Source organism: Gossypium arboreum, chromosome 8 (genome assembly GCF_025698485.1).
Source record: "Gossypium arboreum isolate Shixiya-1 chromosome 8, ASM2569848v2, whole genome shotgun sequence".
In the NCBI taxonomy this organism is placed as follows: domain Eukaryota; kingdom Viridiplantae; phylum Streptophyta; class Magnoliopsida; order Malvales; family Malvaceae; genus Gossypium; species Gossypium arboreum.
In genome coordinates, this window is record NC_069077.1 from 3,635,478 (window position 1) to 3,707,566 (window position 72,089).

General features: G+C 30.9%; 5 protein-coding genes across 5 annotated transcripts; all 5 read right to left on the reverse strand.

The window, feature by feature from the left end:
• Positions 1-7,380: 7,380 nt before the first annotated feature.
• Positions 7,381-10,448, reverse strand: LOC108468015 (NADH--cytochrome b5 reductase 1). The gene is made up of 9 exons (XM_017768865.2): positions 10,057-10,448; positions 9,308-9,449; positions 9,129-9,219; positions 8,954-9,031; positions 8,759-8,839; positions 8,559-8,648; positions 8,382-8,447; positions 7,786-7,872; positions 7,381-7,698 (listed from the first exon to the last, which is right to left on the reverse strand). The coding sequence occupies exons 1-9, from the start codon at positions 10,169-10,171 to the stop codon at positions 7,606-7,608; spliced, it is 843 nt and encodes a 280-aa protein (XP_017624354.1). The 5' UTR covers positions 10,172-10,448; the 3' UTR covers positions 7,381-7,605.
• Positions 10,449-21,616: 11,168 nt separating this feature from the next.
• On the reverse strand, positions 21,617-25,637 carry LOC108469989 (zinc finger protein VAR3, chloroplastic). The gene is made up of 5 exons (XM_017771149.2): positions 24,906-25,637; positions 24,682-24,799; positions 24,040-24,323; positions 23,565-23,663; positions 21,617-23,481 (listed from the first exon to the last, which is right to left on the reverse strand). The coding sequence occupies exons 1-5, from the start codon at positions 25,355-25,357 to the stop codon at positions 21,810-21,812; spliced, it is 2,625 nt and encodes an 874-aa protein (XP_017626638.1). The 5' UTR covers positions 25,358-25,637; the 3' UTR covers positions 21,617-21,809.
• Positions 25,638-27,346: 1,709 nt separating this feature from the next.
• LOC108470274 (peroxidase 57) lies at positions 27,347-28,516 on the reverse strand. The gene is made up of 2 exons (XM_017771572.2): positions 28,260-28,516; positions 27,347-28,179 (listed from the first exon to the last, which is right to left on the reverse strand). The coding sequence occupies exons 1-2, from the start codon at positions 28,461-28,463 to the stop codon at positions 27,424-27,426; spliced, it is 960 nt and encodes a 319-aa protein (XP_017627061.1). The 5' UTR covers positions 28,464-28,516; the 3' UTR covers positions 27,347-27,423.
• Positions 28,517-35,711: 7,195 nt separating this feature from the next.
• LOC108470273 (cyclic dof factor 2-like) lies at positions 35,712-38,708 on the reverse strand. The gene is made up of 2 exons (XM_017771570.2): positions 38,413-38,708; positions 35,712-37,457 (listed from the first exon to the last, which is right to left on the reverse strand). Exons 1-2 carry the CDS (start codon positions 38,485-38,487, stop codon positions 36,090-36,092), a joined length of 1,443 nt encoding a protein of 480 aa, XP_017627059.1. The 5' UTR covers positions 38,488-38,708; the 3' UTR covers positions 35,712-36,089.
• A 12,205-nt stretch (positions 38,709-50,913) lies between these two features.
• On the reverse strand, positions 50,914-51,830 carry LOC108469031 (uncharacterized). Its single transcript, XM_017769919.2, has 3 exons — positions 51,635-51,830; positions 51,484-51,551; positions 50,914-51,337 (listed from the first exon to the last, which is right to left on the reverse strand). Exons 1-3 carry the CDS (start codon positions 51,723-51,725, stop codon positions 51,194-51,196), a joined length of 303 nt encoding a protein of 100 aa, XP_017625408.1. The 5' UTR covers positions 51,726-51,830; the 3' UTR covers positions 50,914-51,193.
• Positions 51,831-72,089: the final 20,259 nt, after the last annotated feature.

Here is a 72,089-nt window from a genome sequence, read left to right on the forward strand (position 1 = left end):
GCAGTAGTAACAGTAGTAGCAGTAGTTCCTCCTGTTTCTAAGAAATTGATGTGAAAGATGATGAAATTGAGCAATTTTTTTATGATTGAACCAAAAAAGAAAAGTAGTAGGGCCATGCCTTATTAATACATAAAGTGGACAAAAAAAAAATCTGTCCCACTCTTTTCCTTTGTTTACCCATCGCAATTTTATTAAATATATTTAAAAGTAAATTTTAGTTATCATTATAAGTATTATTAACCTAACAACCTGTTCTTAAAAGAAATTTAATCTCAGGCAATAAAAGATAGTTAACCAAGATTGTGGATGCATTGTTATCATCAATATCAATATCAATTTTTATTTTTATTTTCTTTTGATGATTAGCTTAATAAAATTTGACCCCAAGATTGCTATAGGGTAACAATTATTAACACAAGTTTATTCGACATTTCAATTTTATAAAAAAATTATTTTATGTAATATCTAGAAATTTTGATATTAAAAATAAGTGAATATTATTAACAAATAATTAAGAGACATAAAAATAATGTTAGAAAGTGAATTATCGATAATGAATCAAATTGAAATTTTATAAAAATATAGAGACTAAAATATTATTTCAATATAAGAAAGACATTTTGGGAAAATGACTTATTAAAAATAATGTTGAAAATATATTGATATTCGTAAATTTAAAATTAGAGCATAAACTAAATTGTAATAGAAATAAAGTTAGAAGGGATATAGATGTAATTTTTCTATTAAGTGAAAAAGGATTAAACTACAATTATACCGTGAGAAAATAATATCTACGTCAACAATGATTTTATTTGATACATGTGTTTGCATGTGGGAAACATATGAACGATGAAAAAGGTTGAAATGATTATTTTACCCTTAATCTTAAATATGATCAAATATATTTTAAAGGGTAATTTGTTCATTTGATCATTAAATTTTAAATTATAAAAAGATAAATACTTTTATGGGAAAATTATGGGCCATTGGATCGAGGTTTCAAGATTTAATCTTAACTGTAAAATAAATGGAAAAATCTAGAAAAAGAAAGATACTTCGTGCTTTTCTTTATGTAGCGGACGTTGGAAGCAAGAGGGGAAATTTTGCTAATTTTGTTAATTAGCCCTTAAATTTATATTTTTTATTAAAACACTTGAAATAGATTGCTAATATCATAATTGACGTGTATGTCATATCAATAATTAATTAAAAATTTTAAAATTATAGATTATTATTATTATAATTTTATTATTAAATAACTTTTTTATAATTTTTATGCTTTCAAAATAATTTCAATATTTTTTATTTTCTTTGGAATTTTTATAGTTTTGTTTATTTTAATTAATTAATTGTTGACGTGACACATACATAGATACTATGTCAAGTAAAGTTAATAGACATTAACTTTTCTATTATTTTGATAAATAATATAAATTTAAAAGTTAAAAAATGAAAAATTAAAATAATATTTTTTTATAAAATTAGAGTACAGTAAATCATTATCGTCAACTTCAAATTTGAATATTGATTTCTTAATCTACAGGTAAATTAATTTCTATCAATAATAAAAATGAATATTTATTACATTTTCTTTATCTTAAAATTGTGACAGTTTTATTTTTATTTCGAGGAAATCGTCACATGTGAAACACTTGTTGCCTCAATTATCACTTAAAGGAAAAGATCTTTTACATGTGAAAGAAATGCTGCATGTGTTATCTTTACATACCATGTTTTCTTGGGTAACATTGTTTTTATTCAATCAGCAAAGCAGGTGTAAATGACCAAATATGCCCTCTTGATAATCCAAAAAATAACACGATGGAAGAGGATGGACCAAAGCAAACTAACGCATCTAAATTAAACACAAACATCGTATTGGTACATAAACCAAATCGGGTTATGTTATATGAGATCATTAAAAATAAAAATTAGATACGAATATGTATATAAATTTATCGGTATCTTGAGATATTGAAATTTTATAATTTTAATTTTCTAAATTAATATACAAGTATTATAGGAAAGTGATTCTCTATTTTTAAAAATAAGATGTTTGAAAAGTTAGACATATGTGTAATTTGAAAATCATAACCCAAATATATAACTTTTGCACCTTAATTTATAATCAACTCATTATCAATTAAAATTAGTTACTAGAGTATATACACATATTGGACTCGTACTTTATTTAATAACTGAAGTCCAATAAGCCTTAACCAAATTAGATAACTTTTAATTCAGTTTAACATTTTATAGTAGTAAATAATAACATGTAGTTATTCTTATTCTTATGTTATGTTTATATTATCCAAAAATCTTCCCACTTTGACCACAAATACATATGTATACTAATTACCTTATAATTACATTTCATTATATAACTTTCGAGCTCAAAACTTAACTATCATATTCGAAAGTTATTCGAACAATCTCATCCATTAATTATGTTAACATAGAACTAAGAAAAACTTTCGTTACATATATCGTAAGAAAATTCATCCCTTATCACGTATATTAACATAAACAAATAACATAGATCAAGTATGAATATGGAGCATAAAAATTACACGCAATGTGATTTAAACATGTCTATTTTCAACTGGTCTTACTTAAACCTTAGTAAGATCAAACCTTATCAAAATTAGAGTGTTAATAACTCAAATAACTTTTATTTCTGAAAAAAAAAAACCTTAAAATATCTGTAAACTAAAATAACTTATAATGTTTCTATAATAGAAAGTTACAAACTCCTACTTAAATTGAATATCCTCAAGGACTCGTGAAAATCTTTGGGTGGTATTCCCTTAATAAGCAAATTCGTAATCATGGAATTTATATTAATAATGACTCTAAACTCTTTCTTTAACAACTAAGAATTTAATGTTAATGTGCTTTGACTTTGATGTGCTCCCATTGTTAGTGGAATAAAGGACCGTGGATTTATTTTCACAAAACAAATTAAGTGATCTTTCTATTTCATTCACAATTTGTAGCTTAGTGACAAAATTTCGCATCCATATTCCATGCTTAAATGCTTTATAACATGTTATAAACTTAGCTTCCATGGTGGAAGGAGTTGGGAGTGTTAGCTTAACACTCCTTTAAGAGACAACTCCTCGAACAAGCATATTATAGACATAGCCTAACATAGATTTCATTCTATCTTGGCATCTAGCAAGGTCGTAGTCTTTATACCCAATAATCTCTAGCTTATTAATTAGATTTCTAATATGTAAGCATTTAATGTTTGATTTTATAAAGATACCATATGACTCGTTTAATTGTTTTCCAATAATTCATATATGAATTGCTTAAATATTTACTTAACATTCAAGTAATGTGCATAATATCTGGACACATACAAACATAAACATACATTAGACTCCCTATTATTGAAATATAAGAATCATTTACTTTTGCTTAGTCTCATAATCATTCTTAGGATACTTATTAAAACTAAACTTATCTCATTTAGTAAAGTAAGTATTTTCTAGTTTACAATCCTACACGTCTAATCTCTTTAATATATTCTCAATATAGACCCTTTATAATAATCTAAAAATACCTCAAAAACAATCTCAATATATCTCAATTCCTAATACAAAAAATTACATCACCAAGTTTTTTATCTGGAAATTCGTTACTGGAAAACTCTTGATCTCATGCAACATGCTTATATCATTACTAACAAGCAGTAGATTATGGACATATAAAATCAGAAAAATATACTTACTTTCGCTGTGAAAATGTACAGGATTATTTGTTGAATTTTGATTAATACCAACTATTTTCCCAAAAAGATAGTAAAATGCACAGAAGAAACACTGTTGTAATGATTGTTTTTTTTTTTTTTTTAACATTGTCGTCAGGAGTTAATGATGTGAAAGGACATTTATATATAGACGCATCGACTTTTTCTACCTTTAATTATTTCAATTTACAAATCTTAAATTGGTGCATTCAAATCTTTACTATGTTTAATTATTTTCAATTCACATCAGTATACTCTTAATTTATAATGATTTTGTAAATAAAAATTTAGTGTTGACCCAAGGATTTTATAATAAATATTGGATCCAACCCCTTCCAGAAAGTTTGGTCGGTAGAATGTTGAAAACAGTTGGTAGCAATTGAAGGAATAAAATAAATGAATTATGGGCAGAGAATTAGGAATCGTGGAGTGCTGCAGTCCTTGTTTCTTCAACATCTGTTTGTCATGGCTACACATACTTCATGAGATAGAGACTCATTCTTCCAATTTTAATATTATAATATTTAATCCTTTTCTTTAATTTTTAATTAATATTAAATAATTTACTTTAAATTTAAGTTTGAATATCAAAATTTTAAAGGTAAAAATTAATGGAATTTGGAGTTAAATTTAAAGTTGGATTAATAGAGTGAATTTGGGTGAATAGTATACTTATTTATATAAAAATAATAATAATAAAATTAAATATTATAACAATACTATAATATAAGATAAAAATTAAACTAAACTAAACAAAACATATCATATCCAATCTCTTATTAAACTCGCCTTAAATATTATATTTAAATTATTAAACTACATCTGACAACGAATCAAAAGAAAAGCGAACATGCTTTTGGTGTTGTAAAGGTTAGTGCATTTTTCAGTAAATGATTTCTAAATTTGTAATGAATGGCTACCAGAAAACTTTTTCTTTTCTACAAATAATGTAAACAGCTTTTTCTTAATTATTGGATAAAGTTAATTAACACAAACGTGGTATTTACTTTGGCAGCTTCCCTGAAATAATGTGTCCGCAGCTACATTTTTCTCTTTCTTTTTTTAGTATTTATTTTTATCAGATTTTATTTATATTAAATGCTTATCTAAGTATAAATATGAAATTAAATATTTACTTTTGGCAGTTCATTGGAGGCCTTCCAGAAAGAGTGGGGTAAGTTGAACATAAATGGTATATTATCGGAAAATAATAATATTGTTGTGATTAGAGGAGTATTTAGAGATCATGATGTCAATTGGATGTACGATTTTACTACGAAGATTGAGAAAAATTAGGTATTCAAAAGTAAGGTAAGAGCTATATTAGAAGGCGTCAGTTTAGCATAGGAGTTTGGTTTTAGACAATTAGAATTGGAGTGTGATAATGTATTAGTTGTGGAAACTATCTTAACTGGTGGTGCAGGTAATAATATGATATTGTAGTTGTGTTTAATTAGTCTAACTTTTATGCCAAAATTGAAAAGTTTATTTTCGATACATTCCTAAGGAATATAATAGAGTAGCTGATTGGATGGTCAAATTTGTAAGTAAGAATTGTGATGAGATGCATGTATATGAAGAGACCTTAACCTTATTATAGAAGCTTCTCGAGACTGATATTGATTCTGTGGTTGTTACTTTTAACTAATTTGTTATTATTGCATTTAGTTCTTAACTGTTTCTTGTTAGAAACACTTGTTACCTCATTTTATTATTAGAAAACACTTTACATTGTTTCTAATAACAAAAAAATATTAATTACATTTTAATATAATTTAAATAATTATAAATAAAATCAATCATTCAACTAACAAAATATATCTCAATTGAAACTCAAAAAATTTATCTATAACCTTAAAATTTTTAAAACTTCCAACTTGCTATTTAAAGAACCATGGCTTCATTGATACAATTTTTTTTAAAATATTGATGATTTTATTTATCAAAATAAAAATATAATGACTTATTTAATCCATTAATTTGATGAAATAAAATTCATTTTAATAGCAGTAAGTAGCATTGATAAAATCAGAATAATACATGACTGATGCTCCAAGGATTGGCAAGTTAAGTTTCGCCACATTTAGAGAGATAGGAACAAAGTTGTTGATTATCTAGCTAAAGTAGATGGAGGCAAAGTAGATTAGTTGGTTATTTTTTATTATTCACCACCTTCTGTGAAAAGTTTGTTGGAGGACGATATCCGTTAGTTAATAATGAAAAAGGGTAGAAGACAATAGTTTAGTTGTTGCTGTAGGTATGACCTAAGTTTATTTTATACCAAAAATAAAAAAGCCATTTTAGCTCCAATTTAATTTTTACATTTTTAGTTTTTAAACTTGTATTGTTTGTTAAATTATTAATGGAAAATTTTAAAGTGTGTTAACTTTACCGACGTGGCATACACGTAGATTGCCATGTCAACAATTAATTTTTTAATTTTAAAATTTACAAAAACTTAGTAAAATTTATTTTAAAAGTATAAAAATTATAAAAATATTTTTAATTTTCAAAAGTTAATTAATTGCTAACATGATATACATATAAACTGTTATATTAAAGTTATATCAATAAAGTTAATATATATAAATTTATTATATTTATTTTAAGATAATTTGATAAATAATATAAATTTTAAAGGAATAAAATATTTAAATCAAATACCTAGTTGTAGGTGAAAATAAATAAATAAATAAAAACAATGAAAAAGTTGATGGTGATCTAAGGAGAAGATAAATGAATTATGGTCATCATTGAAGGCTAGAGTCCCTCACGTTTCTTTAGAAAATAAAATATGTCCTCCACTAAAAATATATCTTCATTTACATTTAATTTATAATTAATTTTAATCTTTATGATGTAAAATTAATATTTTATATTTAAATTTAAAATGATTTCAAAGTTATATATAAAATTATTTTTCAAAAGAATACAATTTTTATTTACTTAAAATTATTATTTTAAAAATATTTAAATTATTTTAAATAATATTCAAAAGTCATAAAATAAAACTCATTTAGTAAAAATAAATTTAAATTTTAAACCATTTATTATTTATGGCTTCACATAAATGATGAGACCCATGCTATTTTACTTCTTACGAAGTAGTGGGCCGAATTTTAATATTTTAATGGTTTAATTTTACTATTTTAAGAAAATAAAGATTATGAATTTAGTTTATATATTCTCATGATTAGATCATTTTAAATTTTTATATTTTTGAATTTTTAAAATCATTTTAAATTTTTATATTTTTAAATTTTAAAATTTTAATTTTAATGTAAATGACAATCATTAATTTTTAATTAAATGGCCTTAATGAAGAACTTGACTTGAACCTAGGCTGCACTTGACCATCAAGCCAACGCATAGGGTTCATATAAATAATAAGTTGACATAACAATATACATATGATAATATATTTGCCCCATAACAGAACTTAATAAATTTAATAGTTATCGTGTGGTAATGATCGAAATATTAAAAATTAATTAAAATACAATAAATAAACATGACAAAATTAAAATATAAAAAATAAATAGCAAAATTTAACCTATTCACAGGTGGAATTAATTTTATTATTTTTATATAAAATAAACTAATGCTTTATTTGTTTAATACTGTGCTTATGGACGTAAAGCAGGTTTATTATTTGAATTTGGCTGTAATTATCGGGTGTAAGTTACCGACTGATTATGAATCCGACATGAGTATGTTCACAAGTCTACATTATTTTCAATCATGGTGATAGAAAACTTATTATAACAAGTTCTGAGCAGCGGTTCCGATTATAACAGAAGGGCACCCAACAAATGACATTCGGAGTCGAGCTTAAGCTTAGTCTACAAGGATCAGAACTGGAACTGCATATCCGGTGAATATCCGAGTGCATCAAGGTGTCCAGTCATGGCCTTGTTCATGGGTGGAGGGCCACACCTCAAAACCTACATGATATATGTAGCAATATACATAAATCGTTGGGAGATTTCAGGCATACAGCAAAAAAGATGGTAAAGAAACCAGTAATATACCCGGATGTCCGGTGCTGGGGCAGGGCAATGGGTTTGAATCATTTCCTTCGATACAAAGCCGACACCACCATCCCACACTTCAGGAGGCTAAGGAAACAACACCATAATGTAGTTTGTTAGCAAAAAAAAGCCGACTGCAGCCCTTTAACCGCGAGATTACATAAAAATGGAACGGGCAGCAATTCAATTATTTATCAAAAATACATTATCGATGCCACTCCAATAATCATGCCAAAATAGTTCAGTAAATCACGCAAGAATGTTCAAATAAATAAATTTGTATTGGAAATTGTTCAAATAGTTCAAATTCCGTATAAATTCAGTACACTGAACGTACAGAAATGGCTATAACAGAAATCTGGCATTATTGTTCTTTATTTCAACAAGATCTTAACAGCATTATCTATCGTATTCGTATATGCATTGCTGCTATGCATGAAAAAGAGGAGGATGAATTTAACATCACTTAAAATTTAGGTAAATCCACGCTCTCTATTTAGGCCTTTGATTATATATTTGCAGAAACAACCAGCTGGTGTCAATGATGCTCGGTAAATGTGAAAACACAAGATTGCCACAAAGAAAAGGCAACTAACCTGGTTCAGAACATAGTAGACTTTGAAGCGACCGGGGTACTTAGCAGCAAGGCTATCCAGCTCTTCCTGCAAAAAAAGAAAAAAAAAATGAATTTAACCATCTTACTAGTCAGCAGTCACTAACCACGCTTGTCCTCGTATAAATATTAAAAACAGAGAAGTCGGATATTAAAACACCTTCAAAAGAATGTCCTCGTATGTGACGTTTGCATAGATAAGGTGTACATTTGTCGTGTCTTTCGGGTTCTCCAATATAGCTCTGGCTACCTAATCAGAAACAAAACCATAAAAAAATGAAAAGAGAAGGTGACATATTATTCAAACATTTAAACCTTGCATATATATTACAGAAGTATCTGTTATGATTTATAACATACTTGGAACATTGGTGTAATGCCAGAGCCTCCAGCAATCATCCCGAATGCTCTAACTTCACCGGGTTGATACCTGAACCTCCCCTGAAAGAAACAATTCACAGAACAACAACATAAGGAAATGCAAACCACATGTCAAATGAAAGAAACCGTACTGCCAAGACCAGTTTATGCGTTCATATGAAAAAAACTGTATACCCTGGGTCCCTTCACAGCAAGATAATCACCAACGCGCAGCTCTCTGAAATGGTGCGACATTCTCCCTTGAGGATACATCTACTTAAAAGAAAAGTCCGCCAATAGATATGAGCACCCGGATAGTATAATATCACACAAAGTCAACTCCAACCAGCAAGAAGTTTCAGGCAAGTACCTTAATAACTAATTCGAAATAACCAACATCAGAATCCAATGTTGTAGGTGTATATGGTTTAATAACTTCTTCACCTTGGCTATCCTTGCCCCTATTAAAATGAAAAACATCCAACTTATATGATATTCCCGATTAGAAGTGTTTGGAAATTCAACAAAGATAAATACAATCAACTTAACCTGCAACTTATATGCTGTCCAATGGGAAGACCCAAAACTGAAGTAGGTGTAGGAAGTTCAAATGTGAACTTCGCCACATTATGGCTCAGCTGTTGGCGCTTCACAAGTTTAAACTCTTTGAAATTCTCCGGATCTAGACAGCCTAAAAGCACATACAACTAGGTGAGAAACTTAATAGTGCTTCCATTGTACATTGTTCTTTATAAGAGCCACATAATACCAGCCTCGATCAGTCATTAAGCTTACTTAGAAAGCAAAGCTATAATTGCTCACTGCCTCGAGTCTGCAATTAAGCATGGCATTCAATACTTATGGATCCGAAACAACTTGATTAGCAATCACATGATTCTATCAGCATGGTAAAACACTTCAGTTGTTTTGACTTTTAGACATTTTCCTATGGTAATAATTCCATGTTTGTGTTAGTAATCCACTATCCAGCATTTGATTTCAAAATCTAAAGAAGAACAGAACTATATCCTACTATACTTTCAATTAATAATCCCCAAAACAAGCAGGAACCAGAACAAATCAAGAACAATAGCCAAACAATTGAAACAATTTCCAGTTTCATCTTCTATTCACTAACAACAAGAAGCTAATATCTGAATCAGTACCAAACGAACCAACGAAAACTCCATTAACCAACAGATATAAATACATAAAAATCCAGAATTTGGCACACCCAATAAGTGAAATTCCAAGAACAATCAATCAATACTGGTAAAAGATAAGGAAAAAGGCAAAACCTTTGGATTTCATAGAGGCAAACAGATAAACAGCACCAACAACAATGGCTAAGGCAGCTACAGCTACACCAACAAGAATCTGAATATCCATAGATTGCAAGAATTCCAAATCCATGATCCTGATTCCAACTATACCCCAAGATCTTATCTTTCTAAGTTCTAATAAAAAGACCCCCAAATTTCTAATTAATGGATAGGACAGGGGAGCAAAAATGGGGTATTTATTCCTTGTTTTAACTCATGCAAAAGGTGCTTTATTTTGGTTTGGCTCAGTTCCCGGCGGAGAAGAGAAAGGGAGTCAAAATTTGTAAACATTTGGTGTAATCGGCAACCCATATTAGCAGAGTTCATTTCTTATAAGAAAGAATATATATATATATTGATGTCATCAGTAAAATATGAGAGTGTGACGTTCAATCGATTTAATTTTTAAATTTTTAATTATAAGTGTTTTCAGGATTTGACCAAACCGATTGGATGGGTTTGACGTATTGGTTAAGAGACATTGAATTAATTGATTTATGAATATAATTTTTTTTCGCTCAATGGATATTTATCTAGAAAAGGATAAGATCTCTAAATTTCGGTCGGCTGATGGTCGAGAAACAAAAAAAATTCGATTTAAAGAGGGTGATGGTGACGATCATGATGATATGGTCGCGGATTTGGATCCGCAACTAAAAGTTTCTTGGAAACAAATGCGGTTGGGGAAAGGGGTTTCAGTTCAAGAGGAATGATTCCGATATATTGAAGTTGATATTGTAGAAGATTTGGAGTTTTTGGAAGGTGACGTTAAGAAATCCATGGTTAATGCAATTCCAGCTATTGAGTTTTCGGATCGTATCTAATAAATCCTTTTCAAGGATATGAAAACAATGGTAGTGTTGAAGTTGTTGGGTCGAAATATTCGATACGTCACTTGTTTAATCGGATCAGTAGTTTACGGCAACCTTCAAAATCGTTTCATCTAATGGATATTGAGAATGACTATTTCCTGGCTAAACTTCAGTGTATTGAGGATTATAATTAAGTTCTTACGCAAGGACTATAGATCAAATATGGTCAATATCTCCATGTTTAGTCATGGACAAAAATTTTCAATCCTATAAACCTTACCCGAGTGTGCTATTGGCATGGATCAAAATATTGGTCTTCCAGGTTTTGGAATTTTGGAAATAGTAAGAGGGCTGGTGGACAAGTGGCCAAGCTCGATTTCAACACTGATAAAAAAACCAGGGGTTGTTTTGTTAAAATGGCAGTTTTTGTAGATCTTGATAGACCTTTGGTGTCCCAAGTTTTGGTAAATGGGGAACTCATTCAGGTGGAATATAAAGCCTTGCCAACCACATGTTTTTCGTGTGGAAAATATGGTTACTTGAAAGAGATGTGCACTTCGCCAGCGACAGAGACAAGCTTTGAGACCGGAAAAAATAGTGATAATTCGGAGTAATCAAATTCAATGATAAATGGTGAAAGTTCGACGTTTGGACCATGGATGGTGGTGGAGCGAAGAGCACAACAGGGACAAAAGGATCAGTGAAATCAGAGGGAGGGGGCTTTAGAAAATGTGAGTTTGGGATCAAGATTCTCGACCTTAAATGGATTGGATAATACGAAAATAAGTGTAGGTGATCGGGATGGGATGATTTCTGATAATTTTTTTTGTAAAATTAAAAGGAAAGGAAAAATTTAATGCATGTATTATGGGGAAAGGAAATGCATATTTAAAAATAGGTGATGCTGGAATGTCGGTGGATGTAATTGAGGGCGTGGGTAGTGGGTCACTAGAAAATGGATTAAGGCTTGTTTAGTTGGGTGAAAAAATAAATGGGGGACTGAGCCAGAACTTAAATGAAGGAGGCCCTAGCAGATCAAAAAACAATGCAGGCTGTGCAACCAAACTGGACCGGGGAATTCAGGTATGGGGGCTTAAGGATGCTGGGCAACATAAAAAGGGTGACTTGAATCTCAGCTTGCAGTCTGTTGGACAAGTGGCTAAGGACTTGGGCAATCTACAATTTAAAGTAGGAGGTCCAAGAGGTAATAGGTTTGAGCTCAACACTAATAGGTTTAGCATGCTGGGTAATATTATTGGGGAAAATGTTGGGCCATGCATGTAACAGCCCGATTTATGGCCTAGTCGGAACAGTGGTCTCGGGACCACAAATCTGAAGTTAGAAAAAATTATTTTATTATTTTTATGAGGTTATAGTATGATTTTATTAGTGCATGAAAAATTTGGTGAGCTAATTTTAATATTTTCTAGCCCAATTTCGAAAAAAGACTAAATCGCATAAAAGGCAAAAGTTGCATTTTAGTACCCAAATAAGTTAAATAGATAAAGAACTTAAATTGAGGGCTTTTAAAGGGAAATTACACCCTTTTTATTAGTGTTGGCCGGCCATGTGATGGGTTTTAAGCAAATAGTCAAAGTATTAGGTGGACGATGTCATGATTTGGTGATGAAATAATGCCTAAAAGCCTAGCTATCATTTCTTTCTTCTCCATCTCTCTTCTCCATCAAAAATATCATCAAAAATAGAGTTTTGAAGGGTGAAAATTTTCAGCAACTAAAAGCCCTCACAAGTAAGTGATTCACACACCCTTTGTTGATGGTTTTTGCATTTTTGAGACCCTTAAAGCATGAGTTTTCAAATGAGGGTGATATCTTGCAAAATGGTCAAGAGTTTAGAGTGTTGCCATGAAAGGATTTGTGATTTTTATTGAGTTTTTATGGAGGAATATGAGTCCTAGTTGTGTTATAAACAACGTTTGAAAAAGGTGTTAGCATGAAAACACCTAAAGAGGTTATTTTGCATAAGTCATAAAATAGTTAATAAGTATGTGAAATAGTGATTATTTGAAGTTGCTATAATAGCAAAAATAGTTCGGTTAGGCCTAAGATACAACGAAATTCGATGAAAATCGATTTTCGGGTATAGGGGTAAAATGGTCATTTTGCTAAAGTCTAGGGGCAAAATGGTCATTTTACCAAAGATGTGAATTTATGATTGCTTAATCCTAATTAGTGACTAAATGAGTGCATATCGTCATTATAGATCAAGAATTACCAAATCCGAACCTAGATCGGGGGAAGGCCAAGCAAACCGACTAAATTGAATAGCCAAGTACTTCTTATAAACCGAGGTAAGTTGTATGTAAATGATGCAACTACACTGTTAATACTTGTATTCATATCTCCATTGAATTGATATTGTATGAGTTGTCAAGTTACGAATTGAGAATGTCTATAATATTTGAGATAATAGAAATATCCCGTTGAAACATTAGGATACGAACCGGATATTCGTGCCAAGGCATTGGGTGATTTGTGCACCAATGTAAGACATGTCTGGGACATGCTTCGGCCACATTATGAGAGCCAGCGTAAGACCATGTTTGGGACGTGGCATCGACATCCAGACGAGGGTTAGTGTAAGACATGCCTGGGACATGCATCAACCATACTATGATAGCCAGTGTAAGACCATATGCGGGACATGGTACCAAACGAAGATGAGTGCGATGTAAGACATGTGCAGGACATGCATCGGTCTCGACAGAGATAGCGATGTAAGACGCGTATGCGGGACACGCATCACTAAGAGTTGTGCTAGTGTAAGACATGTCTGGGACATGCATCAGCACGCGTATATGAGAGCCAGTGTAAGACCATGTCTGGGACATAGCATCGGCACTATATCCCATGTTGAAGGTTCATAGAATATCCAGTAGTATTCCAAACGTTTCAATGATGAGAGTTATAGATCAATTTTGATAAAGAAAGAATAATCATGTTGTGAGTGGTACAGGTACCTATATGGTAAGCATGAGTAACGAGCTTAATTTAGAGAATATGACTTGAGTAGATGATAATGAGTAAGTTAAATTATGTTTACCTTTGAGCTATAAGTATGATGACTAATGATGAGATTGTTGTTGTATATTTATTTATATGCAACTTACTAAGCTTTATGTTTACCCTCTTTCCTTTCCCTCTTCTTTCAGTGTTATCAAGCTAACTTAAAGATCCCTTAAAGTCAGAGATATCGATCACACTATCGGCCGTAATACCCGGTATAGTTGGATTTATATTTTTGATGTTGGCATGTATAGGGCTAGACTAGGATGTTGTATTAAGAGAATGATTCATATATTTTAGTTTAAGTCAAAGGCCCTTCATTTTGTAATCAAGCCTAGAATAATGGCTATTTTTCATTTTGATGAATGCATATAATGTTCTTTCTATGGATGAATTAGTGCCCTTTCTGATGGGATTTTTATATATTGAGATGATCTTGTGTAGGTTGTACAAAATGGGTGACAAAAGGGCTTGGGAAATAGCCTAGATTGTCCACACGGGTAAGACACACAGGCGTGTGTCTAGGCCGTGTGTGACACACGGTTCACACCCATGGGCGTGTGTTATGGCCGTGCGTCTCCTACACTTAAATTTTTAAAGTCATTTTAGCACACAGGTAGGCCACACGGGCGTGTGCCTAGGCCGTGTAATAAAGTTAGTATGTATGCTTGTAGCACACGGACATGAGACATGGCCGTGTGTATCGGCTGTGTGAAGGACACGGTTATAGGGCACGAGTGTGTTCGTAGGCCGTGTGGTTTTGCAGAATGCTTATGATTTCAGACACGGGTTAGGGACACGGACGTGTCCCTGGCATACAGTCGTGTGTTCTATACCCATACGGGCGTGTGGAGTCTTGATGCACAAAAATTTTCTAAGTTTTTGTGAGGTCTCGGTTGGGTTGCAAACAACCCTGGATTTATGATTGGGTCTCGTAAGCCCATATATAATATAGTTGCTTGTGAAAAGAGAAGTTTTTAAATTATTTGAAATTTTATGGCCCAGATTTATACAGTTGGTTGAGTTTAAGTCAGGCAGTACCACAAACTCTATCCTAGCGTTAGATACGGGTGAGGGGTGTTACAATACATGAAAGGTAATGTACCAAAATTGATAGTGGCTGAATCGAATGTCAACAAGAAATTAGAGAATTTATTTAAAGACCCCCCACAATCTTCTAATGTATCAAATGGCCCCTTTGTGACTACTACACATTGCAATCCAACTTTTGAAAATATCAAAAAAAATGATGATGGCCCTAGATGGAAATGTACTTGACCTAGGAAAGCAATTGATGATAGTTTTCAAGGAAAATTATAATCCCAAAAAGAACAAACATTGGGGGGATAATAGGGATAATTTTAAATTAGTTGGCACTGCCCGTGTTCCTTTGTTTAAGTCCATGAATTCTTTGGTTGAGTTAATTAATGCTCAACTTGTCACGGGGAAAAGTTAAGACGCAGAGACTTCAGAAGGTTTGCAAGAACTAGAGTCGGGGGGATCTAAGTAGTAAGATTGGTTATTCTCTTATTTTAATTTCTTTCTATGAATTTAACAGTTTTCTCTTAGAATTGTCAGGGATGTGCAAGTCCGAACGTGAATATAACAAAGAGCATAAACCCAATATAGCATAATAAGAGTAAGTGGTTTCAAAGTAGATTATTTTATAGCTAGTTTGGGTTTTCAATTTTCTCACAAGGTCGAGGCTATCGGGCTTTTGGAGGCACTTGGGTGGCTGGAAGAACCCGATTTCTATTAAGATCCTTCACAGTAATCTTCAATTCATTTAGATTTGAATTCTTAGGACTAGTTCTGTATTGCCTGTTTATATTGTGTTTGTATATGGAAGCCAAGATAAGCAGAAGAGGAAAATGATTTGGGAAAGTCTCACATCTTCTATTCTAATAGAAAATATCCCCTGGATGGCAATTGGTGATCTTAATGCTCTACTTTCTTCTAATGATAAGAAAAGAGGACGTAGAATTGGGAATAGTTGTCCTCTTTTTAATGATTTTCTTGAGAAGTCTAATTTGTAGGACTTAGGTTTCAGGTGTCCTTCTTTCACTTGGCATCGAGGTGAGCTTTATGAAAGACTTGATAGGGAAATTGGTAACGATGTTTGGATGAAGCCTTTTCTATATTGCTCAGTCACTTACCTCCTGAGGGTCAAGTTAGATCATAGACCTCTACTTTTATCCCTCGAATTGGAGGTTAAGTTGTCCAAAGATTTTCCTTTTAGATTTCTAACTGGCTGAATTGAATACCCGGGCTTTATGAAAGACTTGATAGGGCAATTGGTAACGATGCTTGGATAAGGCTTTTTCCGTATTGCTCAGTCACTTACCTCCTGAGGGCCAAGTTAGATCATAGACTTCTACTTTTATCCCTCAAACCGGAGGTTAAGTTGTCTAAAGATTGTCCTTTCAGATTCCTTACTGGATGGATTGAACACCCCAAATTCTCAGGTTTTGTCAAGGAGAAAAAGTGTTTAAAAGGTAATACGGCTAAATCTCTAAACTTTTTTACAAATAACATTAAAAATTGGAACTATTCTATGTATGACCTTATTAGGATTCGCAAAAGGAAGTTGATGCAGAGATTGTATAATGTTTAAAAAGATTTAGAAAGAGTTGATTCTGTGCATTTAAGTATTTTGGAAGCCCAGATACGAGAGGAATTGGAATGTGTTCTCTACCATGAAGAACTGTTATGGAAGTAGAAAGCTAGGTGTCATTGGCTACATTTTGGGGATTGAAATACTAAATTTTTCCACTCTCGTATGATTCATAGAAGGAATCAAAACAAAATTACAATTTTGAAGAATGAAGAGGGTGATTGGATTTTCAAAGATGAGTCTCTCCAAACTGAAGCAGTTAACTTTTTCCAAAAATTGTATGGTGAGCCTCCGGAATGTTTAACAGCCTTACCTGCTAGCTCGTTTCCTAAAATTAATCTTAATGATAAGGTACTTTTAAGAAAAACAATTTCAAATGAAGAAATAAATACGGCCTTATTTGACATGGCTCATTTGAAAGCACCTAGCAGTAATGATTATCATGCACTATTTTTTCAAAGCCAATGGAAGTTGATTAATGGGGCTATCTCCGAGTGGGTTAGGAAAATTTGTAATGGTTAAGCTATTAACAGGGAGTTTAATAACACTTTGCTCGTACTTATCCCTAAGGTTCATAATCTTGAGAGCTTTACACAATTTCGCCCTACAAACTTGTGTTCAATTCTATACAAATTGGTCATAAATATTATTGCAAATAGGTTTAAGGTAGTTGTTCCAAGAACCATTAGATCAAAACAAGTCGGTTTTATTGTTGGAAGGAACATCACAGATAATATCATAGTGGCCCAAAAAGTTATCCATTCAATGCGAAGCAAACACAAAAAATAGATGACCATTAAGATTGATTTGGAAAAAGCCTATGACCAAATGAGTTGGGAATTCATAGATGCGTCTCTCCAAGCGACAAATATTTCAGACTTCCTTAGAAATGTCATTATGTTAGCCACCACCAATTTTACTATGCAAATATTGTGGAATGGGATGCCTACTCGGAAATTCAGTCCAATTAGGGGCATCAGACAGGGGTGTCATCTGTCCCCTTACCTATTTGTTCTTTGCATAGAATGGTTGGGTAATTCTAGTTTTTGGTCTCCCATTTATTTATCTAGGTCAAGACCGACGCTTTCTCTCTTGTTTTTTGCCAATGATCTTGTTATCTTTGGGAAACCTAACGTGAGTCAAGCTTAGATTAGTTAAAGATTTACTGGATAATTTTTGTGGTTGTTCTAGGCATTGAAACAATACTTATAAGATGAACATTTTCTTCTCCAAAGGAGTGAATGAAGACTTGGCAAGGCAGCTTTGAGCTTTGCTTGGTTTTCGGAAGGTCCACAATTTAGGTTCTTACTTGGGAGTCCCTCTTTTTCACGAAAGGGTAACTATAACTCCTTGAAGTTTGTGGTGAAAAAAGTTAAATTGAGGCTTCAAAGATGGGATGCAAGACAATTATCTCTAGCCGGTAAAGTTATTTTAGAGCTCAATCGGTTCTTCTTACAATCCCTAGCTACTTCATGTAGCCTTTGAGGATTCCACAAGGAATATATGACAAAATTGAAGTATTGCTAGGCAGTTTATATGAGGTTCGACTGAATGTAGTAAAAAAATGGCCCTTGTTAGTTAGAATTCAGTATACCAGCCAAAGGGTTGTGGAAAGCTTGGGATTCATCAGTGAAAGATAAAAAAACCTCTTTCTTATTGAAGCTGGGGTTTAACATTCTAACAAATTTGAAGGCTCTGTGGGTTTGGGTTTTGCGTTCGAAGTATGGGATAAAGTATGAACTACCTTTCAGTATCTCGCGTAGTAATAATTTTTTCCTCTAGAGAGCTTTACTTAAGGTGTTGTCATTGCTTAGAGAAAATATATTCTGGACAGTTGGGGACGGCAACACCATTAGATGTTGGTGGGAGAGATGGATTCCAAATATTGGCCCTTTGATCAATATAATTCCAGCTAATACCAACATTGCTACGAACTGTTGTCTTAAGGAGATGGTTACAGAGGAAGGATTGTGGAATCTAGAACTTTTTCAGGTTTGGCTATTAGAAGGCTAATTGGAAAAATTACCGGTGTTCCATCTTTGCATTCTTGAAAACTGCTTTAGAAGGTGGAGGCTCCTTAAAGGGTTTGGGTTTTCCTCCGGTTAGCTCTCAAACAACAGTTGCTTACTAAAGCGTAGCGACTAAGGCGTAGAGTTAGCAATGATGCAATATGTTTAATTTGTGGTCATGAAATAGAGGATGTACTCCATGCTATAAGAGATTGTGAGGCAACGAAGGAGGTATGACTCTGGATCATTCCATATCAAAATTTAACCTTTTTCTTTGCAAGAAATTTGCAGGAATGGCTTGAGTGTAATTTGAAAAATCGACACAATCTTTTTAAGGAATATAGATTGGTTGTACTTCTTTAGCTTAGTTGCTTGACGAATTTAGAAAAACAAGAATATTTGTACTTTTCAAGGAGTGTTGAAGAGATTGTCAAAAGTGTGTATAATTGGGCTACACATTACATCTCTGCTCGCAAAGGAGGAAGTTCTGTAAGGCACATTTTGAGGGAGGAGACGATGAAAATAGAAAGGTGGATTCAACTAAGTTCTGATGGAACGGTTCAAATTAACACAGATTGTGTTGCTGCAGGAGGAGTTTTGAAAGATAAAAATGGGGAATGGATTCTTGGGTTTTAATCGCAGATTAAGGAGATGCTCTGTTTTCGAAGTTGCACTGTAGGGTATTCTTGATGATGTGACATTGGTACAATAAAGACAACACGATAGAGTTTTGGTGCAGACAGACAACTTGAAAGTTATTGGGGGTGATTAAGGAGGCCTTATCGAAAGGATTATATTCAGCAATAATCAGACGTATTATACAACTCTAGCAAAATGAGGAGAACTGATCAATTGAATATGTTCCTAGAGAAGAAAACATGGAAGTCGATCATATTACCAAGCTAGCTTTGATAGGGAGGAGGGCCTACAATTACATGTAACATCTCATTTTGTTTTTTTTTTTTAGTATTTTGTGTAGTTTCTTCTTCTATTCACCAAAAAAAAAAATTGATTCATTAAGTGTTATGTTGAATCGAGAAAAAATATAATTTAAATTGAGGGATGACCTGTTTTATATATTTTAATTTTAATGAATTTTTAATAATTTATTTTATCAAACTAATCACTAAAAATTGATAAATTAACCAATTCGATTACCGATTTAATTTTGAAAACCTTAATCATTACATTGAACCTTAATTAAATTTAAATCCAATCAAATCTTTAAATTGAGTTAATTTATTCTTTCATAAAATGTAATTTGAAACTTTATTTAAAAATATCAAACCCTTTATCATCCAATTCAATAATTAATAATAAATTTATTGTTAGAAAAAGTATGGGAATATTGGTGCACCTACCTCTTATGCTTCGTACTTGGGATTCTTTTGATAGATGTGGGGTACCATTATCTATAATTTAAAATATATTTCATATAACTATGAAAATAAAATTAAAATGGATATTGCTAGTTAGTATTTTAAATTTCTTTTATAAATTTTCATTTGTAAAATAAAAGGATTTTCTTTATTTAGATGAATTAATGGATTTATCTCTAGAAAAGATTTATATAATTTGATGTTTGTTTGTTTTTTTTATAATAATAATAATAATAACAATAATAACCGATTGATTTATATAGTCTTTCTGAAAAATAAAATAAAATTCAAGAACAGATTAAAAATCCGAGGACAAATTTAGGTGATATATATGCTAAAAAGTTAAAATAAAAATAGAATAATGGTTTGAAGAGAAAAAGAAAATCATATAAAACTTGCATGTGAAACATACATGATATGGATTCGGTAATCCCATATTATTTCTTAATTGGGTACCTTAAAATGCACGTTGAAGGTGAGACAAGTTCAACATAATGCAATTACAAAATTAGGAAATCACTTGATTTTTCAAAATTAAATGATTTATTTATTTATTACTTCATAAATTAAGTTTTATCAAATAATAATATTTTGTTTTTTTTGTCATTATTTATTTATTTTAGATTAAGTCCATCATATGTGCTCAATCATGGTTTTTTTATAATGAGTCACATGAATGTTAAATTAACTCACGAATAAATGAACAAATTCCTTTAAATAAATAAAAAAATATTTTGCAAGTAAGTCAAGTCTAATTTTAATATTTAAAAATCTTTTAGGTTGATCTTGTTATTTGAATCAACATGAAGACTTAAAACTTTAAATACAATTTAATTTAATTAGGTAATTTAAAAATAGAATAAAAGTAGGCAAAATTAATTCTAACAAATTGTTTAAACAATTTTTATATTTTAATATTTGTGGGGAAACAGTTTTTTATTAAAATCAAATCATTATGATAAAAAAAATTCACAAATCATAAAAAAGAAATAACTTAACAAAATAATTAATATATCAAATAATAATAATTCAAACAGGTCATATATACATAAATAGGCCAAGTTTTATATAAGACCCATATTTTCCACTTAAAAATAGGAAGAAAAAACCCAATGAAAAATATACACATACAATATTACTATAAATCCATGAAAATATAATAAACACACACATTTTCATTTTTCTCTTACCCTTCCCTTGTATTTTTGCTTACCCATCTCTATAAGGCAAAGAAAATTAAAAGATAACAGGAGACACAAGTAAACTACGTAAGTAAGCACATGTATAGTAATAGTACCTCTTTTTCCAGTACTATTATTTTATCAACCTCACCCTTATACTTTATGTTTTATCAGTTTCATTCTACAATACCACATGTCAAGAAAAGTTAAAATTATATATTTAAACTTTTTAGATGAAATCTTATGACTTAGAAAATTATAAAATAAATTAAAAATTCATAATTTGTTTTGAAAATTATAAAAATTAAATTAAAATGGTTCCATCTAAATTTTAGAATATTTTAATTTAGACTTATACGAAAAATAGGTATCTAAACTATGTAACTTTTTAATTTAGGTACCTAAAGTTTTATTCCGTTGCCACTTAAGTATTAACCGTGTCATAATTTGATTGATTCAAAGATTTTCTTAATCGAAGTTCATTAAAATTAAAATTAAAAAAACTAAACCCTAACTTCAATCTCAAGAGAAGTTCATTTTGCAAGAGTAAAAAGCTCAAGTACACAAAAATGTTTAAATGGTAAGACGAGACCACATTCTGGTGAAAGTTTCATCATTCTTCTCTTATGTATAGAACAGAAATAAACAGCATGATTGGATGTTTCAAATAATGTATAACATGGAAACAATAAGTTTGTTTTTGTTACCTTAGCTCCTATCAGTTCCATTTTTGCCAGGATCCGAGTTCACAACCGGAAGATTTTTACGATACTGTTGGGATGTCAACCTCCTCTCCAGTGGTGTTTTCCGTTTGCTCACGACAAACCTATTCACCCCTTTCCTCATCGGCATTATCGATGGGAAATCTTCATCGGGGATCTGGCTGAGCTCTGAAATGTCCTTTATCTGAGCAACACGGCGAAACCACCTCTCTGCTTTGGCCTCCTCCGACATGTCCAATGGATCTGGTTCTTTCACTGCTGAACCTTCCAAACTCTTTCCACTCCAAGTACTCCTAACATTCTGATACTCAGATTGTTGAGATGGACTTCCCGTCAAATCCGTCATCTGTTTCCTACTGTCATTATTACTCATTTGGGAATTGATAGAATTCGGGTTTGAATATCCACTAGTCTGTGCCGGATAAGCTGCATCTCTCCTTGTCTCACTTGAGTTCTCTCCAGAAGGTTTAGGGCTCCAGTTTTGCACCGGCTGTGTATCTGCAACAGACACCTCGGATAACTTCTCTGAAGGCTTCTTTAGTGTTGCAGAGGTTGGAGTTTCACGAGCTGCTTTTGCACTAGAATCTGGAGCAGCACTAGAATCTGTTCCATTACCTTGCTGTTTATCCTTTTTAGCAAAGTAATCAGGCGGGAACGGGACAAAAGGGACATAATTTGTATTGCCTGCTTGCTCCGTTGCTGCCCGCCTCTTGTAAGTTGGAGAAGTCAAAGAACGGTCCTTCTTTCTGCTGACTACAAATTTATTCTCTCCTTTGCGCATAGGCATGATTTCAGGAAAATCCTCATCGGGAATTGCATTGGCAAGATCTGTAACATTATGGAGCTCTGCAACTTTCTTAAACCATCTCTCAGATTTTTCAGCTTGTTCTACCTCTTTATCAATGCTTTCTTTCTCATTCATTAATGTCTCAGAATGTTGCCGACTTTGTAGAGATTTTTGCAACTCCTCACTCCCAGAAACATCATCCATTTGTCCAACTGCATTTGACACAACAGAGTCATGGTCATTTGACATAACGTTCGGATTCTTCTCCTGTATTTCTGAATTTTCAGGTTTCTTCGCAAACATGTCTGCAGGTAATGGCACAAATGGAACATAATTGGACTTAGTTCCACTAGGATGACCATTCTCCGCTCTGCTATTGACGCTACCATCGTTAGATTCGGAAGAGGTAGATGAACGACCAAGAACCTCATCTAAACTCCGGCTAACTTTTGTGTCCAGGGTCTTATTGACTTCCCCAGTCTGGAAATCGCCACGTTCAGGAATGCCATCATTATCCATGTTTCTACGGTACTGAGCATTGGCCAACCTCCTCTCCAGAGGTGATTTCCTTGTACTCACAACAAATCTATTCACGCCTCTCCTCAAAGGCATGATTTCAGGAAAATCTTCATCTGCTATGGCACTGCTCACATCAGCAGTACTGTCAAGCTGAGAAACCTTACTAAACCATCGTTGTGCCTTCTCTTCATTGGCAGCTAACCGCCTATCGAGATCAGCCTTATTTGAAGAAGTCCCAGTATTGTATGCTAAACCTGGCCTTGAGTAGGTATTACCAAGTGGGATATGTCCAGGTCGCTTGCAATCACACCTCAAGCATACCGTATTCCTTCCATAATTAAAGAAATCACATCTGTAGAAAAAAGTAAATAAATTAAAATCACATTTCTTATTCCCAAAAGAGGAGTTAAAAAAAAAAAAAAAACCAATGCTCACTGGGGACATTCCCACTCTCCACCAGTCAATTGCCTCTTGGGCCGTGCTTCCTCACACTCAAGGCATTTCGCATTTCTTGCAAAGTTCATAAAATTACACCTGCACAACGAATAAAACGTTATGCTGCCATAAATCTTTAGTACATACGTAGGTATCATGGAGAACACACAATTAGTCATCCAGACATTTTCAAGACATCAATCATAAGTACTACAAATTAACCTTACACTTCCAAATTTGTATCCAAATGGTGCTTTAACAAATCAATTTCCATTCAAGATAAGGTCTATATTAGGTGCAAATCAGAGCATACAGAAATTTTCATGGATAGTTTACAAGCTTCTTTCATACTTAAACAGATTTCTACATAGGCCACCTTATTCAAGCATACCACCAAAGCCTATGACAAGCTGAACTTAGCAAAGAAGGGACATAACACTACACTATCTATGAAGATGATAGAAAAACAATCTACCTTGGGCAAATCCAATCGCCTCTTTTCATTTCAATGTTCGGCCCAAAAGACCTTGACATTTGCCCATTTCTCTCTGGGAGTTGAGTTTGCTCATGTTCGAAATAGTTTGAAACTCGGGAGCTGTCACTCAGTTTTGCCAACTCACCCAGCAAATGCCGGACTGATGATTCAACAAGCTCCGAGTTGTAAAGACTGCTTCTCTCTGAGGAAATGGTAACATTGCTTGCATAACTCAATAAAAAACTCATTAAATCAACCATGTTCGCTTTATCAACATCCGCAACCTAAAAACTGAAAAACATTTAGAAACATAGCACATACTAGCTTTAAAGCTCTTATTTCAACAGCATTAAAAATGGTAAAAAAAGGGCCTTATTTTTACTTAAGAACGTGCATAACCACACAAGATTCATACAGAAAAAGATTTCTTGGAGGTCCTTCGATGCAAGAATCGACCTTTAGGAACTACTTCATACACAAATTAGAATAAACAATTAATGGACCTAAACCCTTCATTTTTAGCATAGAATTAACAATGAGTATAACATATACAATCATTGACAGTTTAACCTTAGAACATATAAAACAGCAATGACATGCATACATAAATAAATACCATTAAACAAAATCCCCAATACGTACATTGCTTTCACTGCTATTTAGAAACAAAATCAACCTCCGTGCAGACTCCTCACCATCCTTGAACAAAAAAGGCTTCCCATTTTGCACCACCGCCTCTATCTCCTTCCTCGAGAGCAATCTGGCCATAGAACCCAATGCAAAAAGGGAAATTTTAACTTAAAAAACAAAGAAAACCAACAAAGATTTAAGCAAAAAAATTATTTTTAACTTCTATTTTTGGCTACCTTAGAAGATCAGTTTTATCACGCGCGAAAGCCAAGCAGGCATTGAGCACAACTAGAAACTCATCAGAGAACAGGGAAGCATCCACCGCAAGCTCACTGGAAGTATGGGGGGCATCGAAGTAGCCAGCGGCTGAGATGTTGTTAACGAGAGCGGAGAATTCGGGCCATGGATGATTGGGTGGGGCCAATACGGAGGAATTAGCGAAATTTGAGGAGGCGGGTTGGGTGTGGAAATTGCGCGGGGAAGGTCTGGGAATAAAAAGGGACGAATGTTTTTTGGTTTTAGTAGTGGGTAGCGAAGGGCGAGGTGGCGGGAAGTGGTGTTGGCGTAGGAAGGATAGCTGGATGCGGTGGCGGGTGAGGCGGAGAAGGGAGGAAGTGGTATGACGGTGATGTAGAAGGAGAGGGGAAGAAGGGGAAAGGATCGTTAGGAATCTACTACTGCTACCCATTCGTTTTTATCAAACACCAGTTTGCATTAGGGAGATAGAACGAAGTGATAGCAGCTGCGGACGTGGTGGCAGTGAGCCGAAAACGGCGGCAGTAGCTCGTCGGGCTATAAACCCTAGAAGCCTATAATACGGGTTTTCGTGGTGGAAGAGGGAGAGAGTATTATCTTCTAGAATCTGCGCTTCTGCCTTCCGGCTATGAAGCAAGTACAACAAAGGTTTTTTTTCCCTTTTTTTTTTCCTTTTTTTTCTTTTTTGTGGCCGAAGAGATCTCTGAAAATATGAAGAAAAAAAAGTAAATTACCCAAATTACTATTTTATTTTTGCAAGTATGAAAAATTAAAAATATCACTCAATTATTTAATTTTATTCTTTTGTCATCCAATTATCTTAAATTTTGGATATTTTCAATTTTACTTTAGCTAATTTTGAACTAAAAGAATAAAATTAAACAGTTGATAATTATTTTTTACTTTTCATAATTATATGATAAAAATATTAATAATTAAATGATTATTTTAAATTTTTTATAATTGAATGACAAAAGAAAAACTAAATAACTTATATTGTAGTTTGCCCAAAATATAATACGTTCTAAATAAGTTTAAATATGTCAAAGTCACAAATTTAATCCTATATTCTAATTTTGATATATTAAATTCTTATATTCTTTTAATTTCAAATGTAAATCTAAATTGTATATATTTCTAATCCCAAACATAAATCTAAATAAGTGGAGATTATCCTTGGAAAAATACAAAGAAATTTCAATTATCAAATTATTTTCTTGTAAATCTTAGGATTTTGAATCTATTTTATGTATTTTCCAAAGAGTAGGGAGTAAATTAATAAAAATTATAAATATTAATGGTTAAAAATTATTTTATCTTTTATAATTGTCACATCGACAACTCTAATAGCAAAACTAGATGGAGGGACTAAGATTTTTAAATAAAAAAAATACTGCAAATATGGTAGTCGGCACTGTACCAATACCAATTGGTACGTACCGTTCGATTAAAATTTCAATGGGTTTCAACTGGTTTCAAGCAATACCAACTTATATTGGTAAGTATAAAATTTTGATATTTTAAATTAATTTTAAAATTTTTATATTAACCATTTTAATTTTTCTATAATCATATTTAATATCAAAAGTTGTTGAATTAAATTATTTAACCTAATTAATAATCTTAAAACTTATAAATTTATATCTATATGTATATAATTAAGATATATTTACATGTATATAATATATAATTTAGTAAGAAACTAAAAAGTTTGACTATAATTATATATGAAAAATATTATAATGTATTATAATTTATAAAAAAAACTAAAATGAAACTATATATAAGTGAAAAATATTTAAAACATGAATAATGTTGAAATAATGCACTGAAATATGTCGGTACTAAGACAAAAAATGAAACACCCATTAATATAGTACTAAATATCTTGATTGCAAGTCTAAAAATTAAAATATAGAAACTAAATTTAAACCCATCACGAGTAAACAACTCAAATGGGCTGCTATGTTCATCATAGATTCATTCAATTTGTGCTTGGACAGAAATCGGTTGGGCTTAGTTTTAGTCGCTTTTTTGTTGAAGATTATTTTTAATACGGTGTATTTAGATTTTTTTTATTTCATATTATAATATTATTATAATTTTAATTTTTTTTGTGACTATTATTTTTAGATTAACCACATACGTATCACTCATTCAAAGGATCACATCGTGAGCAAAGCGGGTGTCGAGTAAAGGCAGCCGCTGTTGACGCCGACACCACCAAACACAATCTGGTGTCCTAAACCAACGCAGGACAAAAAATAAGATTAACTCACCCGCCACCCAAACTCAACTTGCATGCTAAACCCAATAACTTTATGTTTATTTCATAAATAATATGCCTGGAATCTTATGATAGATATACCATTTTTCTTCCTTTAAATAATATAACGTGCTTCATTGAGGAAGTTAATCAAAATTCTGACAACTCAAAAATTTTAACTCCTTCATTTAGTTCAAGATGAGTACATATTTCGATTTATTTGAAGGTGAAACTCATTTAGAGTTAATAACTCTACAATTTTTCCTAATTTCTCCAGCATTTCCAACAAGAACTTGAATATTCCCCATCTTCACCATTGCTTGAGCAAACCTTGTTCTAAACAAATTCGCATTTGAAGCAAATCTCGATACGATTCCACTCGATAATCTATCATCAGCCAACTCTTGATCTATCTTCATCACCCCTTTCTTCGCCCGAATCTGCCTATAAAACTCATTATCAAAACTAAAAGACGTGCCCTGGTCCAGAAACGCCGTAGGGTTCGATCCATTACCACAAATCCCTTTCAGCGTAGTTACCAAACCCGCATCCATACTTGGGTCGGGTTTCCCTGTCCCTTGGAAATTAGTAAGCCGACCCGAGAAAAAAAAGCAATGTGCCACACCAACTGTATGGCCACCTAAAAGTGTAACCATATCGTCCATTGTCAGGCCTTTATCCTTAAAAGATTGGAAAGCTTGTGAAACCGATAACGACGGTCCCGGTAAGTTAACTTCGTTCATATTAGAGACCCGACCATCTCGTCTTCCCGTCGGAACGTCGTAAGAAGGTCCACCGGCAAGAACAACGGAGTCTCGGGTGGCTAGTGTTATGATGTCAGCACATGAAACTTTTGATGGGCAAACCTTTTCTAAGGCTTTCTTTGCTTCATCGATGAGCTCGTATCCGCGTACTGTCAAGTTGGGACCAGATTCTTTCTCTGATCTGCTTTGATTAGTCGAATCTATCAGAATCGATGCATCACATCCCTACATAAAAGTAAACTCCCATGAGCAGACAATATCAGGTGACTATATGAACCAACAAGTAGATATAAAACAGCACTTACTCTAACGAAACAATCATGAAAATGCATGCGAAGCAAGGCGGCAGTGATGGATTTATCAGTGTTGAAACGTTTTTGAACAGCGGCTTTAACAATGGATTCAGCTCGAGGACAACTTGTCTTGTAAAACCCTACTTTTAGTTGTGCTAAAGCTAAAGGAAGAAGAATCGTGAAATAAAGCACAAATATAATCTTCATTCTCATCATCTCTTCTCTTTTTTTCTCGAGAAATCACTATATGCTTGTGAGTATCAATGTGTGCTTGTGAGCTATATATATACACACATGTGAATATATAATATAATAACATAATTGCCTAATTGGGTTGTGGTTGGCCATGTTGAAACGTGCAAAAGGTCAAAGTTTTTCCAATATAGAACACGGTTTCTGAACGAATCACGGGCAACTATGTGATTCCTTTTTTCTTTTTTGTTTACAATTATCATAAACATAAACTAGGTACGAAAATGGGGTAGTAAGAGTTCAATTACGTGTACTTTTTGTTTTCTATTTAATTTATTTTCTGGTTTATCTTGTAAATCGTGTTTATTATATTTTCTGAAGTGAATAAAAATATTGTATGATTATATATATATATATATAAAACAAATTACAACAGTATAGAGATATACTAAAAAAGAGACTGTGTTCTCGATCTACATAATTACTGTGGTCAAGTAATGACCTCGATATAAAGGTTTTAATACGGTATCTGGTTTTTTTGTTTAATCTTGTATTTATATTTGATAAAATTATATATTTTGGTACTTAAAAGTAATACCATTAATGTTTGAATATTTAATTGAGTCTTATAGTTAATTTGATGAAAGTTAACTATTAATGGTATTAAGTTTGATTTTTTTCATGATTTTTAGAATAATAAATCTATTGTTAATTGTTAATTTGTTTAATTTTATGTTTAATTTGTCAAATACATTCCGATGGATGTTTTTCATCAAATCAACTCTAAAACTTGAGTTGAAATTAAAACAGTAGCACTATAACTTTTAAGTGTCAAAATATATAATTTTGTCAAATATAAATATTATACTGTACAAAGAAAACATACATTTAACCTTTATAAAACATAAAGTAAATAAAATAAATGATATTTTATGTATTTTTTATACAATAGGGTTCAGCACACTCAAATACTAATGCCTTCCAAATAATTAGGCATTGTATGGAAGATTTTATTTTCATATTGATCTCTTATTAGTCAGGTTTTCTGGTTATAAATTTTATGAATTCATGGAAGTTAGGGCAGAAATATTAATATAAAAATGACAATTTGCAGACAAAAATACTATACAAATTGTCTCTTTCTTTGGAGTAATATAAAAAATTAAGTAAGAAATTAAAAAGAAAAAGGAAAAAGAAGCTGGAACTCACTTTCATTCACATTTTGTTTGCAAAATCAAAATTATTCTGACCTTTCCTTGTAATCAATGGAAGGCTATTGGACTCACGGGATGGTGGAGAGAAATCCATGTGCCAATGATTCCAAACCCTAATTTATTATTAATTATTATTTTATTCATATTAACAGCTTGTGTCTTCAAAAGTATTTTATTTAAATATTCCTTTATCCATAACTCAAAATAAAAATAAAAATGTTAATTTATAATTTTATACCCCACCGCTTTTTCAGACACGTGCATGTACGGATGGAGTTTTTAAATGGCATAATTGCAAAATTCACCTTCAAGTCTTAGGGGTATTGCACTTCAACTTTTGACGGTTCTTCTAATTTTTTAATCTCACTTAAAAATTTTCAAATAAAACCAAATTTGACGAAAATTGTTAGTCCATTAATGGTCAACCATTTTGTTCAATGTGGCATGCATGACATATCAGTTGCTGACATGGCATGTGTTATTAATTTGTAATGTTAGTAATCCCACATTGCTAACAAATATTAAGTATAAAGAATTTAAATATACAATTCTTTATATGGATGGCTAATCATTAAATAAGTGGATTTATTTATTGCGCTTTATGTGAATATTTTAAAGCTAAAAATAGGCAATTGGGCTTTAATTTGAGAGTGCAAATAATTTATATATATAATTATTATTATTTATTTGCATCCGAACAATTATTATTTTATAAATTTGTAGCACAAGTTATGTACTAAGTGTTTATAACTTTTTTTTATTATATTCTTTCTTGTACTACTATTTCTAACAGCATGACACGTCACTAATGACATGTCATTTTGTGGATTAAAACTATAAAAAAATAGAAAATTTTCATGTTGTGTAAGTGTAGTGTACTTGATTGAGGTCAAATCGGCCAACTTATATTGGATCGAGATTGTATGAGGTCAAATTCGGCGTTAAGATACAAATCCTAGCTCAAATTGTCAAAATAGAGTATTACGTCCCGAGACAATGAAGTCGTATCTTGAGAAAGTGATGCCTCCCCTATTTCAAATCTTTTGCTTTGAAGTTTGTTGTCTCGAAAAAATGGGGTTCATGGCTTGAGAAAGGTCTCAAGACTTAACTCCTCTTTTTCAAACCTTTAGTTTCAATGTTCTCTATTTATAGACAATGTACTACATTCTCGAGACATGCTCATTGTGTCTCGAGACCACTGTCTAGAACTACACGAAACAATCAATTTTGTTCTTGATGTCTCGAGACGCTAATGCGCATATACGCAGAATTTAAACATTCTAAAGGATGAAAAATTCTAAAATAAATATTATTTTTGTATATCTTGCATGTTTTGTTAAGTGTACATTAGGCATTTGTTAAATAATAAATGACGGAATAAAGTAAAGAACAATATGAAAAGTTTATGTTCTAGTTTAAAGACGGTTTTTTGTCACGGCGAAAAATTAAAAATTTAAAAACCGAGTCAGATTGTAATATTTATAGCAACAAATTTTTCCCGAAAAGTATATGTGCTTTGAGCAAGACAGATCATATGCATTCCCAGCTTTCAACTAACTAGCCTTCTCTGCTATTCTTGTACCATGAATTGTTTCGAGTGTGGACTCAAACAATCATGAATCAAACACAAAACCATAAACGATTTATTGTTTTCAATGGGAAAGTAATTTTATCTTAATAGAAACCGGTAGAAATTTTATCCCAAAAAATAGATTCTCACTATTTTTTAGTAGAATAACAATATCTCGAAGTTGTGTAAAACTTGTGTAAATAGCTCTATCAATGACATCTATTTATAAAGAGAGATGTGAGAATTCATGTTGAATTAATAAAATACAAATAACATTTATTTAATAGAAAAATTAGTCTTCTAGTTTAACTAGAAGAGGGGGCCGGCACTCCTTAGTTAAATACACTAGGGATCTCACCCCTCAAATGTAATACGAGAGGAGTCTGGGCCTTTCTTGTATTTAATCTAATTATATGTGCTTCTTTAATTTTTAATCCAGCACTTTATAATTTAATCTAATCTAATACATGTTTTTTTCTTTGATATAAACATTATTTACTTAATTTAATTTAAATAGATAAATTAGTTTTTCAATTAAATAATTTTCTCAACTCAATTCTAATCCGTTTAAGTCATGACAATTTTACCGTAAAAGAATTTATAAAAGATATATTTAATTTTATTTTCAACCACTAATTAATTTAATTTAATATTTAACTTTAATTATTTAATTAAATAAAATAAAATAATTATTTTTATAAACACACATTCATTCATTTGCGAAGGTGGACCTTTTACTAAGATTCATTCCATTGATTTTCAAATCCCCGCTTCCACTTTTGTTGCAGTCACAATAGTTTTCAATGCATTAATCTTTAATATATTTAGCTGTTTTTAGGCATCATGGATTTAGATTTCGGTCATATAAGCGTTTTCAGTCGGAGTTGTAATGACCATTATATCTATTATTAATTAAACTTAATGTCAATGTAAAAAAAGTCTACGTTTATGAGCCAATTTTAGTCCACTAACGCTGAGCGAAGCCGACGTCGGCTAACGAATGACCTCTCCTGCTCAACCTGTGATGCTGTAGTGGAAACGGTGTCGCATGTCTTCATGGAATGCCCGGTGGTGTACTGTGTAATGCAACAGCTGGTTCCAGGTCCCTTGCAGTGCTGTTTTTTCAGTTGTAGCATGTATGATTGGGTATGTGGTAACCTTAACATGAGTTTCAAATGCTGCTAAGACCGAGCTACATGGGATGTGCTCTTTGGGGCGGTGTGTTGTATGCGTGGAAGGACCACAATTACTTGCTATTTGACGAGGGGTTTCATGGCCGCGACTCGCTGCTTAGCAGAGGTATGGCTTGGGCTAGACATATTTCAGCCTGCTTCTCTGCTTGTCTCCACCGCCCATTCTTGTCGTTTGGAGCGGAGTATCAAATGGGAAGCACCGGATGTTGGGTGGATAAAGCTGAATACTGATGGGGTGGTGGCAGTGCCGAGTGGGGCTAGTTCGCCAAGGGGAGTATTCTTAGACCATAATGGGCTGTAGTGTCGTGGTTTTTTGCAGGCACTTGGGGAAGATGGATTTTCTTCAAGAAGAAATATGGGCTCCTTTTACCATTAAAAAAATTTATTTATTTATTTATAATTTTTCAATAATTATATAAAAAAACCACTTCTAAAACTATCATAACCCCTTCAACTTTATTAAAAATATATTTTTAATATTTAGTAAAAATATTTTGATATCATAACCCTTCAACTTTCTTCTTTTACAAAGGGTCAATTTTGTTTAAAAATCAAGTTTGGGACAAATATCAACTATAATTTTTTTCTAATTTAAAATACAAATTCTGTTCAGACCATAGATTTCTTGTTTCTAAAGTTTGAATATCATGTTTAAACATTCTCTTAAACTGTTTGTTGGATATCATGTTTTTGTCACGTTTGAATATATCTTTAGAATAAATCAAAATCAATTTAAGTGTAGGTATTTTTTACTATGTAATTAATATTTGGCTATGTTTAAATGTTCTAAGCAACAAATGAAAGGGTAATTTCATTAATTTCATGCTACACTATGGAATGGTATTCTTATCTTTTCGGTTAACTTGAAGAAAAAGGAGGAGAGATTCATGATTGAATATATTTATCTTTATCATTTTACTTAGAGATCAAGTTGAATATTTTACTTAGATATGAAGGTTTTTATAAAATAATTATTGGAAATAATTAAAGAGATATTTTCAACTTTTACATGAGAGTTTAAAGTCTACTAAATCATCGTTAAAGAGACTCTTGTATTAGCCCATAAATAGGTAGCTGATACTTCCTCATTAGCCGTTTAGGGTGTATTTACACATTTCTTATTTAGGGATTTTTATGGAGAGATATAGTAGGAATTGAAAGGTATTTGGAGAGAGTAGTTTGTAACAATTTGAGTTCGACTTTTGGGCTGCAATTGTCTATTGAGAGAGGACAGATTGAGCTTTAGTCAATAATTGTATCGAATGAATTGTTGAATAAAGACATTCTCTAAGTGAAGCTCTGTAAATAAAGGATTGTGGAATCCAAATTGTGTTAATAAATACCGTGTGTTAATTCTCTTTTCACTTATCTCTTCGACTCATTTTTTAGATTTGTGTTTATTTTTCTGCTTGCTTTGCTTCTTGCATTGATGTGCTTTGTTTTGTCCATACCTTTATTTACACATCTATCTAATATATCGAATTGAGCAGAGAGCAAACTAAGATTCTAACAAATTCTAAACAAAATTCTTGCTCTTCTCTCACTGTAATTTTTGCGATATGAAAATAATGAATTTAAACTTTTTAGTTATGAATTAAACGAAATATTTATATTCTTTACACTTTTGAAAAAATTAATAATTTAATTTAAAGCTTTTTTTAATATAAAATTTTAAATTTTAACTCATAAAATTTATAATTTTATTTCGATATCCAAAATAGAATTTCTAAATTCACCCAAATATTGAATACTTTCTAGTGGAAGAATTTTAGCTACAACAAAGAAGCTAGAACAATATTATTTTTCTTGTTATTAGTCGACCTGAAAATATACGTATTGAGGGTTGAATTGAGTTGAATTTGAATTTGATTTAAATATAACATTAATATATTTTAGATTTATTTAAATTTTGATTGATTAAAATATAAATTTAAAATTTTGTCTAAATTCACTAATATTTATAAATTATTAACCTAAATCCATCTTTTTTTATTTTTAAAATATTCATATTATTTTAAAGTTAATGTTTAATAATTTTATAATTTTCATTTATTTATATAAGGTTTTGAACATTTTTTAGTATTTACGTTACAACATTATAAATTTAGTTTTTATGTGTCATAATTTATATAATACGTATGAACAATAACATATTACAATATAGGGTAATATAATTTTTGGTCCATGAACTTGACAGTTAGATTCACTTTAGTACTTGTACTTTTTTTCTCCACTTTGATATCTAAACTTAGAAGCTAAATTCATTTTGGTCCCTCAACTTGAAAAATATAAAAGTTTGATGACTTGACACTCTGATATTGTGCCACATCATCATTTGAAAACTTAAAAAATTATATAATTTTTTAAGTGATGATGTAGTACAATCTTAGAGTGTTCCATATAGTATTCTAATAATCGGACCAATGGTTGAGCTGATTAGACGACTAGTACCTGATTCAATCGGTTCAAGTGCTAAACCATCAATAATTAAGTATTCATAAAAGATAAAATTAAAATTAAAATTAAAAAAAAAAAGAAATTTATAAAACTAGTTCAACGTGTTCAACCCTTTGTTTGAACTAAAATACCATCCAATTCTTAGTCCAATCGACTCGATCAATTAATACAATCATATTCCAAGAACAATGGATGCATCATTAAATCTTAACAAAATTCAAGTTGGGTTAAAATGGATTTATTTGTCAAGTTCAAGTATCAAAGTGAACAAAAATAAGAACATGCACCGATATGGACCTAGTTACCAAGTTTAAGGACCAAAAAAGATATCATCCTATAATGTATTATAAAAATAAAAAATAAATCGAATCAAGACTGGAATGTTCAAATCCAACCTATATTTTAAATCAACCTAATTTTTTTTTAATTTTACTCAAACCTTTATTTGGATGAGTAACAGATGCAGTCAAGACGTTTACTTGTCAAAACCAACCCATACTGAATCAAAGCTTGCACAAAATTTCTTTTAGTAGTTCGGGGCAACTTGCATGAATTACAATTTATTAAATAAAAAATATAGAAATAATATTTTAATATTCCCCATAACGTGTTGAAATTATCTTCCTTTATGGTCAAAACACAAATTAGGGAAAAAAAGAAAATTGTGATGAAAATATAGTATTCCTTTGAATGTTTTGCGGATGTTGATATTTGAATCTTTAATCAATTTAATAAGAAGAAAAAACTCGGTAAAAAATAAAACCGAACACGAAAAGAATACACAGGACTATCAAATCAATATAGTTTCAATGACTTATCATAAAATAATGAAACACTATTCACCATGAAAATTTTCTTCCATTTTCAAAATTGTTGATATTGTACACAACTTTTTCAGAATAAAGCAAACCTCTAAACATGGGTATCCGTTAACAATCAAATCGATAAGAACCCAAGGACAATCCGATCAACTTTCTTCTGCTTTTTGGTTTCTTGTTTGTCAAGTTACATGGAAAACAAACATGCAAGTGTACGAAATGTCTTTATATATATATATATATATATATATATAAAATCGCTCCGCAGATGATGAACACCACTCAAATCATTGTTTCTTCTAACTATTTACAAAATTCTATCTTTAAAGGAAGAGTTGAGACATTGCTTACCTTGTCAAGAACTCAACAAGTGATGAAACTTGTTCGTTTGATGATCCTCATGTGCTCTCTGAAAAGGGTGCAGGATTTGCTTCCAAAATATGATTGCCGTCTGGTATATGGTCTTTGCCTTCTGCTTTAGATTCGAAGGAATCGAAATCTTTGCCTTGTAAAGGATCTTTCTGTGCGGGTCTAATACCTAATGTAGCCCATATAGGACTCCTTGAAGCTTCTTTCGGGTCATCCATTCTTAATGTCTTTGGAACCAGAATGCACTTCTCCGGTTTCTCCTCCTCGACAAAATTTGCCTCTCTGGAATGTTTGCCTAGTGTCGGTGAGACATTGCCCGAGCAGCTACTGTTACTAGTCGAGGATGATGGAGATAAACAACCATTGGAGCCACTGAATGATACATTTCCCCCGGAAGTGGTCCATAGAGGCATACAACCCCAATAAGCAGGCACAAACTGTACCGGAATGTTTGGTGGGCAAAATCCGGGGACGGCCACCAATGGTGTAGGACACCATTGAGGAACAACATTGGAAGTACTACTATTTGGTGCACTAATACGATCAGAAGAATACTGAATGGCTGCCACGGGAGCTACATTATTCGGACCTTGATTCCAAGGAAAAACCCAGGGTGGAACAGGATAGCACTGTGGCGGATGCTGTGTATTCCGGTCATTAGGTCCAGTCACACCTATTCTCTCTTTTTGCATGACATGTCCAGGGAATTCATTCCCCCGTATGCTACAAGGTGCCACTGAAGATCCACACGAAGAGGGTTCCTCTCGTGTTTCTCCACAAGTGACCGTACCAGTCTCAACACATCTCTTCTGTTCTCCAAGGCTAAGCGCAGTCTCCATGGATTCACAAAGTGGTGCTTCAGCACCAAATTTCAAAACCGTTCCATTCCCCATGGAAGGCTTGAATGCAGCCGTAGATTCACAAGGAGATACAAGTTGTTGATTTGCTGAGTCGGGGGTTTCTATCTGAGTCATCGGTACTCCATCGGAAGAAACTATTATCTGACGGTATTGCGAGGTCAAGTGCTTATTCTTCCTTCTCCCGGCACCGATAGGAACATTTCTCATTGTTCCACCAGCTGTCCAATATCTCTGGCAATTCTTACAGAAATGTCGAGGTTGGTTGACATTATAGTTATTGAAATAACAGAATTTCGTGTCTAAGCTGTTGCACCGTGGACATGGAAGGATCTTGTCTGGCTTCTTGAAAACTATCTCCTGATCTGTTCTATTCGTCTCTGGCTGTTCGTCTTTGGGGTTAATTTGTACCTCATCCAGTTTCATACAAGTTTGAACTTCTTCCTTACCTTTTTCCACCTTAATGGACTTATCTGGCTTACCAGATGTATTTGTTTGAGAAGTTTCAGTTGCCGGGTTTGTTTCCTCACCACATGTATCCTGAAATTCAAAACCAAAACAGCATTAGAAACTTGGTGAATCAAGGAAAAAACATTGGAAACAACATCTCCAGCTCGATTATCATTAAATGAAACATAACAAACGACATCCTTGGTACGATTATCGTAAAACATCAGTTAGTTCACAATAATTCCATTAGCAACATGTAAGAAAGTATGACTGTAATACTTACATGAACAGCTGTTTTTCCCCATCATCCAAAGACAATGAATACATACACAAGTGTATATATATCTTTATAAAGCTGTTTTTCAATTCTGAAATCGGAAAATTAACGAAAATAATTGTTTTCTAAGCAAATTTCATCAAAAAGAAACGATGGTCACTTAAATTTGCTATAATGAACAACTCTCCTTGATAGAAATGGAGTTCTTATATATAGAAATCTGTATAAGAAATAAAAGGAAAAGAGGCATCAATTACTTCAGTTTCCTAAATAATCACTCTATAAAGAATCATGTTTTTTGACAAATTCCTAATAAATTATAATTTTTTTACTGCCCAAACCCAAAATCAATTTTTTTTCTCAAAAGAATTAAGGTATGTTTAGTTCATTTAAAACCATAAATTAGAGAAATGTAAAGTTAAGAAAGGAAACTGATCACAAATAAAAAAAGAAATGAAACAATTTATAATTTATACCATAAAAAGCAAGCAGATTCATCCCAAAATACAAAGTCAAAAAATTCTTTCAATAAAACAAGAAAAATATGAAAAAAAAAATGCATTTTAAGTCATAAAAACTTCAACTATGGGTGCATACAACAGCTTCAAAGGTTAATATTTTCACCAACAAATCATAAACAACAAACCCAGAAATATTAAGCTCACAACAACAGCTAAAATTGTGGACAAGCAACACATATATACATTAAACCAAAATAAAAATAATATAAAAATTTAAAAAATGAACTTTGAATATATGTAAGCTTACCCCAGCATGAATCTGAGGTTCAAGCACAGGAATCTTCCTTCCAAAGAGCTTGAAAGCTGGATCTCCACCGTTCATTTTTTTTTACATACAATCTTTGATGTTTTTGCAGGTATGAAGAGCAAGAACCATAACTTTTAAGCCCCAAAAAATTTAAAATAAAGTTGATTTTAGAATGAGTAAAAGAAAATAAAGAAGACTCTTTTTAGAAGAAAGGAGGCAACTTTTTATAGTGTTTTTACTCTTTTTCTCTAAAATCCCACAAAACCCCATAAAAACACAAAGAAAAATGAAAAAAATATATTTAAAAAAAAAGTCTCTGTGATAAAGCATAAAGAACGTGGAGGATCAGAGTAAAATTTTTAAACTTTTCTGCCTTTTTTTTTCTATTTGGAAATTATTTAATTATCCAATTTATTCCTAAATTAGTAATTAAATAAATTATAATCACCAATTAAAGCAAATCCTTTATAATAATGTTTTATCCATCACATAATGAATAAAGTTGTCAACATTCAGCAGCAGCATTTAATACAGTAATAACAATATGATAACAATTAATACATTATGTCTTATTTCAATAAAATAATATTCTAATTAAAAATTATTCAAATTATTTAAAAATACTATATTTGATTTTTTTTTTGGCTCTTGGCATGGTTATAAAAACTAGGCGATGTTATCTTATTTTTATAATAAAAATTGGGTACTCTTATTATATTTTTGTGCAATTGGGTACGGATAAATTATTTGATTAAAATTATAGAATCATTTTATGGGATCTTGGAATTAAAAAGAGGGAAAAAATTGGAAATAAAATCATTATTAAATGTTGGAGTCTTTTTTAAAAGAAAAATAAAATAGTGAATTTTTAAATATATCTCCAGACATATTAAATATTATTATATTATATTTTATTAAGGCATTTGAACATTTAATTAAAAAATAAATATATAAGGATGGTCCCATTTAGAATGATAAAAATATTTATATTATAATTTTCATAAAATAAATAAATAAAAACAAATAAATAAATTATTAGAGTGTAATATAGAATTTGCTAGATTAATTTAGAAGAGAATAAAAGGGAGGTGGGGTTGGTGCCAGCTGGCATCCGAATCAGCAAAAGAAAAAAGGATTTGGATGTAGTGGCTAAGGATGATGCTGATGTAAGAAAGACAAACTTAAAGGCATTAAAAAGCTAAAAATACCCAAAATGTGGAGCCCCCTTTTGTAATAAAGTGAAACAACAAAATAAAACTAGTCGCTTTTTACGCCGCCTTCAATGTCTTTCCCCGTTTGCTTTATTTTTCTTACCACAGGGACCAAATTGCATTCCCGGCATTGGACAAGAACCTTTGAGTAAACTTTCACCAACTCATGTTATAGATTAAAAAATGCCACGTAATTTTTAAATGTCCACGTCATCAAACCAACAGTCTTATTGTTTAACTGTTGCAAAATTCACTGCTTCATTCAAATAATGTTATTAGACATAATTAACATTATATTGTAATCTTGTGACTATGAATTAAATTCTTTAATAAAATACATTAGATATTCCTAATGAAATTTTCATTAGGAAAAGATTGATGATATAAGAACAGCTGGCTAAAAAGAGGTAAGCAATTAACAACTTAATTAAGGGGAACATTGGATTTGGATTTGGATTTTTGTTGTTTATTTTTATTTAGGGTACATTTTTGTTTGGTGATTGGGAGTCCAAATGGGGTCCAAAATTTTGTTGCAATTTGCAAAGCTTGAGCTTCATTATATTAGACATAAAGAAGCTACCTACTTGCAAAACATTCTACTTACATCAATGTTTTAATGCATAATTTCAAGTTTAGTTCTTGAATTTATTTATATAAACTTAATTGGTACATTAACTTGTATTATGTCATCTAAGTCAATACTTCTACATTAAAATTGTTAGTTTCTGTTGATGCGACACTGATAACAATCTGTTGGTAACATGTGATATCTTCTCAGTATACCACATGGTAGATATAAATTTAAAAAAGATTAGAAATATATAAATTAATAAAAAAAATGCATACTTATTTTTCACATCAATAATCAATCTGGACAAAAATTTATACTATTTTTATTAATTTTTTTTAAAATTTATGCTCGCCACATGGCATTTTGAAAAGCTGTCACATGTTGCCACCAAATTGGCTATCAATGTTATGTTAGTATAAACTAATTGTGTTAGACAAGAGGTACCAACTTGGGTGACGAAATACAAATTCAGATACTAACTAAGTAATTTTAAACAAGTTCAGAGAACAAATTACATATTAACCCATATTTTAATAATAAAACCCGTTATCATTAATTTTCATTCGATTAATTCAACCGACATTTTAATAATAATTACATAAATAGTTAAAATATTTAAAAAAGTATAAACAATTTAAAATTATTAAAAAATTATAAAATTGATTCAATTTCAACTGTCTATTTCCTATTTGAATTCCTTGTTTTATATATTTTAAGCAGTTCTATTAATGGCGGGTTCAATTCTTCTTCTTCTACCCAAACCGATATACCAATATGTTTTGGTTCTTGTGGGAACAATCACAACTTTTGAAATTAATGATGAATTTTGATTTAATTAATCAAGTTGGTAAGTGGGGTTACGAAGAAAGATGCTATTTTTCCTTCTTTCTTTTAGTAAAAGAATAAAATATTATTTTAAACATGTCCCATTGTGTGGGATATTATTGGTGTTGGATAAAATAAAATATTGATTTATGTTCAGATTTTATCAGGTGCAAATTACTATTAAAAACTTATTTGGAAATAAATTAAAGAATAAGAGTTTATTTAGAGTAAATTAAAAATTAAAATATAAAAATCATAAAATGGAGGGTTTTTTTGTTGTGATTTTAACCTAAATATAAAAATACAAAATTTTTAGAAGTTTATGTTAAATAAAACAAGGAAAGGGTCCATGCTACAATTTCTTAAAATTAACATGCTATGTATGTTAAAGGATTAAGCTAGGTATAAAATTTTAATAAATTTAATTTTGAGGTTAAATTAAGAGAAAAGGAAGATATAAAATTTGGATAAAGTCCCACATATATGAATATAATTGTAAATTGGGACCACTATCCGTGGGCAGGGATTGGAGATAAAGATCTCAATTTGATGGTGAGAAATGGAAGAACAATCTCATCCTCAATTTAGGGTTTAGTGATGGCTACTTTGGGCAAAAAAAGTGACCCCCCGCCCATCTTAAAAAGTTTCTATTCACACCCCCAAAAAGCTGACCTTTTGTTGTGATCTAAAAAGTAAGCACTTTTGTCGTCCCCACTAATAATTCCTTTTTAGCTTTTATCTTTGGACTTTCCTTTTTCCTTTTTACTTTACTTCAAGAAGTAGCAATAAATTGGTGTGACAGTATAACTAGCTCTATCTTTATTCTATATTTTAAACCAGTTTGAATTTTATATTTTTTGATTTAACTAGTTATTGAGGATGGCGATTAAATTATAATTTTTTGGGGCGAAGTACTTATATGAATCAAGTTAACAATTTTGGAGGACTACAAGAGGAATTTTACCAAACCAATGGGTTCAAGGTACATTTTTTCCATTGAATTAGCTGACAATATTACAAATTTTGAGGACCTAAATGAGGAATTTTACCAAATCAAGGGGACCAAAGTTTATTTTTACCATTTAATTAACTGACAAGCTTATAAATTTAGAGGACTAAAAGAGGAATATTTACCAAACCAAGGGACCAAGTCCCTTGCTTGCACTTTTGTGCTGCCCTTGGTTTTAATCGATCTGTTGATTAACATTCTATTGTGAAATTGTTAATCGATTTTTAAAATATAATTTGAATTGGATTAATTTAAAGAGTTAGTATTTGATATACCGGGAATGAATCTTTAAAAATCACAAGTCATTTTTTTAATATTTTATTATATCTCTATATAATATTTGTCAACCACTAAACTAAACCGAGAATCTATCGAGTTAATATTTTAACTGAATCCTAAATCGAAAAAATCAAAACAACCAACTTAATTGAAAGCCCAAAACGAAAAGTTAACAATTAAGTAAATCAAAATATTTTAACTGGAGTTAATTATAATTTTTGTTAATAGTTCCTTGTATTTAATTGTGTTACTTCCTTTATGCTTAATTAATGTATTAATATTTATTATAAAGATAAATATGAATAAAATATATTAATTTATATTTATATTAATATTTAATTTAATATATTTACAAAAAATATAAATAAAAATTAAAAGAAAATAATTAATAAATAATATGCTAAAAATGTACTATTAAAATAATAAATAATTTATATTTGTTGATATTGATTAATCAACAAGAAAGAGATGGTGATAGAGATAAAGCACCCGGTTCACTTGAGACAAGCAAATAGTCAAAGTAGAAGAAAAGAGGTGAGGACTAGGGGATTGTAATGTGCTTGGAGTAGAAAGCTTAAGGGAGTTGAGAGTTGAGAGATAAAGATCCTTTCAACATCATGAGCTAAGGTTTATACAAGGGAAGGTTCCCTAGCCTGGTGGAGCCACGTCACCGGCAATATAGACGATGGTCTATCCACGTGGTCAATCAAGTGGCGGGCCCGTTATATATTGATTGTCATCAAGTGTAGTATTGTGTTGGCCTACTCTAACATTCCTTTTACTGATGCAATACAAGATTGTTAGGTTTCAATGACCATTTAGTAGTTCTTCTCGGAGATAAGAGTGTGCTGCTAATAGCGGGGGGGCTAATGGAGAACCCACTATTAGCAAAAATGGTTTGATAGGGGAGTCAACAAGCAATCAAAGGTGAGTGACCATCCTATGGGTGATATGAAGCATCTCAAATTACTTCTCATGGTACCACGTGTCCGAGGCGAGTTAGGGTATAACAATATTATTAATATGTATATTAAAAAAATTACAAACTTCTTATTTTTAGTAAATGTGATTGATATTGTATAAATTATGGCAGGAGTATAGATAGAGATAGACAATAACCTTAGCCCTTCCTTAAATCGATAAATCTATCATTTAATCTCTTCAAATTTTATGAAATTACAAGTAAAGTTGCGCTTTGACACCTCTAAATATTTATAATTAAACTCCTATTCTTTCTAATACAATTTTCCTATTTGTACACTAAATTCCTTTATTAAAAAATATAAAACTTAAAATGAAATTAATAATAAGACAAGCATATTATTTGTTAATAATTAGCTGACATGTTAATCAACGAGACTAATTATTAGTCGATAATTTAAATTATCACATTAAATGCATTAATAAAGTCTTAACTTAATAAAAGGTTAAGGTTTTGAAAGTTTTAAGATTTTATATTCGTGTCTTACTTATCTAAACTATATGTAAACAAGTTAATTTGATACTTAAAACTTTAATTTTGTGAATCAATCTAGACCCTCGAACACTTAAAATACTGATATCAAAAGCCATAAACTGAAAAGAAGAAGAGAAAGCTGTCAAAATTTCCAATAAGAAAGAAAGCAGCCACTTTTTTGACCATTTAAAGCAAGGCAGCTGCATTTCTGCAAAAAAGAATAATTTAACCTTACTGTCTCAATCTTTATCTTTATACATAGCCATATGGACTGCTCCTATTTTAAAAATAATGACGTCTAAAAATTAATTTATGATATATCAAAAAATTTTAAATTATTCATAAATTAAAAACAAATAAAATACCTATGTATAATATATTTATATATATTTTATTTTTACGATATTTACGATGATCCTATTTTTTGTTTGGGTTATATATTAATTTGAAATAGTAAAAATTACAAAAAAATTCTTACCCACTACTAAATTAGATATTTCATGAGAAATATTGAAACTATGGATATTTATTCAATATTGGATTTATTTTTAAAAAATAGTTATATAAAAATAAATTTAAGTATTTTTTTTAAAAATTATCACACTCATAATGTGATCAAAGAAAAGATCTTTGGTTAAAATTTATTTAACAATAATTTAACGTGGAGTGGTAATGAATTTATATTTTAATATTAAATATGTGTTCGCATTTAAATTAGTAATTTATTATTTAAAAATAGTATAAAAATAAAGAAAAATTTTAATTATAATAATATTAATTATAATTTAAAAAATATTTTAAAATTTTATAATTGAATCGGTAACTCAATTAAAAGTGACACTAACCAAATAAAATATTTAAATATAAGCATATTAGATTTAGATAAAATCGGAAGCTTAAGTTTTATTTTTTTATAACAAGTGTCAGTTTTAATGTTGGTTTGTTAAACTTAACAATTTATATTTAAAATAAAATATATCAAAATGAAAAATAAAAAAAGAGAGAGAGAGAATTTTATTAAACTTTTTTTGATTTTTTAAACATTAATCTCGTTAGAGGTTCTTAATCAACTTTTAAATAAGAGGATAATGCGCTTGATTGTACTTAAATTCACGACCTCTTACACTAGTGACAATCTTGATGTCAATCAAGCTAAGACTTAATTGACAAATTTTTCTATTAATTTTTAAAACAATGTGTTTTTGAATATAATCGTAAAATAAATGTGAATATATATATATATATATATATATATATATATATATATATATATATATATATATATATCATTTTTAAATGGAGTTACTTAACCCAAATGAGTAAAATGGCAATTTAAACCATAGAAACATAGATTTTATATGCTTTTTACGTTATACTATGTTTTAATTTTAAATACTTTTGAAAACTTTATGTTAATTTTATTTTTTATAATTTTTAAATTATTTATTATCATAACATTTATGATAAAATAATACACATTAATTATGAAATATCGTAAACCACCATATAAATTACTATATTAATATCTAGTCTAATTTCTTACGATTCCATTCAATTACAATGAAATTTGTCCAATTTGTCCAATTTAAATGAAGTTAAAAAAAAATACTTAAAAGGACTGAATGTGAGCAATTCAAACCCATTTTGAGCAAATAAAAGTAGAGTTATAAATGACATAGTTGAAAAATAAAACACGCTTAAATCTAAATCTTTTATATTAAATTGACAATAACACTAATAATGTCAATCAAACTAAAAATCAATCAGCGTATTACTTTAAAATTTTATTAATATTAAAATGGGGATCAAACTTAGGATGAAAATATATATTAAAAATAAATTTAATGAACATATGGAATGAAGGTGTCAGTGATTAAAGGCCCAATATTAATAGGAATTGGGCTCGTTTGGATGATAAGGCCTAAAGCTCCATGAAAATAAATTAATGCATATATTATATTCCAATCTCCAATCCACTTATTTTAGCTAAATAATACTTGAATTTAAATTTGGTAATTTGTGGCAAACGTAGCTACGTTAAGGTTTAAATGGTAAAAATTTATTAAAAATAAAAATAAATAATCAACTCAAATCTTAGATGAAAATAACACTAGATTGAGGTTTTAATTGAAATTTAAAAATTAATTAAGCTCTATAAATAAATTATGTTTATTTATTTATTTATTGAAGTTGTTATTATTTGTCAAATGATGATGTGGTAAATGATATTGCAATGGATAGATAGGATGACGGGATGGGGTGAGTTTAACCCGACTTTATTTCAATTTTACCTATCCCATACCTGCCTTTTGTAAATAAATACTATACTCCACTTTGACGTCACCTAATATATCATAGGATACATATAAAAAATAATATCAATTATTATATCAATATTTAAAATTATTATTTACTTTTATAAAAAAATATTTATTTATATTCAGTACTTATATTTACTAATTTATCAAACAATTATATGATTTAAATTCACCATTTTAAAAATTTAGCAATAAAAATTCAGTACTTAAAATTTTAGTTTATCAAACACATCCCTTAGTATTCGATTAAAACCTCAATTGAGTGTTAGTTTTAATTAAAAGTCTTTTTATACAATGTCTAGAATTTAACTATTCATAGTCTTTCCGACCCTTAAATAGGAGGATTAATGTGCTTCATTGCTAGGGGAGAAGCTAGAAAAATTTTTTTGAGACCGAAATTAAATTATATATTTTTATGATAGTAAAATACAATTTCACTATTTTAATAGCTTATATGTTTATGATTTTAAAGGACTAAATTAAAATTATTATTATTATTTTTGAGGTCAAAGTGTAATTTTATTATTACTAATTTTTAAAATTTTATAAATTGTAAAATGACTTGAATAGAAAATTTTTCCCTTGCGACCCCCTTAGCTTTGCCACTATTCATCGCCTCAAACCTATATTCTTTTATACTGATAACAATACTGATGTGAATTAAACAAAAATTAAACTAAAATTTTTAATTAAAAGTTAATTAATTATTCAACTGATTTTTTAATATACAAAAGTCATTTTAAATTGAGTGTGTTAAGCCCAATTTATGCCCAGGGCCCAATACATTTAAAACCCAAAACAATTATCTAAGTAGACCTAACCTAGTCTCTAAACCCAATACCAACCATTACCCAAACCCTAAACCCATTAGACTTAAACCCAAAACAAACCCTAACAGCCCAAAGCCCAGCAAAATTAAAGAAAAATGGAGACCCTAGCAGCTAACACCCTCAGCCGCAGCAACCGTGGAGGTTCTCAAGCACCGCACGTCGCGCATCCCTCTGCGTCATGCGCTCCTCTACTAGGCCACATCAGAGACGTGCTCGACTGAACCTACAAACAAGCAAGAAATGGTTGTAAAAAGGCTATAAAAGCCTTCAAAAACATTGTAAAAAAAGACCGTTTTTTGGAAAGAAAATACAAGAGAAAAGAATACAAACGAAAAGTTAATAACAAGCAAAATCGTCAAAGTTTAAAAGGTTGTTTTCACTCTTTTGCTAAGATTGTCTATTCCTATTTGTTTTTATGTTTGGAGAAGGGACCAAACTCGCCTTCGTAGGCGTAGGTGGAGGTGCACGAAAGCACCGATGATCCCATGGGTCGACCTCGGCGATGGTGTGACGATGCCGGCGCCTCGAAAATTTAGTTTAAAACCCAAGCAAACAAGAGGTTTGCTTTGGCTGCCTGCGAAATGGCTAATGGCCATTCAGTAGTTTAGGTTTTTGATAACCCAGGATGAAACAGCGCCACATGAGGAAATTAAGGGGGGGAACCCGCGCGCTGACCCGTCGAAGGGTCCGGATCCGTGTTTTTTCCCCCTAATGGTCGATTTACGCCATTAGTCCCTCGTCCTCACGCTAGCATCCAATCATGCCATATTCAATTTTTTTAGTTCTTTTAAATTATTCCTGGAACTTACACGCCATTACAAATCAGTCCGCGCTGGAACGTACCGTTTTGAAGCGTAGTTTATTTTCATTTTCGGTCCCTGCTTGTTTGCATGCAATGTATTACAATTTTTAATGTTGTAAATTGGCCTTCTGATTTTGTTTTTTTTTAAATCGGTCATTTTTTTCCTTTTTTCCTCTTTTCACTTGTTTCTTTATAAATTCACTATTTATTTTAATGTATTATGATTGCATTACCTAGTATGTATATATGTATTTATGCCTACTTTCAAATCCATGTATATTTATAATTTATTTATTATTATTATTATTTTTAGATCCAATTTTACTGTTTTTTTATCTTCTAAATATTTTCATCTATTAGTGTTTTACATGTAGGTATCATTTATATTAGGTTTTTCACATTATGTATTATCAATGGTTGACGGATGATTTTTTTATATTTTGTGAAATTCTTAACTTCATACTATATAGATTATTATTCGTGTAGATTCATTTGTAGATGTTTATACAATTATATGTAAATAATTTATGTTAAGATTTTGTTGTATGTGCATGGTTTGTTTTGCGAGCATATTATTATGTTTACATGTATTTTTATATCACATCTTATTTACAAATTTTGATGTATATGGCACTAATTTTAAAACTACTTTCTATAGTATTTGTTTTGAAATTGTGTGTTAAACTTATAATTTCCTAGGCTTTTACCATGTTTTTTGTTTTAAAATTACAACAGCGTTAAATTCAAATACTTCTAAAATTATTTTTATATATATGCATAACGTTATTAATTGTTTCATATATATTTTATTATTGTTTCCATATTATTCTGCATGTATATTATGTATTATCATTTGTTTTCTTATTTTTTTCTAATTACATGTATACACTATTTTTTTGAAAATCCCATTTTAAAATTACACTCTGCTTATTTCGACTATTTTCTTATTATTAATATGTATATTATTAGGAATCCTCTTTCCTATTATCTTCATTTTATATTTATATAATTATTTTATTTCTTTTGTTGTACCTTTATTAACATGTTACCACTACCATTTCATTATTTTTCATTAAACCTTTTTTTGCTACTATGTTTTATTGTTAATATGCATCGTTTAGTTTAGTATGGTAACGTTATTTGCATGCGACATACCATTATTTTCGTTTTTTCAAATTTTAATTGCCCCAAATTCATTTATTCATAGATTTATTCTCAATTGTTTCAAAATAACGGTAATGTTCGGTATTTAAAGAATTCAAAGGATCGTGCCCTAACGTACTGAGTTTCGCTTTCTTTGTTTGTTTTGAATATTCGAATATCCTTTTAAAGCTAAAACGCAAGTTTTAAAGGCAAGAACACAGTTGAGGGTCAAAAATGTTGTGTCTTAACGTACTGGATGTAATGTTTTAACTCAAGGTAAGATGGTCTTTAATATACATTTGACTTACCTAAATGTTTTAAAAGCCAATAAAATGAGGATCGCATTTTGAATTCTGTCCAAATCTTTAATTTTCGACTTTAAGACATTAATTAGTCGATTAAGTACTAATTTTGTGCGTGTTGAGGGTGCTAATCCTTCCTCGTACATAACCGACTCCGGAACCCGTTTTCTTAAAATTCGTGGACCAAAATGTTTTATAAGGTGGCCCAATTTCACCTCAAAAAAAATTGGTGGCGACTCCCAACTTTCGTTTTCAAAAATCGATTCCCGTTTTCAAAAAAATGATTTCGACAGAGTGGATGGTGTGATTTAAGATTGGATTTTAGTGAAAAAAATTTAAAAGAAAACCTTTAAGTAGATCGAATAAAAAATATATTAACACATCTAATCACAATAATTGATTAAAATAATTCCTAAAACTTTGAAAATTTAAGACGGTTTATAGGAAATCGATTTAAAAATATTTTTATTTTTAAATTAAATTGTATCTATATTTATCCATACTCATTATAAAATCTCTAATTGAATTAAAATGGATATTACATTATTTTCAAGTGTGAACATTTAGTAGATATACATTATGCATGTGGTCATGTTAGTCACTTATAAGTTCTATTTAAACTAAATCATGGATCAAGCTAGATTAGGTTTAAGTTGAATTGACCTAAAATTTTAGGTTTGTTTATTAAGTTCAGCTCTGGCCCAACATAAAAATGGGTCTCAAATTTTGCCAAAGTTTAGTCTAAATTAAAAATGTTAAATTCGAGCTCGAGCTTGAGCTCGATCTAGCCCGCCTGTATTAATTTTTTATATTATTTTTATATAAAATAAATTTAAAAATATAATATGTCATATACACTAAAAATATTAAAATAAATATTTTCCAACAAATTAAAAATATATTTAAAAATTAACAAATAAAACAAGAGTTATACAATATCTAAATAATAACAACAAAATAGTAGCAACTAGCAATATAATAACAAAATGTCAACAAAACAACAACAAAATGAAAGTAAACAACAACAAATTTGAAAGTTAGGCTGATTCGGGACGGGTTGGGACTAAAAAAATCCTACTCAAGACCTGACTCATTTAGAAAATGAGCATTACTTTTTGTTCAAACTCGTTCTTTGAGTTTATATTTTGCCCAAAACATTTTACTTTTCGGATAGACCGTATGTATGAGGAATTTGTTGAATTCCAATATTGGAGAGATGAAACTTAGATTATTGAATTATCCTAGTAGAGTAGGCTTGAGGGATGAGGAATTTGTTTTTCTTTTCTTGTTTCAAAACCCTACAATGGAGGGAGAGTCTTGATTGAATATATGGATTGGTAGGCTGTTTTAGAAAGAGTGTTGTCGGTGTTTTTGGTTGTGCTTTAGTTGATTGGTTATGGTTGACATTTCATTAAAGTAAGTGTGATTGGCCTACATCTCTGCATGACCATCTTAAAATACTTGTATAATTGGGAAGTGATGCTCTTACATGCTTGCCATCTCATTTCTTAATGTCTTACGGTTTTTCTTTTCTAATTTCCTTTTGGTTTTTGTATAATGCCACACTATTAACTTGTTTGTCTCAATCATTTTTTTAAGGCATAACTTATTTCATCTTAATAAAGGCAAGAAAAGGATCACTTTTGGAACATTCACTTTATTACATACTTCAACTCCAACAACCACAGCCCACAATTTCCAACAACACATTAACTTCCATTAATATCTTTTATATATATAAAAAAATTAACAAAATTTCTTGATCTAATCACAACTTTGAGTTCAATTTATAATAAGCACCGTAAATCCATAATATTCTTAATTTACAACATGAACCCACAGTTTCCAAATCATGTTAGATTATAGTACAGACATTCTTTAAACATACAAGTACAATAAAAAAAAAAAACAAGTTTAAAACATAATTATGGATACAAAGAGAGACAACCAAAAGACGAACTTGTCCTAAACCAAACCCAGATCCAAACTCTGAAATTTCCCTCATTCTATATAGATAGACAGATGATATGTTTTTTTAACCTGTTCCTGGAGTTTTAGGATCATGGTTCTTGTTTGCACCAGGTCCTGAATAATCTGTGCTTGCCAATAACATCCTTTCGTTATTTAATGCTTCCCCTTCCTCTATTACTTCCTCACTTCCACTCAATTTCATTACATCCTGCCCCCAAAAAACACAACAAATTAACCAAAATCTTAACCATTACTTGTGAGTTCATGTGAAGCATGTGAGTTCATGTGAAGGATGTAAAAGAATGTAAAAGGATAAAAACCCTGTAAGAATATCAATTAGGGCATTCAAAATACCTGAACAACTACATCTTGAACAGAAGGAGAAGAAGGGAGGAGTTTCTTATTATTTGGCATGGAGCATCCTATAAAAGACCAAATCAATTATTTTGAATATCAATAAACAAATCAGAATTAAAAGCTAAAAAAATTCAAATATTAGCCTTACTTGTTACAGGAACAGCAGCAGAAGAATTGAGGAGATAAGAAAAACCCAGAAAAATGATCATCAAACTAACAACAAATTTGCTCTCATCCATTTTTAATGCTTTCAACAAACTCACAATGATGACAAAAGAGAAAAATAATTTCGATGATGGCAAAGGGAAGCATGTGAGTTCCCTACTTTATATACCTAACAAGTAAGTGAAGAATCTTTTCTATTTTATTTTTTACAATTTATGTTTGATGTATTATTCGTGTATATAGTTCGACATATTTACAAAAATAATACAAATAATATTTAATTGTATTATGACATTAAATTTTATAAAAAATTAACATTAAAATAATTTGATTCACAATACTAAACCTTATAATTTGTATATTTAATTTATTTTTCATTTTTATCATATATTAATTATTTGATCAATAAATGAAGAATTTGGGGAGAAAAAAGAAGTCAACTTCTTTCTACCATTTATTTTATTTTAAAGTGTGGATGAGTTCCACTTGCCTAACAGTCCAACTTTATATCCTTTCCTTAGGTCATCCACTTATCATTAAAATTAAAATAATTTTAACATAAGATTACTTGTAAAATAAAACAGTGAATTGAATGTGTGCATTAATTAATGTTTACGTGATATAATGTAAGACAACAGATACGAACAAACAGCTAGATATTCACGAGATTGAATTTGTTGTAGTGTCACACATTGACTGAGGTTTGTGTATGTGTATTATATTTCATATGGAATAAAAGTCTAAAATTATTTAATTTTTATATTAAACAGTTTTTTATATTATAAAATTAACATTATTATTAAGTGTAACATGTATTACTTTATAAATATGTTTAGGTAACTTAACGTTAAAAAGTTATAAAATAATCTCTAAAATATTTGAAAGTTTTTATTTAAGTTTTTATTTTATTAAAATCGTTATTGTTATACCATTCTTTGTTCGCACCACTTGTACTAATTGAAACCCCCTTTCTCCTCTACAATTTAATTTATTTCATGAAACAACTTTGAATGTCACGAATTTACAAACCAACATTCAATCAAATTTCTTTTCTAATCTTTGACATTGACCATCAAATTAACTTGAATCTAAGGTATTTTTTTCTACTTCTTGATAGGCCCGCAGTACCAATTATCGAATTGTCGTTTGGAGCTCGCTAGCCATACTTTTTTTTAAAAAAAACTAACGGCCTAGTGACTTAAATGAAAACTTTCAAATAGTTTAGTAACTTAAATGAAAACTTCTGAATTGTTTAATGACAATTTTATAACTTTTTGAAGTTAAGTGATCAAAACGTAAACTTACTAATAATTTAATGACCTTGGATATAGTTCACCTTTAATATAATGATTAAATTATAATTTAATTAAAAAAAGTATAATTAAATATATTTGAAAAGTTGAATTTCCAACTTTGCCTGGAGTGATAATTATGAAAAAGTTTTTTTTTATTTACTCGAGTGTCCATCTTCGATGGTAATGACTAATTCTCTCGTCGTAGGTGCTTTTTAAAAAAAGTAAACAGATGGTCATGAAATGTGCTCCATTCCCATGGACGAGATCTAACCCCCAACCTTATAGTTAAATCATAATAATGTAATCATTTAATTTATTGAATTTGTATTATACTTATGCCTTGGTCTAATTCCATATTTTAAAGAAAACAAAATATACAATGATTCCTTCTAGTATAAACCAACGGAGCTCTAATACAATTGTTAAAGGTGAAGTTACTCAAATTTGAGATTTACCAAGTACCCAAGTTTGAAATTTCAATTAGTTTTAGTCTAAATTATGTTATAATTATTTTTTAATCCTTTTATAACGTAATAAATTGGTTCTATATTTTATAATTATTTAAATATGTACATATATTTGTGTTTTGATTGTACCATAAATTTTTTTAAAAAAATTGAGCACTCAATTCACGTGGTATTGTGTTATTCTTTTTGAACGAATTCACGTGGTATTGTGGAACATGGATTAATTAATCAAATAATTTGAGTATCATAATGATTTAATATTAGAATAAATGAAAAAGAAAAAAAGAAAAAAAAAAGGGGGGGCGGAAGGAAGAAAAGGATGATAAATGGAATACAAAGGAGTGTATGAATAATTAATGTAGGAGCTTCCAAAAATTGAGTTTAGGGCGGTGGGAAGATAGCGACAACACCATTTGTCATGTGGTGGATTTTATGTGACATCATCACATACTACATTTTTATTTTTCTTTTACCTACATAATACAATAAATATTTAAAATTTAATTCAATTCCTATCTAATAGATTTGAAGTTTGAATTTTAATATATGTAACTTTTTATTGCCATTTTATAAGAAAAAGAAAAGATGAATTTTTAGGCAGCGAACATAAAACTATAAAATTTTAGGGGAGAAACAAAATTAAAATTTTGGGTTAAAATGTTTAAATTGAATTGTTAATTTTCCAAAAATCAGAATTCTAAAATTTCCACATAATTAATGGTTAAAAAGGTTTAAATTGATAGTTTTAATTTTTTAGGGGTTTAAAAGAAAAATTTTCGTTTAGTCAATGAGTCCAAGGCTTTTGTATGTTAGACCTGTTTAAGGGTTGGATTATACATTTAAGACCAAATGTTTACTTGAAATTTAAAAGGGTTTAGAGAAAAAAACTCCAAAAAGAGGCTTGAACAAAATATTAAGTTCATTGAAGATATGGGTCAGGCTCAGGCTTAGGCTTCAGCATTCAAAGCCTAAGTCTGAGCCTGACTCGATCTATTTTTAAGTTTGTAATATATTATATTATATTATATTATTGGCTTAATGGTAACAAAGGACCTCAACAAAAAATCAAGGGTAAACTACATTTAATGTCACTAAATTATTAGTTAGTTTACGTTTTAGTCACTGAACTTCAAAAAGTTACAAAATGGTAATTGAACTATTCGAAAGTTTTCGTTTAAGTTATCGGGATGTTAAAATCATTGTTGTATGGCCTTCTATGTTTGCACCATCTACTCCAATTGAAATCAAAAGCTCTTCTTCCTCTTTTTCTTACATAGTGCATTTTTTTCGTGAAACAACTTTAAATGTTATAAATTTGCAAACCAAAATCCAAACTGCTTTCTCCTTCAATTTCCGACAATGATCGTCAAATCAACTTGGATTTAAGATAAGTTATTCTACTCGTTGATAGGTACTAATCTAATGCACGAGTCATCAAATTGTTACTTGAAGCTCGCTAGTTTAAAAAAAACTTAATAGGCTAGTGATTTAAATAAAAACTTTCAAATAATTAAATGACATAAATGAAAATTTTCAAATAGTTTAGTAAATATTTTGTAACTTTTTGAAGTTAAATAACTAAAACATACGTACCCAAAAATCAATTAAGCCCTTATGAGAAAATGGCTCCCAATTGAATACTTCTAACTGAAAAACACAATCAAGGAAACCCTTAACTAACATTGACCACTATTGATTGTGTGTAACACCCCAAACCCGGCCCAGACGTTATGACCGGATCCGACATGCCACATCGAAGCGTTCAAAATATTTTATATTGTTGATCCAGAAAAACTTACTTAGTGTTTTAAAAGATAATTTCATTATAGGTTAAAGTGAATGGAAGCTGTGCACCAGGTAGGAAACCGAAAAAGAGGTGGTGAGTCTATCGGACTGCTTAAGTACCAAGCTCCCTTCGGATCCAATCCTAGACATGTATACCGCCATTGCCACACCTTAACGTCATGGATATTTCTAGGAAACCGATTTGATTAAGTCATTTTTAGGAAAAGTGATTAATTTTGGATAATACTTTCATTGCGGAAGCTTTGCTTGTTGTCGTGTTATTTTGAAATCAACTGTTGTTTTTGAAAACACGCCCTAAAGTTATCCAATTTCAACATTTAAAATAAGTATTACCTATCTTAGTAATACATATTAAAACCATCAAAAATAATTAAGCGGCCTTATTACATTTAAAAGCCCAAAAACTTCAAACGTAAATAAAAGGATGTCCAGTTCACCGAAGAAAATCAACTTTGGAACGGGTGGCCACTCCAATTCCCTCACGACTCCAAGCCCACTATGGTTGGGGATTTCTGCGTGGATAAAAATAAAATGGGTGAGTTTGGGAAACTCAGTGTGTAAGGAAAACCCATTCAAAGCCCAAGTCACTCAAGCCTATTGGGCCTAAGCCCATTTAGGTAATAGTGGTACTAGGCCGAGCCCTTTTCAGACATAATAAACCGGGCCTTAGCCCTTATTCAGATAACAAGATGGCCCATAGGCCCATTTCAAAATACATGCAACATCAATAACATATACAAGCCCATTTGGGAGACTACTCAACCCACCAACCACTACACTCCACCCGCACCAGCCATACACTCCATGTGGGAATAGCTCAACCCACCCAAATTTAACACTCCACAGCTTGCATTTTTCACGCTCATTATCAAAGAATTGAGGCAAAGCCTCCAATACGTGGACAAGCCACTTTCAGTACTTCCTCCGTCAATATCCCAATCCCATGCATCAGATAATAACAACATGGCATGCAGTAAATAACAACAGTCAAACATGCATTTAGGTCAATTTAACCCTAAGGGTATTTCGGTAATTTATCTACTAGGGGTAAAACTGTAAATTTTCCACTTTTAAAGGTATTTCAGTAATTTATCTATTTTAGGGTTTTTCATGCATATTCCTACTTTTCACGTACTAACAGAATCACGTACCGAGGGTTCTTACCGAATTGGGCCCGTTGGCCCATCATTCCAATTTTGGCCCATTAAGCCCAAAAATATCGAGGGCACAGAAATCATGCACTTTGCAGTCCAAATTTTGCAGCTTACCAAAAAATTAATCGATTTACCTCACGAGCATTCGCACACTCGTAAATCTACAAAATACCGGTTTCGGCATTTCGGATTTTCGACTTTTGCCGATCCAGACTAAGAAAGAGGGTGTTAGTTACACACCTGTTTGCGACGATATGCTGACGAGATCCACACACGAACCGCCTACAATTGGATTACTAACACGTTAATCTAACTATTCAAATACAAACTACGTATTAACTCCTTACAATATTCGGCCAACCACACCTACAGATCATAGTAAGCTTATAAGAAAACAATAAGCAACTCATTAACAAATTTTTGTCAATGTTTACCACATAATCATAATTTCACTACAAGCTCTCTTCCTGAGAAACAGTCACTAAATCATTTATAACTGGAGCTACGAAACTCCAAATCAAGTTCCGTTAATTTTCCTTAAAAATAGACTCATATATCTTCTATCCATAAAATTTTCAGAATTTTTGGTTTAGCCAATCAATACCAGATTTTTCTCAAAGTTTCCCATGTTTCACTGTTTGGCTAATCTGACCACTCTTCATTACGAATCAAATTTCTCATTGTAAAGAATTCAAAATATGTTCTTGTTTATTTCATTAGAAACTAGACTCAATAAGCTTTAATTACATAATTTATTCAGCTTCTAATTCATCTCCCACAATTTATGGTGATTTTCCAAAGTCACGTTACTGCTGCTGTCCCAAGCAGATTTATTACCAAATCACTCTTTCATACACCTATCTTGCATGCATGTTATTTAAACATGTATATCACCAATCAATCATCACATATTTATGATTTTTACTTAAGCATAATCTCCATTTCATCATTTTAAAGCACAACATGTTAGCCGATTTTTCCCTTTAGCATCTAAGGCACATGCATGCTCATTTGTTTGGCTCAACTTCACATATCTTCCATTTTTCATCAAAAGAACATGAAACAACAACCATTTCCTTCATTTTAATTCATGACCAAATGCTCACAACACAACTAAAAATCAAAATATACTTCAAGAGTTAAGGTAGAATCAAGAAGAACTCATGAACCTCAAAATAGAAGCAAGGTACCAAGAACTTACCTTCAATTTTCCTCCTCCTAATGACCGAATACTCAAGAGCTTTCTCCTCTCCTTTCTCTTCTCTAACTTTCAGCTATGATGAATAAAGATGGACAAAACTTTGTTCTTTTCACCCCTTTTTCTTTTAATAAAACTTCATATTTCATCAATTTAATTCTTTAATACAAAAGACATGAAATTCTTATCATGAAACATTTACCTAACCCATTATCATGAAACATTTACCTAACCCATTATCATGGAACATTTACCTAACCTATTATCACTTTGTATCAATTTATACCATAAATTATGGATATCAAGTGCACATTTTGTCTACAACAACATGATGGCTGGCCACTTCATGTAAAATGGGAGGTTTGTCATGCAAATCCTCCTATTTTGCACTCCTATTTATTTGGTCACTTCAATTTAGCCTATAGCATTTTCAAACATTTTCACATAGGTCTTATTTCATAATTTCACTCCTTTTTTCTTATGGAACAAAAATTAACTAAAATTACCGGGTTCTATCTTAAGCTTGGGCCTTCTAGAGGCCCACTAACATAATTAAACCTATGCCAACATTCACACGATTCCCGAAAATTGGGGCGTTACAACTCTACCCTCCTTAAAGAAATTTCGTCCTCGAAATTTACCTAATCCAAACAGATGAGGGTATTGCTGTTGCATCGTCTCTTCTGGCTCCCAAACTCAGAAGTTTCCCCTTCCTTAACTTGTTGATAACGAGCGACCAAAGACTCATCGTTCAACTGTTTTTCCTTAATCGATCCACCCAGTTGGCCTCACTTGCAACTCACCAACAGACTTCCATCATCATACGACTCGACGAGTAAACATTGCTCTCAGATCGACATCTGCTTCTCGACTTAGAGCATCGGCTACCACATTAGCCTTGCCTAGGTGATACTCGATCGAACAGTCATAATCCTTAAGCAACTCAATCCATCTCCTTTGCCTAAGGTTCAGCTCCTTCTGAGTCAACAAATACTTAAGACTCTTATGGTCAGTGTATATAATACACCTTTCTCCGCACAAGTAATGTCTCCAAATCTTAAGTGCAAATATCATGCCGCCAACTCTAAATCATGAGTCAAATAGTTCCCTCATGAGGCTTAAGCTATCGTGATGCATATGCAACCACCTTACCTCTTGCATTAATACGCAGCCCAAACCCACATGTGATGCGCCACTGCACACAAGAAAATCATTCCTGACTCAAAGCTAAATTAACACAAGTGCTTCAGTCAGAACTTTCTTCAACTTCTCAAAAGCTTCTTGCTGCTTTTTAGTCCATACACACGGTACTCCTTTCCTTATGAGTTTTGTCAGAGGTGCTGCCATCATAGAAAAACCTTCTACAAACCTTCTGTAGTATCCTGACAGTCCTAGGAAACTCCGTATTTCTGACACTGACTTAGGCGGCTTCCATTCCAAAATCGCTTCAATTTTCCGAGGGTCCACTTTAATCCCCTCAGCAGAGACCACATGTCCTAAGAAAGTTACCTCCCTCAACCAAAATTCACACTTGCTGAACTTCACAAAGAGTTCCTTCTCCCTTAATACTTACAGTACTATGCAGAGATGCTCATCATGTTTCGTTTTAGTTTCAAAATATACCAGGATATCGTCAATAAAGACGACTACGAATTGATCTAAAAATGGTTGAAACACATGATTCATCAGATCCATAAACGCTGTAAGAGCGTTCGTTAGTCCAAATGGCATAACCAGAAACTCGTAATGACTATACCGAGTCCTGAATGTCGTCTTTTGGATATTTGCCTCCTTGACCCTTAACTGATGATATCCAGATCGAAGGTCGATCTTGGAAAATACAGAAGCTCCTCTAAGCTGGTCGAATAGATCGTCAATCCTTGGCAGTAGATACTTATTCTTAATCGTCAGTTTGTTCAACTGGCGATAATCAATGCACATCCTCATCGTACCATCCTTCTTTTTCACGAATAGCACCGGCGCTCCTCATGGAGACACGCTTGGCCTAATGAAGCCCCTATCCAACAACTCTTGAATTTGTGCCTTTAGCTCCACCAACTCCTTCGGTGCCATTCTATACGGTGCGATAGACACAGGTGCCGTTCCAGGCAATAAGTCAATTCTAAACTCCACTTCTCGGTTCGGAGGCAATCTTGGAAGCTCCTCAGGAAAAACATCTTGGAACTCCTTTACAGTCCTAACCTTATCCACTGTCAGTCCCTCCTCTTCCAACTGACTTACAAATGCCAAATAGACCTCACAACCTTTCCGAATCCACTTCTCGGCTCTTAATGCCGACACCACATTGGACAAATAATCCCTTCGCTCACCTATCACCATAACCTCCTCATCCTTTGTGGTCCTTAACACCATTCGTTTAGCAAGACAATCCGAGTCACTTTATGCTTAACAAGCCGGTCCATTCCCAAAATGAGATCAAACTCTCGAACAGTAACTCCATCGATCTCTAGGAAAATCCTACATTGAGTTTCTAAGAGTACATCCCTATACGCTTTGTCTACTCTAACCGAAAGTGACCCAAAGGACTTAGTACAGATACCCCACTCACAATCTCCTCGAGTAGTCTAAGTTGTCCATAATCCATTCGTGGCCTCCAATCAATATTCGCCACATTCGAGGTGATACCAGACACGCCAGTAAAGATCTCCGCTCATAGCTCAAGTCGTTCGAAATAGATCCCCAAACTCCATTGCCCATACTTGCCCGCAACCCTTTCCGAACACGAAGCATTACCGTGATGAGGCATCATCCTCGCACCGCGGTCATGAGACTCTACTCATTGCGGTGGTACCGGTGCATCCACCGCCAAGATATGTCTCAAGACGAAGATCTCGCCGAGCACTTCCTCGGCTCCATCCACGGCCTCTTGTACTCATATCGTATTATCTTGATTACGAATTTTATGCATCAATTAATAATCCAAAGGTTTATTACGATGTTTTATGAATCAGATAGTAGTTCAGAGTTTGTTTTTGCAAAATCGAAGTCTAGCTACAGTTTCAGTCTCTTATTAGATTTTCCTATGGTTTCAGTATCATCCTATCTAGAGTATCCTAGCAGGATTTCAGTACAGACAGATAACTCAGAAAAATATTCAGAAGAGTTCAGAATAATACTTACAGGCTTGGGCCAGAGATTCGGAATGCCACCTTCTAAAGATCTAAATTTTAAAAATCGAGTTTTTCGCATTCTTTATAAAATTTTCGTTTTTGAAAATCTTTATTTTTGTAAACCCATTCCACAGCCGAGTTGTTGCAACCTAGGCTCTGATACCACTAAATGTAGCACCCCAAACCCGGCCCAGAAATTATAACCGGATCCGACATGCCACATCGAAGCGTTTAAAATATTTTATATTGTTGATCCAGAAAAACTTACTTAGTGTTTTAAAAGATAATTTCATTATAGGTTAAAGTGAATGGAAGTCATGCACCGTAGGAAACCGGAAAAGAGGTGGTGAGTCCATCGATCGCTTAAGTACCAAGCTCCTTTGGATCCAATCCTAGACATGCATACCGCCATTACCACACCTTAACGTCATGGATATTTCTAGAAAACCGATTTGATTAAGTCATTTTTAGGAAAAGTGATTAATTTTGGAAAATACTTTCATTGCGGAAGCTTTGCTTGTTGTCGTGTTATTTTGAAATCAATTGTTGTTTTTGAAAACACGCCCTAAAGCTATCCAATTTCAACAGTTAAAATAAGTATTACCTATCTTAGTAATACATATTAAAACCATCAAAAGTACTTAAGCGGCCTTATTACATTTAAAAGCCCAAAAACTTCAAACGTAAATAAAAGAATGTCCAATTCACCGAAGAAAATCAACTTTCGAGCGGTGGCACTCCAATTCCCTCACACTCCAAGCCCACTATGGTTGGGGATTTCTGCGTGGATAAAATAAAAGGGTGAGTTTAGGAAAACTCATGTGTAAGGAAAACCCATTCAAAGCCCAAGTCACTCAAGCCTATTGGGCCTAAGCCCATTCAGTAATAAGTGGTACTGGGCCGAGCCCTTTTCAGACATAATAAACCGGGCCTTAGCCCCTTATTCAGATAATAAGATGGCCCATAGGCCCATTTCAAAATACATGCAACATCAATAACATATGCAAGCCCATTTGGGAGACTACTCAACCCACCGACCACTACACTCCACCCGCACCAGCCATACACTCCATGTGGGGAATAGCTCAACCCACCCAAATTAACACTTCCACAATTGCACTTTGCCGCTCGCTTATCAAAGAATTGAGGCAAAGCCTCCAAGATGTGGACAAGCCACTTTCAAGACTTCCTCCGTCAATATCCCAATCCCATGCATCGATAATAACAACATGGCATGCAAGAAATAACAACAATCAAACATGCATTTAGGCCAATTTAACCCTAGGGTATTTCGTAATTTATCTACTAAGGGTAAAACGTAAATTTTCCACTTTTAAAGGTATTTTAATTTATCTATTTTAGGGTTTTTCATGCATATTCCTACTTTTCACGTACTAACAGAATCACGCATCGAGGGTTCTTACCGAATTGGGCCGTTGGCCCATCATTCCAATTTTGGCCCATTAAGCCCAAAAATATCGAGGGCACGTAAATCATGCACTTTGCAGTCCAAATTTTGCAGCTTACCAAAAAATTAATCGATTTACCTCACGAGTATTCGCACACTCATAAATCTACAAAATACCGGTTTCGGCATTTCGGCTTTTCGACTTTTGCCGATCTAGACTAAGAAAGAGGGTGTTAGTTACACAACTGTTTGCAACGATATGCTGACGAGATCCACACACGAACCGCCTACAATTGGATTACTAACACGTTAATCTAACTATTCAAATACAAACTACGTATTAACCCCTTACAATATTCGGCCAACCACACCTACAGATCATAGTAAGCTTATAAGAAAATAATAAGCAACTCATTAACAAATTTTTGTCAATGTTTACCACATAATCATAATTTCACTACAAGCTCTCTTCCTGAGAAACAGTCACTAAATCATTTATAACTGGAGATACGAAACTCCAAATCAAGTTCCGTTAATTTTCCTTGAAAATAGACTCATATATCTTCTATCCATAAAATTTTCAGAATTTTTGGTTTAGCCAATCAATACCAGATTTTTCTCAAAGTTTCCCATGTTTCACTGTTTGGCTAATCTGACCACTCTTCATTACGAATCAAATTTCTCATTGTACAGAATTCAAAATATGTTCTTGTTTATTTCATTAGAAACTAGACTCAATAAGCTTTAATTACATAATTTATTCAGCTTCTAATTCATCTCCCACAATTTATGGTGATTTTCCAAAGTCACGTTACTGCTGCTGTCCCAAGCAGATTTATTACCAAATCACTCTTTCATACACCTATCTTGCATGCATGTTATTTAAACATGTATATCACCAATCAATCATCACATATCTATGATTTTTACTTAAGCATAATCTCCATTTCATCATTTTAAAGCACAACATGTTAGCCGATTTTTCCCTTTAGCATCTAAGGCACATGCATGCTCATTTGTTTGGCTCAACTTCACATATCTTCCATTTTTCATCAAAAGAACATGAAACAACAACCATTTCCTTCATTTTAATTCATGACCAAATGCTCACAACACAACTAAAAATCAAAATATACTTCAAGAGTTAAAGTAGAATCAAGAAGAACTCATGAACCTCAAAATAGATGCAAGGTACCAAGAACTTACCTTCAATTTTCCTCCTCCTAATGACCGAATACTCAAGAGCTTTCTCCTCTCCTTTCTCTTCTCTAACTTTCAGCTATGATGAACAAAGATGGACAAAACTTTGTTCTTTTCACCCCTTTTTCTTTTAATAAAACTTCATATTTCATCAATTTAATTCTTTAATACAAAAGACATGAAATTCTTATCATGAAACATTTACCTAACCCATTATCATGAAACATTTATCTAACCCATTATCATGGAACATTTACCTAACCTATTATCAATTTGTATCAATTTGTACCATAAATTATGGATATCAAGTGCACATTTTGTCTACAACAACATGATGGCTGGCCACTTCATGTAAAATGGGAGGTTTGTCTTGCAAATCCTCCTATTTTGCACTTCTATTTATTTGGTCACTTCAATTTAGCCTATAGCATTTTCAAACATTTTCACATAGGTCTTATTTCATAATTTCACTCCTTTTTTCTTATGGAACAAAAATTAACTAAAATTACCGGGTTCTATCTTAAGCTTGGGCCTTTTAAAGGCCTACTAACATAATTAAACCTATGCCAACATTCACAGGATTTCCGAAAATTGGGGCGTTACATTGTGATATATTTCTATTGATGTGACAAATGGTCCAACCAAATAGAGACACATGATATGCCACATGGACCACATGTCAATGTGATATTTTGTCACGAAGATAAAAACTTTTAAAAATCCTTAAAAATAAATATTTTTAAAAAATTATTTAAAATAACTGTTCGAAAAGGTTTATTTTGGACAACCACTTGTTAGACATGGTTGTTTAGATAACTACTATTTTTTAAAAAAAAATAGAGGAATTTATTAAGAATTATAAAATTTTAAGATAGTATTTAATTTATATTTTTAATTAATTAAATAATGTTTTATTGTTAAAAATAATTTATTGATATTAATTATTTATTCTTAAAAGAAATTAATAAGATAATGTGATATAATTTGTTACAAATACGTAAATAGATATCAAATATTTAAATGTAAAAATTTATTATACATATTAAATTATATGGCATCTATGACATGAGAGAAATATTTAAATAATATATTACATATATGATTAATTTTTAATAATTCTTTAAAATTTTGAAACTTTTAGTAATCATTTAATTTTTAATAAATTTAAGAATTCTAACAATTTTAAATATAAAAATATATTTAATAATTAATTAATTTTCCATAATTTATGTTTTTTGTAATTTTTCGTAATTATCTAAAGAAATTAAGTCCAAAATAAATTTGGATAAGTGGTTGTCTAAATTCAAATGAACTTGAACAACTAATTTGTCCAAATTCATTTTAAACGTGATTTTTATAATTTTAAAATATTTTATTAATTTTTAATAATTTTTTATCTTCATATAATTATTCATAACTTTTAAAATTTTTAGTGATTATCTAAAGAACCACATTCAAGTTTAACTGAAACAAGTTGATTCAAATGAACCTTGTCAACCTTTTATCTAGGTACATCTATATACTTTTTTTTTTTAAAAAAATTGACATGGTAAAATGCTATGCTAGCATGTGATCTACATGACATGCCATATGTTACTATTTGATTGGACCGTCAGCCACATCAGCAAGAATGTGCCCAACATTAAGGGCTTCATTAATTATTTTTTCAACTACAAAGATTCATTTGGGGTCTAATTTTTCTTGAGGGTTTAATTGATTTTTTGAATGTTTTTGTTGAAGGCCTTTTTCACCATTAAACCTAATTATATATTATATAATTTCATAACACAAAAATTAAATTAATAATGTATAAGGCTTGAAGCGGTGTGAAATCTATCAATAAAATGCCTAAACTCTGTATACTTATTTTTAAAGTGGAGGATATTACATGTTTAAACATGTTTAAACTCACATATTTTAAAATAGTAATGTATAAAGCCATTCAAGTTTCTTCCTTTAATGCTACAAATTCTACTTTTATTAGAAGAATTCATAAATTTTTAGTCAATATTGTATCCATGGAGTTCAATAAAATTATTGATTATATGGTCAAAACTCAAAATGGCTTTCGATACAAGATAAAATGTGAAGGTGTTTGAAAAGATCCCAAAAGAGATTCTAACAATCACTCGTGTTGTTAAAGCAAGTGACAGTCTTGCTCAAAATTTTACGTGTAATTAATCTTTTTATTCAATTTATTTTCTTTTCACCAAAAAAATTATTATTACAATAATAATAATTTCAATTGAAGTAAAATTCATTAACAAAGATTTTAATGTTTATCAAATTTGGTCGGGGATGAGTATTCATTATTATGAAAGCAACAGTACTATATGTATGTGCTGACGATGCTGATGATTGATGATTGCGATACCTTTGAGAAAAAGGATGAGAATGTTAAAAGTTTAAATATCTGATGATATAAAATAAAAGAAAAGTGAATTGTGATTAGCAATTTCTGACTAAATACTGCTTCATAGAATACCAAGGTAGAGGACAAAGCTAGAAATTGTGTTGGGATTAGAATAAAATCATACAACTGAATCAAATCTAAAAATTTTATGTTAAATAAATTATCAACTTTGAGGAAAAACCAAATTTAATCGAATTTATTGATTGAGTCTTATATAGGAGGATGTGAATTAGAGTGTGTGAAGTGCATTATTATTTTATTTATTTTAAATATTATATCAAATAAAACAGATATGATCAAAATTTATAATGAAATTATTAAAAAAAAAATCCTTTCCTTCCGTTGCTTCTGTGCAAGAACAAAGCTCAGAAAGGCAAGATATTTGTAATTATAATTCTTAATAATAATTAATTAGTTGATTTCAGTTTTTTCTAATCCTTTGATTAATAGAAAATTGTTGCTCCTCATAAAAAAAAAGCAATTCAATTTAAACCCTTCTAATATATTTTTAAAAATTTTACCTTAAAATTTTATAATTTAATATGGTCCCCTTTTAAAAAATTTGATTTCGTCTGATTTCGTATGGATAACATCAGACAAAGTTAGGCTGTTTCAATATACATAAAAAAAAAAAAAAAAAAACAACAACAACAACATGAAATTAAAGAAAAGTTTTAAATAGGTTAGAAGTTTCTATACCGGCCCTCTTTGATATTAAATTCTTGTATTTTTATCGATTTGAAAATTTTAATCCCTTTATCTAATTTTTCGTTAACTCTTTGTTAACGCGACCATTATAATTAAAAAAATAAAAATTATCAAAAAAAAACTAAAACTTTTAATTTTCCTTTTGATAATTTTTGAAAATTTGATGTTCATCGGACTCTTCAAATAAAGTCTCATATTCATTATGCGTAGCAATTAGAAATAGTTTTTATTTATTTATTATTATTACATTTAACTACTCTATGTTATTATGATTTCTCATTTTTCTTGAAATATTTATATTCGAATTCGAGTTTTAAATTCTACAGAATGTACAGATATTTCTGCAGATATTCATAAATAAGATGAAGATAAGTACTTTAATTCAGTATTTAGAGAGATATGCAAACTTGGGTACAGATAAAGAATATTCAATGTCCTTGAATTTTTCTTATATTTAATGGGTAATATATCATATTCGTAGTTAAATATATGCTAAAATAATTATCAAATATTGTTAAAAGTAACAACTACAAGTAAATTCAAATAGTAAGCTAATAAACTACCGAAAAACCATTGATTTTCTTCTATCAATCCCTTATCCAAAAACTAGAGTAAAATTCATAAGAAAATGGTGGATTACATATCCTTTTTCCATAGCTGCTGGTTTTGTTTATTTATCTTTTTTTCTATAAATGCTGTTGTGATTTTGAAGGTTAGTCGGGGTGTTGTGATAATTGCAACTATATATTGATATGGATGCTTTGTGATTTATATTTTTTTACATTCATCGATCACTTAATTAATCAGATTATTAATTTTTTTATTTAATTGGTTTATTTAATTTAATTTAATTTAATTTAATTTATTATTGTTACTTTAAGTTGTTTATTTGTTTAACATAACAAGTGCAATGAAAATACTAGACTGAAATGACCACTGTTGCTTAGAATTGTAAAGCTTTGCAAATAGAATAACAAATAACACAAATTATTTGTTAATGTAATTCAATTTTCCTATCCTTAGTCATGAATACAACAAATGGCTCACACACTCACTACTCTCCAAGTATAGAGACCTCACCCTCATACCTAAAGACTAAAACTCTCACCTTTAACTCCTCCCCTTGAAAACTTGGACAGTAAATGCTCTCAAAAATTTTTACAATATAAACTTTGCACTCTCTCACACAATTGTTCCTTCAATGAATAGATTAATTAGAACTCAATAAGCTCTTGTACATAACCTATACAAGCCTCAAAGTACCATTTAAGTCAATACAAGATAACTCTTTGAAAATAATTAATACAATCAAAATAATCAAAGTATAATCCACCAATGATCTAATTTCTAAAACAACACACAATTTTCATTGATCCTCTATATTTTAAGGAATTATTTAACGTTTAATAAATGCAACTTTTAAAATAATTAACTTTTATTTTATGTTATTTTAAACAAAGTTAACTTTTGAAATAATGGGAATAAATTATTATCATTAAATATAAATATTATATATGGAAAAATATAAGTATTAAATCGAAAACAATGTGTAATTTGAATTGAATGTTTGGAAAATAATTAATGGAAAAAGAAGAGAAATGATTGATGCGGTCGTTGAAAGCACCAAAAAATATCATATTTCCTGTAAAATAGTAAAAATAACAGTAAAGGGAAAGTAAGGTCGAATCCTCAGGGATCGGATTGTACGAATGCTGGATTCTTGAAATCCTGGACAATTTCTTGGCCAAGAAAACTTGCGTTCCTGAAAAATAAAAAAATAGAATTAAGAATTTAGATCTAGAAAAATAAAAACAGAATTTAAAGTGAATTGAAATTGAAAAATTAAATAAATGACAAAAATTAAAATGAGGACTATAAAAATAAATAGAGTTTGGGGAAGAGAAAGTTTCTTGTGTTGCGAGATTTCAGCCTCCAGTTATCTCGTTCCACCTTAGGTTCAATCCTTGGCTTTTAGGTAACCCTTCTCGAGTAGGATAAGCCAGTTATAGTGGAAGAGGACGCCTACAACCATCAGCTCTAAGGATTTAGACTTAAAATTTGGCGGAGCCTGACTCTAGCTTTCAATTAATTCCTAACGTAAATATTAAGCTTTCAATGGCTAATCAAACAGGCCTAGATTTAAAAAAATTGGGATCAATTTAATAATATTAATTGGGCTTTTGAATAATATTAATTGGCCCATTAAAATTAATGAAAATAATTTAAAAACCAATCCAAAAGCCCAAATCACTTAAAAAGCCCACCTACCCAACACAAAACAATCTAACTAACCAAGTGTTTTTTCTTTCTAAAATCGAAATTAAACTTCAAATAAAAATAGTTCATTCATAACAAGCCGGTATTTTCTTATCGGTTGAGTTTTAATTTGATTGGTATGAATATTATTGTCAATGCAAGATGACATGGTTTAAGTATCCTAAAATTCATTATCTTTCTTATTTATGGATTAGGAAGGGACTATGGATAGTTTCTAAATATTGTATAAAAAAGAGCATATATGATCAGAACATATAATGAAATTATTCAAAGAATTCGATATTTTTTTAATATATTTTCTATTACTTCAAGTGTCGACTTTTGTTAATCTGAATGTTCCTACATGAATGTGAATTTGAATTAAATTAATTATTTGTGAGTAGAGGTGTGCATGGGCCAGGCCGGGCCCATAAAAAATTTCTACCCGTTTTCAAGGACGGGCCCGGGCCCGGCCCGAAATATGGGCCTGAAAATTTGTCCAAGCCCGGCCCGAGAAAAAAATGGTAGGCCCGAGCCTGCTCTGCCCGCCCGGTCATATTAATTTTTTTTTGCTTTTTTATTAAATAAAAACTTTGAAATATAATAAATCAAATACATTTAAAACATAAAACAAATATTAAAATAAATAATAAATAAATAATGGGACTAAAATAATTATTAAAATAATACATAAATTAAAAATATAATAAAAAGTAATTATATTAAAATTGAAAAATTGAAACAAATTAAAACTAAATTAAGAATTAATTTATATTAATAACAAAAGTTTTACAATATCAAACTAACATCAAAACAACAAAAAAGTAAAGTAAAAGTACTAAAGTTATTTAAAATTAAAAATAAAATTTTTAAAACAATTTAATATTAAAATCAGGTCGGGCTGGCTGGGCCAGCCGGCTAAAAATCTTACCGAGGCCTGCCCGTTTTCTAAATGGGCCTCGTTTTTGTCCAAGCCCTTTTCGGCCTATATTTTTACCCAAACCCTCCTATTTTTCGGCGGACCTTCGGGCCGGGCCGGGCTGCCCGGCCATGCACACCTCTATTTGTGAGATATGTGATTAAATTAAATATTTGAATTTAGTAAGAAAAACATTTAAATTAAAATGGATAATAGGTTATGATAATCAAATATAAATTCTTACTCACAAAAGTAAAGTGATTTCAGATAATGGATATCATTTATGCTTTTTTGACTTATTGAAATTTATAAATCTACTTAAAAATATAAAAATATTTATTATTAGCATATTATTCGAATGTAATTACTAAATCTGAAACCCATATATAAATGAAAGACAAATATGCAAATGTATAATCAACAAGTTGAAAAGAAGAATATATGGAAGGAAGGATAGGGTTTGTAAGAAGGAAACTAAGCAAAGCTCATAAGATTCCAAAAAGCTGATGGCAATGGCATGCATGTGAGCAAAGAATACAGCATCCTTCAACCAAGCAAGCGGCCATCTACCACCGCCATGAAACTTCCTTATACAGCAGGTGGGGTGAGCATTAAACTCATACCGAGTGGTTACTATAAATCATGGAAATTCGAGCCCTTTTTTTTCTTTAATATTATATCAGAAAAGAGAGTGATGATCAAATTCCAAAGGAAATAACAAAAGCAACGTTCATTTCTGGTGCAGAGTGGATGTAGCAGTTGATGCCCCCACATGCAGTATTAAACTAATCCCATCACTCTCACCCTGCTTATCTTAGCTACATGCCAAATCATGTTCTGAAATTTATGAGAATCTTTATCTTTTTTTTTTTTCTCTCTTTATATAATAAGACTACATAGTCTTCTTGTTTTCAGATGTAAATCTTGGGTTCTGCATCTATTATTTTACCACCTTACACCCTCACTCTAATTTTTTTACTGACTGGCTAAGTATAATTTGTTCTCAATATTGGCCTAGTGTAATAACATCCCAAAGTATTAAGGTCCAAATTTTATTACTTTGATATGTGAAATGATATTGCGGATTGAGTCTTAATTTAATTTGTATAGGTATTATTATTAATACAAGAGAATACTAGTTGAATGCACTAAAATGTATTATCCTCCTCTTTATGAGAGAAAAGATTATAGATAGTTCTAGACATTATATGTATAAAAAAACAATATAATCGAAATCTATAATAAGATTGTAAAAAAAAAAAGTGATATTTGACCCACAAAAGTATGATTTAATTATTTTTGTATTTTTATTAAATTTGATTTTTTAATATTTATTATATATTTATATATTATTTAAGCTCTTAATTGAGTTGGTGTTATAAGTCAACGAATACTAACTATATTAGAAAAATTACGAAATATTCTTTCGTGATTAAAATAAATTATATTATTTGAAGGTACTTTAATATTTTTATTTAAAATAATAATAAGAATGTATATATGGTAAGATTTATTATCCAACTAAAGATTAATTTTAATATTTTTAATACACTTTAATTTTAATTTTATTATGCCACAACTCACAAGTTAACTCTGTAACATCCCGAAATAGGGCCTAAATGGAACAGTGGTTGCGAAACCACAAATCCGAGGTAGAATGTAACGGCCTAATTTTCGTTGGTGTCAAAATGGTGATTTCAGATCACTAAATCGGACAAATAAGATTGAACAAGATAGTAACTTAATATTTATGAGTCAAGTAAGAATTTAGAAGAATTTGTGAAATGGTGAAATTAGTGAATTAAAATAATTTATTAGGTCGACGGGTCAAAACGAGGTATCGAGACCTCGAATTTGAAAATCGAGCTATAAATATTTTTATAAATATTTATGAAGTGTCATTGAGTTAGTATTAAAGTTTCGTTAGAAAATTTTGATGTTTGGATAGCTAATTAATTAAAAAGGACTAAACTGAAAATAACTCAAAATTTATTAAATTGTGAGTAAATAGCTTAAGTATTTAAAAAGATGGATTTAAAGAGCAATTAGACCCAAAGGTTAATGGCTGGACGGTTTGGGTATGAAATAAGCAAGAAAACAATGTGAACAAGGGACAAAATTGGAATTAGCATAAAAGTTAATAGTTAAAAAAATGATGTGATTGAAAATCTAGACATTTCTTCATCTTTCTCAGCCAGAAACACCGTAATAGGTCTCCTATGCTGGTTTTTCATATTTTTGCACCATGTAAGTTCAATTTTACTATTTCTTAGTAATTTTATGTTTTTGTGACTTTTACAATTAGGTCCAATCATCTAATTCATTAGTTTTTGATTTGGTGGGTGAAATTGGAAGTTACCCTGGCTGAGTAAGGGTAGTTTATGATGAATTATTATGAAATTGAAGTTCTAATTTCATATTAAGATTGTTTTATTAAGTCATTTTGATAGAAAATGGTATTTAGGACCTAATTGTGAGCAAAA

Bases quoted from the DNA above. Each gene is read 5' to 3' on its own strand.
- LOC108469989 (XM_017771149.2), bottom strand. From the start codon at position 25,357: ATGGGTAGCAGTAGTAGATTCCTAACGATCCTTTCCCCTTCTTCCCCT. The intron at 24,800-24,905 runs GTAGCCAAAAAT...TTCTATGGCCAG, and splicing joins GATAAAACTGATCTTCTAAG to ATTGCTCTCGAGGAAGGAGA. The intron at 23,482-23,564 runs GTGAGCATTGGT...TTTTTTCTACAG, and splicing joins GGAGAGTGGGAATGTCCCCA to ATGTGATTTCTTTAATTATG.
- LOC108470273 (XM_017771570.2), bottom strand. From the start codon at position 38,487: ATGAACGGTGGAGATCCAGCTTTCAAGCTCTTTGGAAGGAAGATTCCT. The intron at 37,458-38,412 runs GTAAGCTTACAT...TTTGAATTTCAG, and splicing joins AACCTCAGATTCATGCTGGG to GATACATGTGGTGAGGAAAC.
- LOC108468015 (XM_017768865.2), bottom strand. From the start codon at position 10,171: ATGGATTTGGAATTCTTGCAATCTATGGATATTCAGATTCTTGTTGGT. The intron at 9,220-9,307 runs GTTAAGTTGATT...TCATTTTAATAG, and splicing joins GGACAGCATATAAGTTGCAG to GGGCAAGGATAGCCAAGGTG. The intron at 8,448-8,558 runs GTGTTTTAATAT...CTTTTTTTGCAG, and splicing joins ACGAGGACATTCTTTTGAAG to GAAGAGCTGGATAGCCTTGC.
- LOC108469031 (XM_017769919.2), bottom strand. From the start codon at position 51,725: ATGGATGAGAGCAAATTTGTTGTTAGTTTGATGATCATTTTTCTGGGT. The intron at 51,552-51,634 runs GTAAGGCTAATA...GGTCTTTTATAG, and splicing joins TGCTGCTGTTCCTGTAACAA to GATGCTCCATGCCAAATAAT. The intron at 51,338-51,483 runs GTATTTTGAATG...TTTTGGGGGCAG, and splicing joins TTCAAGATGTAGTTGTTCAG to GATGTAATGAAATTGAGTGG.
- LOC108470274 (XM_017771572.2), bottom strand. From the start codon at position 28,463: ATGATGAGAATGAAGATTATATTTGTGCTTTATTTCACGATTCTTCTT. The intron at 28,180-28,259 runs GTAAGTGCTGTT...ACTTTTATGTAG, and splicing joins TTCATGATTGTTTCGTTAGA to GGATGTGATGCATCGATTCT.